Source organism: Puntigrus tetrazona, chromosome 2 (genome assembly GCF_018831695.1).
Source record: "Puntigrus tetrazona isolate hp1 chromosome 2, ASM1883169v1, whole genome shotgun sequence".
In the NCBI taxonomy this organism is placed as follows: Eukaryota; Metazoa; Chordata; class Actinopteri; order Cypriniformes; family Cyprinidae; genus Puntigrus; species Puntigrus tetrazona.
In genome coordinates, this window is record NC_056700.1 from 5,275,757 (window position 1) to 5,336,704 (window position 60,948).

Consider the following 60,948-nt stretch of genomic DNA (forward strand, 5'->3'; position numbering starts at 1 on the left):
TCATCTGACATACAAATTTTAGTTCATGACTTTGTAATGTTTTACCCCATACACTGTGACTACATAGCTCTAAAAACTCAAGCCTCCATTAAAAATCAGTGTGAGTTATATTTCAAAGTGCTGACTCCCACTAATTTGTTTTTGTCAACCAGTGCAATCTCTTTTCAATATCTCTGTATTGGTTCCATGTGCAGTTTACTGAAAACAGAGAAATAATTAGACGCCTGTTGTGGTACTTCACGAATCATAGCGAGCTCAGTAAGTGCAGCAGACCACTTCGGTACACTAGCCATTATCAAGTCTGTCATGTTTGCAAAATGAGATCTTGGCCTCAGAATGACAGGCTGACTCAACACCAATCATTATTGACAACCCATAAATTCTTCACGCTGTACTGTAGTTATCAAGATTCTGATGATGTGTCATCTTGACAATGGTTTCTTTGATGATAAGTAATGCTCCAACCTGTCCTTCAACCAATACTCTCGTATAGGTCTTAAAACCTATTGGCAATGTAACATTTTCATATTAATGCTTTGTACTCGTTTATCTGCGTTGTGTGTCAGGTTACATGTGAATCAGTTGGTAGCAGATTGTGTTATATATGATTATATGTAATCATGTGCCATATGATCATGGGTTCGATCCCAGATAAAGCATTTTTTATATAAAATGTATATGCACTATAGGATTTTGCACTATTTCTGTAAGGTAAAACTATTTCTTTAAGAAAAAATGGATCAAATACCATGAGATCGGTGTAAAGTCCACACATTGCATTTAAATAAACACACATTTTGATCGGTAATGAGAGTCATGCATCATTTCATGACATCCATTATTTTTACGCCTGTTTGAGAGCGCTTAAATTTAAAACTTAAAAATAGATCGTAACAAGGTGCTTTTTGTTTAGAGGACAGGACAGGCTCAGTAACATCAAGCATGCAGCAAATGTTCATTTTGCATATTTGTATAAATGTAGTAGAGTTAGCGATGGACTCAAATTCTGGCATTTGTATAAATTTAATACAAACTGTTTTCTGCAAAACCTGTAACAAACAAACAAACAAAGAAAACCTCCTTTGGATTTAATTATTTCTGAATCTCTGATGGTGATTTAAAATTAGCGTAGAACGTTCTGGCCATCTGTTTAATAGACAAACAAACCACACATAAAAACGGACAACTTTTAACCTTTAATGCACAGGTGTGTAGAGAAGCATGAAATATTAGCACATTAAACATTAAATTTAGTCACAAGGGTGGGCAACTCAAGGTCGTTGTCAGGAGTATAGGATATGCTGGCTCCCTATGGAGAGAGAGGTGAGAAGGTTGGTGAGACTCAGCATGAAGGTGTTAATGTTGTGTGCTCCACCTCCATTTATGAAATACACTGCCAGTTTTGTCTTGACAATGTGCCCGATTCTCTCTTCTGTCCTGTGACAGGATCAGATCTTATAGGCTAGTCAAGATTTTACTGTGGAGCCATTAATAAAAGTAAAAAAAAAGGTCTTGTTATTATACTCATTGCACACAATATCATTGCGTAGTACATACACATACTTGGAAACACCAATCACATACAATTTGAAAATAAATTGACTGACATAGATCAGGGAACAAAAGAGCACAGTTGAACTGAAGTGGCCCATTTCCGCAGTACGTTCTGTGACTGTTTAATTAGTTGAACTACACAAGCTATTTCCACACATTGCAGTACTCTAACCGCAGAAACAATAAGATAAATGGCTCTCAAACTCTTACATTTTACGGTTCATCCCCCCTTATTATCGCTATCATTGCATAATAGGTATAAAGATTATCATTCATTTATTTATCGCTATATTCTCCTAAACCCATAAGACTTTATTTTTTAATCTTTTGTACAGAATGTGCATTCAAAATTTAATTTGTTTGGACTGCTGCTTTTCAGTCTATCCCATTTCAATTAAGGTTACAATAATTATTTATCGTATTTATCTCATGCTTTGAAAAACTCTTAATCTCACGATTAATATAATAAAGCCATATATGACCAAGATAAGAGAATTTTATTTCATTTTTTATTCGATTTATTTGGTCACCCTATTTATGAATGCACCGCATGCTAGCCTGCTCACAACAGGGGTTGGGTCTTTATTAGCATCAGGTAATGTAGGATTTTATTGCATGACAAGATGCTCACCGCAGTGGCCTCTTTGAATGGATAAATTATTACTCTTCACATTCCATGCAGCCCACACAATGTGAACCACTCTATATCTGTCTCAGCCTCAAGCATTCGACATCATGTATCCTTCAAACTGAGAGATGTTGTTGACTTGAAGGTAAACAGTCTGGCTTTACGACTAAAATGTAAGATTTGAAGCATAACAGCATTTCCTCTAAGGATGATCAGTAAGGACCCTCATGCTGCTTCCGATGAGCGAAAAAGCACAAATATGATTTTAGAACAACATACATAGAATTTGTAATTCTGTAGATACTTTAACACCAGTGCATTCGTTCTGTATGCTTAGTAGATGGGTGCATTAATTGAGGCATTCAGGATTTTGATGTTTAGCAACAGACTAATTTTATTTATATTATTAATTGCGGACTTGAATAGTCGATGTCATTCAAAGTTGAAGGTGCCCTTCAGTAATGTTGACGGTGCACTATTGGATTTTTCACTTAATAATTATTTGTGTGTGTGTGAAAAAGTATATTTGTTATAGTCTACTTGCATGTAATGTACTTTTGCACAATTTGCATCTGCTGTTCTGCAGGTTATTCACTAGATTAATGCTCTCGGGTGCAGCTCCTGCAGTTGTCAGAGACATGATCCTAAACTTCCTTGTTCACTGTTGGCTACAGCATTATTCATTCAGACACTATATCCACATTTTTAAATTGAATTGCTCCCTGAGTAAAATAGAACATTGGTCCAATTAACCACAGTATAGAACAGATTTCTGCAGTTGCAGATTTGTATAACCGCTCTTATTTTCCATCCAATTGAACTAGAAGATTATAGCATGAAATGGGGTTTAACAAGCCAAACAATAGAGCACTTTTCCCTCTTGTGCATATAAAAAAGTTGCAAAAAAAAAAAAAAAGTACAGCATTTTCAATTTGACTGAAAATCCCTTTAACTAAGCGTGAACTTATTTTATGAGGTGTACATTGAGAAATGTTTGTTCTATATGGGATGATAACAGAGGGCACGAGCGTCAGTGAGTGGCTCTTTGCCATGGCTTGCAGACAGTAAAACTAATTAGATCTCACAAAGAAAAAAACACTCCAAATTCATTGGAAAAGAAGGACACCTCTAGACCTTGATAAGATTAAGTGATTCGGCAATTTCTGAGCTTCACAAAAACCTTACTTTTACCAAATAAATGTTTTACTAGCCAAAGAACCAGAGAAGGAGCATTAATGAATTAAATATACAACACAATCAATGAGATACAGACAAATAATGAATTACACTTCATAGTCCATGTATACCGACTGTTGAATTTTGCATTGTGAAACACTTAGGTTAACGTTTATTTAATTAACATTTAAAAAATTTTTAAAATCACTTTAAAATCAAACAAAGCCCCCAGCACTGTCCTAGGATGCATTTAAACCGGCTCTTTTCTTCAGATCAATACAGAGGGGCACCCCCACCCCCTTCTCCAGTAAGTATTGTGCACGCGCATCCGTTTATTCAATGCGAACTGACAGCCCTACATAAATTTCTGTGATATCCAGAGTGAGAAATAAATATAATTTTAAGGAACCCAGAAAATCACAGTGGTTGAAACGGAATGTGACGATTATGTGCAAACTCTTCTCTAGACTACAAAGTAATCCTAACAGCCTATAATGCATAGACTGTTCAACAGGCTGATATATTCATGCTGACGGCTCGATTGAAACGATTTATGTTTTTTTTTTTAAAGCAATTTTATCAGATGAGAAATTCACAGGATTATTTAATTATCGTCGTGGACAACTAGGGACCGATGGGTTTTCAAGCTCTTTTTTTAACTTCTCTAAACAGGTCGACGCTTAGGCTACATAAATACTGAGCACCATGGACAGCGCTAAAACGTACGATCAATGATCTGACACGTTAATCGTGCGATGTGTCGTGCGACAGAACCGGGAAGGAGCGTCTGCGCTGCGGAGGTTTTTGTCCTCTTAACCTGGATGTTGCGCCCACTAATCCTCAGGAGAGCAGACGGACTTAGACGTCAGATGAGAAGGAGGTACACTAACATCAAAACGGTAGACTACAGTTCCACGGCACATGACGATTGTAATCGCCACACGGTGGAGCAAAGGGACGCCAAACTTTATTCCCACTTTTGAACCGATGAACCGAAGCAAAAGTTCAGCAATTGCAAAAAAAAATCGCCGTGCGTCTCATCCAACACTTAAAATCTTCTTCAAATAACTATCCTCTTTATGGATCGCAGTCTGTTGTCAAAACGCCACAGCACATTAAATGTTTTGCTCTCCCCCAGAAAACAATGCAGTGACTTTTGCTCAATGTGCGCTCAGAACGGATTGCGATGATTGCGTCCAACTCGAGCGCGATCAGTTGCAGGAGGGCGAACAGCGCGCTGTGCCTCAGTGCAGTGGAGGAACATTTGGAGGCGTCCTCCTCCTATCGCAACCTCAGTCCCACCGGCCACCTGCTCGTAGCGGTGACCTTGGGCTTCATCGGCACTTTCGGATTCCTCAACAACCTTCTGGTCCTCGTGCTCTTCTGCCGCTACAAGATTCTGCGGTCCCCCATCAACTTTTTGCTGGTGAATATCTGCTTGAGTGATCTCCTGGTTTGCGTGCTGGGGACGCCGTTCAGCTTCGCGGCGAGCACTCAAGGGCGATGGCTCATCGGCGAGACTGGATGTGTGTGGTACGGCTTTGCCAACTCGTTGTTAGGTGAGTGTTTTGGAGAATGAACTGCCTTGCTGCATCTACTGTAAGCTATGTTGTTCAGTTCGTCAGATGTTACGTTTTTTTCATTCAGTAAAGACCTCAACTGGAATCAATCGTTCAAAAACTGTTAATCAGTAGCTAAAGTATTCAGTTGCAAGTTTAGATTAACATGTAGCGATAATTAAACTCATATGACATTTTTGTGCTGCGGCAGCTTGTGCATAAAACAAAATAAACCACAGACGAGAAGCCTTTCAAACTAGTTTAAAAGACAAGTGTCACTCTTAAAAATGCTAGTTTCATACACTTTAGAAAACGTGCATAAATATAATACAAACTGTTTTCTGCAAAACTTGTAACACTCATTGGTGTTGAATTAGTCGAAATTTTTTGTAATATGTAAACAAAAAAATAATAATCAATAAATGTGTATACCGCCATTTCATTTTCTGGAATTAAAGAATCTAAATGTCACAGCTTTAATATAGTCCAAAAAGTGAAAAGCTCTTAGTGTTTTAAAGAATTTCATAGAAATGCAGTTTTGAATATCTTCTTACATCCATTACAAACAGACAGAGTCCACATCAGTTTCAGTACACAGACAGAATTGCAGCTTATAACTGCAGATGAGTCCGAAGGTTCTTGCTGGAGGCAGCAAATCTTATGCCCAAGTAAATTTAGTACCTTCAACTGATGTGATTCTCAGTCAATAGCTCAGTGATGAAACACCACTTGGATAGCAGCTTTCCTGTTTTTTTTGTGCTTGCCTACCTTTATCACAAATTAACTGAAATGAGACATGAAGCATTTGATGTTTTTCATAATTCAAAGATTTCGTTCCTCTCACAATGTTTGATTGATGTCATTTGTCTAGCAGATTGACTTATATTACTTATATTGTTGTTTTATTGATGCATGACTTCAAAAATGCAGTTTTGTCACAAATTTTGATTACTGTTTCAGTGAATGTATATTTTAGTAGATATCATTACAAATAAAATATTGGACAGTTATTAATGTGTACACTTCAGCCTTTGGGTTTGATAACTATTAGCACGTCTGTGAGCTTAGTGATTCAAAAATACCTTTTGGGTTGGAAAGTGAGGTTGTTATAGATAAATGCATTTTCAGTTTTTTTTTCTTTTCTTTTTTTAGAACGGCATAGTATCTTAGAATCATTCATCACTTTGAATCACAACAGTCACCACTGTGTTTTTCAGCATTCATTAACATTTGTTACATTAGAAGGGCATAGAACAGTGAAGATAATAACATTGATGTTGAAGATGTAACTCCTTATTTGCTAAAAAGGATCTGTTGTTCAGTCAGGAACACTAGTAAACTGTAATAAAATGTCATCAGCATGCAGTCACATACTTCAAATCCATTACTATCAATCCATTTAGTATTTGCGATGTTCAATGTTGCCAAAAGTGTGTGTTTGATTTCTCATGTCATGTTTCAGACTTAAAGTCCCCCTATTATGGATTTTTGAAAATGACTTTTCATGCAGTGTGTAACACATCTGTAAATGAAAACATCCTGCGTTTTACATTTAAAAGTGCACCATGTATAAAGTTATTGTATCTCAAAGGAGTCATTTTTTAAATGTCCCAAGCTGTTTCTTGTTGAAGAATTTGTGTTAAAATAAAACATTTGCAAATTGCAGGGACAAAAAATACCTCTTGGATGTATAAGTAGTATTTGTTCTGTGTTTATTTGTGTATATATTTATTTTTATTTTTTTTACATTTGATCAGATCAGATACCCTAACCATGCTAGAACCTCAGATTGTTTTGAAACCTCTTTGTTTTACAGTATGTCTAGAGAAGGATCACTATAGTTATATTCTCCGGTAAGTCTCTTCTGAGCAAAGAATGTTTTTCTTTTTTGGCATCACAAGGCTGCCAGTGAATGCTGCAGAGCAAGACAAATCACATTTGATTGCTTTGTTTTTGGGAAAATCACCTCTTGGCAGCTTAACATAGCCAGAATATTAGATTTTGAATCCACCTCAGTATGGCTTGAGATCTTATGCAATTTTTCAGATACTTACTATATCCTATTAATGTGTTATGTGGACAATTTATCATTAGAATAAGCAAAAACAAAAAAAAAAAATGGCTTCTTGTCTCATAAAATGTTTATGATTGTTGGTTTCATCTGGATTCAATTTGAAGAAAGTAATCAAAAAGTCATTTCATACTGCAGCACTGTGTTCTTGAGCATTGATCCCAGAGGAGCACTTTAAAAGTCTGACCATGTAGTGCATCAAAATTAAAGTTACATCTCTCCTTAACTTAGAAGAAATTAAATTAATGTCACCAAATGTGTTATTAATATGATTAATAATACCGAGGTTGCTGAGCATGATAAATATTACAATGGTAAACTACATAAACTAAAAACTATGTAATGTACATTAAGCACATCTATACATCAACAAAAGGATGTACATATGCATATTGCTACTTTATTCAATGGCCTCTATGTCACCTATATGTACATATACATATACAGTACTGTGCAAAAATGAAAAATGCTGTAAACAAAGAATGCTTTCAGAAATATAAATAATGATTGTTTATTTTTGTCAGTTTACAAAATGCAAAGTGAGCTTAACAAAAGAAAAATCTAAATAATCTTTTTGCCTTTAAACCAACATCAATTCTTATAGGTATACTTGCACAAAGGATTTTGTAGGATTATAGTTGGGTGTATGATCAACCAGTTATACCAAACAGGTGTTAATGATCATCAGTGTCACACGTAGGGTGAAACCCAGTCATGAACTGAAACAGAAACAGCTATGTAGGAGGCTTAAAACTGGGTGAGGAACAGCCAAACTCTGCTTCCAAGGTGAGGTTGTGAAAGACAGTTTCATGTCATATTAAGAATGAGCACAACAACAAGACACAAGGTAGTTATACTGCATCAACAAGGTCTCCCAGACAAGGTCTCCCAGACAGAGATTTCAAAGCAGACTGGGATTTTACGATGTGCTGTTCAAGCTCTTTTGAAGAAGCACAAAAAATGGCAATGTTGAGAAAATTAGACGCAGTGGTCGGTCAAGAAACCTTAGTGCAGCAGATGAAAGACACATCAAGCTTATTACCCTTCGAAATCGGAAGATGTTCAGCAGTGCCATCAGCTAAGAACTGGCAGAAACCAGTGGGACCCAGGCACACCCATCTACTGTCGGAGAAGTCTGGTCTTCATGGAAGAGTTGCAGCCAAGAAGCCATAACTCTGACATGGGAACAAGGCCAAGTGACACAAATATGCACGAAAACTTAGGAACTGGGGTGCACAAAAATGGCAGCAGGTGCTCTGGACTGATGAGTCAAAATTTGAAATATTTGGCTGTAGTAAAAGGTAGTTTATTCCTTGAAGGGCTGGAGAGTGGTACGATAATGAATGTCTGCAGGAAACAGTGAAGCACGGTGGAGGTTCCTTGACTGTTTGGGGCTGCATTTCCACAAATGGAGTTGGAGATTTGGTCAGGATTAATGGTGTTCTCAATGCTGAGAAATACAGGCAGATACTTATCCATCATGCAATACGATTAGGTAAGTGTATGATTGGCCCCAAATTTATTCTGCACCAGGACAACGACCCTAAACCCACAGCCAAAGTTATTAATAACTACCTTCAGCGTAAAGAAGAACAAGAAGTACAGAAGATCTGTGGTTAGTTTTCCAAGATGTTTAAAACAACCTACCAGCTGAGTTCCTTCAAAACTGTGTGCAAGTGTAGAAGAACTGCTGCTATTATGAAGGCAAAAGGGTCGTCACACCAAATACAGATTTGATTTAGATTTCTAATTACTTCTTTCACTGCATTTAGTTCATTTATTTAAAAAAAGGTTTAAAACTTCCATTTTGAAAGCATTCTTTGTTTACAGCATTTTTAACACCTGCACATTTCACTGCATATTGCACAATGTATAATTAAAATCAAATTTTATTTTGATTAAAATTTGATTGGTATATGTATAATGTATACCAATCAAATTTTTAATCCCCATTTTCATCGGGGACCAATGTTGTTTTGGTCTTTCATGGTATGCATAAAACTTTATTGTTCATATCATTTTTTCTATTTCAAAGAAGAACAAATAATGCAACAAGTTGAAAGGCTGAGTGTATCAGACCAGGTTCTTATAGCACTGTCAGTTCAAACTGTATGGCATTTCATTGCAGATTTGGCAAACTATCCATTGCATTTGAGATTTGGAGATTATTTCATTATCTGGTTTTATTTCAATGTGTTTTTTTGTTTAGCATTAAGCAATGTAGCTGTATCTGTTATGTTTTTGGACCAAACAACCGATCAAGGACGTTTAAGTTAAAATCCATTCACTACTAGAATTGCTAGAGCTTTTGTTCATGTGTCGTATTCAACACGAATCATCTCAAACAAAGTGTCACCATCATGTAGGAGATTCATTGTGCAGCATAAAAAAATTCATTGATTATAACGTAACTTAAATTTTTTTATGCACTTATCAGATGGCCATCTCAAATGGCCATCTGATAAGTGCATCTAGAGACTCAAGATCAAGATGTTTTTACTAGAATCTCAAAACTGGGGTATTTGGTATATACAGCATGGTGTAGTGGCTTAGTTAATGGATCAGCAATCGGGCTGTAGACGGATTATATTTCGAGTGAGCTTCATTGCGGTCATGCCCTTGAACCGGGTACTTCAGTTTATGTCATATGGCCTCCTTATCAAACCATCACACAGTCAGCTGAACTCAGTGTCCACAGGTTTGAATGTTGTCTTCCCTAATACTCACAAGAAGTAATGGTGATATTGTGGGAACTTGATGCTGAAAAATAATGAACAAGCCACGGAGATTTAATTGTTATAAAGACATCAAAGTATCTCAGGTCTGAGTTGACAGACCTGGAAATTAAAGTATTCAACACTAACAGATGTACACACAGGGATTTACCTTGATTACTTCATCAATTGCAGGATCTTTGCTAATTAAAATGTATACGTAACTGTGTGTTGCTCCAAATCAAATAAACGCTCTAGAGCCTAACCTCTGGAGAAACCTAAAGGGTTTAGTTCACCTAATAAAAAGATTTAAGATTTACATAATCTGATTTCAAAGTACAATGCATTAGTCATGTACACATTCTTGTCCATTAATCTGATTAATGAAGGAAAATGGAAAAAATGGCACAAGATGTTATGGAATTTTAGCTAATCCCAAGTCTTTTGACAGGTCAGTCCCAGGCTTGAAGGTTCAAATTACACACTACTTCTATCCACTTCACTGATAATAGAAATTCAGTAAGAGTAATAATAAAATGAATCTCAAACATTTGAATTTACTTCCTTCACATAAACATTTTGCCTCTGTGGTGCTACCAGAGACCTTCTGCTGTTAGTAGAGTAAATGGGAGACAGGATACAAGGTGAATAGTACATAAATTATAGACTTCAGCTTTAGGAGCTGGCTTGTGGATCACATGCACCTAAAACTGCACAACAAATAAAGAGTATGAATAAAAACTCAAAGACTTTCTTATCAGGAAACTCAACTGAACTTCAAAACGTTCTCATGGACATCTGAGCTGCTTTTTACCAGTCAGTACCAGTCTTTAAGTAATAGTAGGACATGAGTTCTGCCCTTCTGAATGAAGGATAGAGGGTTTACTATAATGGAATGACACGTTTAACTATTTAAACCTAAATCATATTGTAACATTATTGAAAAATGTCTTTATCTTTTCTGCAGGCATTGTTTCACTTATCTCTCTGGCCGTTCTATCATACGAACGCTACTGTACAATGATGGGCTCCACAGAGGCGGATGCCACCAACTATAGGAAGGTGGCAGGTGGGGTGGTAATGTCCTGGGTCTACTCTTTAATCTGGACTCTGCCCCCTCTATTTGGTTGGAGCCGCTATGGCCCAGAAGGCCCTGGGACCACCTGCTCTGTAGACTGGACAACCAAGACAGCCAATAACATCTCTTACATCATTTGCCTCTTTATTTTTTGCCTGATTGCCCCCTTCCTGGTCATTGTCTTCTGCTATGGTAAGCTGCTGCATGCTATTAAACAGGTGAGTGAAATTTTCATTTCATTGGTTATATGAAATTAGTTTTTCAACTAAAAATTTTGCATGCGCCCTTGGTAGTTCAACATTTGATTAAGGTTAGGATATTTGATATTTAGCAGCTGCTTATAGTCCGTTCGCTGCAGGGAGCATCCTAAGGGTTATGTTCCATGTTCAAGGGCACAGTGCTGGTAGGGGATCTCAAAAACTTTAGTCAGCATCTCTAAAGGAAACGTTGACCCCAAAATGAAAGTTGCTTTCATTCACCCTTCATGTTGTTTTGAACATGCGTATTTAGTATAATATAAAAGTAGATTACTGAAGAGTCTTTACATGGCTTTTCACATCTACACTCCATAACCAAAAAATACCTGAACACAATAAAATGGCCACAGAGGTATAAATGCAATTAATTACAGGATCTTTTCACTACATTTTTGAATAAGCATCTTTACTATTTACTCCACTACATTAGTAGCGAGGGTTGCAATTACACAATACATTTTATGCGTGTAACCTAGCTTTTCTGCAGCAGTTTATTTTGTCTAAAGTGATGCTGCCAACTACAGAGCACTAAAAGAATTATATCACTGTGCTCTTACTCACCTAAATTTGTCAACAAGGCTACTTTACGAGAATGTGGATAGCTGTGAATCACATGTTTTATACACCATCCAATCTCATGAAAGTGCACATGTTTATGGTTTGATTTGGTGTACAGTTTATATGCAGAAATTGACTCTCTCATGCATATGATATGCAGTGGGTAGGCTTAGGATTGTCGGGTAAATGTGTATCATATGTAGTCAAAAATGTATTACATGAACATCAAACATGTGCATATCATATGCATGCCAAAGTAAATTTTTGCGTAGTAATACCATAGTTTTACGTTTTTATTTGGCATACTATTTATATATATATATATTTTTACAGGGTCTTCATCTATAAGGTGACAATATTTATCTGTTATGCTCAAGAGAAATGCTTTTTTTTCAATTTTGAGTTTTTTTGGCTTCACAAATCAACTCGACAAATCAACTTGTTTTTGTCACATGCTCTCTGTGCATTGTCTTAGACTTTTAGGCCACTTCCCATCTCTCTGTGTTTACAGTCAGTTTGTAGTCCATTTGTTCTTCGGTTCTCCTTGATTAGTGTGTTTTGTTATTTTGTTAAGCTTGTTAGCCCCCTGTGTACCCCTAGCATTTGTTTAGTTCCTTGTTGAATATAACGGTTGCCTGTTTGCTGGTCATTCTGGTCTTTGATGGTTTTTGGTTTATTGTTTGTTTTAGTTTTTCATTTAAATGCTTTTAAAGGTGACATGTCATGAACATCTAAATTTTCCAGTTTTTAAGTGAAAAAATTGCATCTACCGAACAAGGAAACGTGAAAAAGATTAACCCAGTAATTTTGTTTTAGTAAGCCTTTTTCTGCAAGCCTCTGAAAACGTGTCTGATCTCACTTCCCTTGTGATGTTGCATAGGGATCTCATTAACCACCCCCTTAATCTGTGAGCTTCCACCCAAGTTGCCGTCATTTTGGTTACGTAATAGACAACTTTGTACCAGTTCAAATGCCATGGAGAAAGTATGAGCAGAACGTGATAAGAGAGCCTCTGGGGAGACAAGAGCAGTGGATTTATTGATTATTTAACATACAGACATAATTAACTAGCTGTTAATTTGTGTGATTTTAATGTAAACTTGTGTGTGAATGAGAACTTAGTTTACTACATGCCTTTGAAAGCCACTTTCTGTCCATGTCCTTCAGATGTAGTGCATCAGAAGGTATATCAGAAGTTTTAACAAAACAGTTGTTTTTAGCGGGTATGAGCTGTAATGGTGCAGGTCTATGCTGGAAAAGGATGCGGGAAGTAGCAGCTCATTTGCATTTAAAAAGACAGGCACAGATATTCTGCCTTTACTGCTTCCATTCAAAATAGGCATTTTCAAAATGATATAATTAATGATCTGTGGTGCATTTCGTGCTGAAATTTAACACATTCTGGAGACTCAGAGACCTATTGTATAAAGGGAATAATAATTCTCCTTCAAGTGCTTCTCTGAGCCTATATTTAGTGCAAGTCAATACTTAAAGGCACAATATGTAAGATTTTTGTAATAAAATATCCAAAACCACTTGCACAGTGTTATATATTTCATGCAGTTGTGTGCTTACCTTGTCTCAAAAGTTCTCTAGGTTTTGTAAATTCATAGAAATTCAGTATTTAAATAATGAACCATCCCTGGTCATCGTTGCCTATTAATGACACAAGTGTCCGCCTTTGAATACTATGGCAACACACATGGACAAATGTGGAAGTGACTCTTTTCCGTGTTGCACATTATAACCATTCACACACGAGTACAAGTGCTTAATTGTTTTTTGAAAATGTACATGCTCTTTGCTCGCCTTTTCTGTGCAATTTATTCTGTGGAAGGTACAGGTTTCATTCATTAAATCCAATTCATTACATCAACCGTGAATATGAATCGTTTCATATATTACAAATAATTAATAGTGAAAACAATGTCTTTTTCTTTTTTTATTGTGGCTAGATAACTTTAAATTCTTTTTTACATCAGTGCTTACGAATTCAAAATTTAATTTAACAATTCAGCAAATCACTTTGTTTGTTAAATGTCCTTTAACTGAACCAAACTCTTCAACTTGGAATATTGCTTGCCCATCTCAGAGGGTAATCACTTTATTAATACACTGTGTGTATTTGTGTTCACTGTGTGTGAAAGCTTTCAATTTCGAATACTGCTTATCAGACATTTCTGAATAATACATGGCAATGCTTGTCTTTTGATGTGTTGTATATCAGTAATGACTTCATATTTGGTTGCATTTTAGTTTGCTGGAATGGAGAGTGCTTGGATAAAAGATGAGAAATGAAGTGCAAATTGCGTGTGCTGACCACTGACCCACAGAGGATAGGATAATAATGTAACAGTTGTTTAACTGCTGGTTAGCTTATTGTAACAACCTATTTTAACTTACTGCTGTCACTGTTTTCAGCATGCATGAAAACGTATATTCTACAATCACTGACTGACAGCTGAGATGTAAAATGTTAGCAATGAAGTTACTCTTAGTGGTGTAAAACAGAATCCTGTAAGATTGAAAAACTATATCCTGCAGAGTTAAGCACCACCCTCAATAAAACAAATCAGAGCAAGCTAATCAATGTCTTCCAGGTTACTAGAAACATCCAGGCAGGTGTGTTTGGACCGGATGAAGCTGAACTCTGCAAGCAGCTTGTCTTCTAAGGGGTTGTCTGCATGATACTGTTTTCAATTAAAGATGGAAAACTTTATGCATGTGGGAAAACAATCCTATTATAGTTCTGTGTAAATATCAATAATTAAGATGTATTTAAATTTAGTTTAAAGATAATTTAATTGTGGTTGTCAAATGTTTCTATTTTTATTTTTTTACATTTTATTTACATTGACTACTAGCAAATCAGGAGAATAATGTGCAGACAGACAGTAGAAGGAAAAGGAAACGAAACGAAAAGGACGTGTGGCCCATATTTAGAATTTGAGCTCTGCATTTAAGCCATCCAAGTGCACACAAACAGCAGACACACAGTGAACAGACACACACACACACACACACACACTCCCAGAGCAATGGGCAGCTGATGCTGCAGCACCCTGGGAGCATTTGAGGGTTCGGTGCTCTTCTCAAGGGTCTCATCTCATTCATGTTATTGAAAGGGGAGAGTATGCTGGTAATTCACTTCCCCCACCAAGTCTGACTCTTTAACTATTAGGCCACGGCCGCCTTAGAAGAAGTGGGAGGGGGAGTATAACATTATTCCAATAATACTTGCAGTAACTAGGAAACAAATCACTTTAAATGAGTGTGGTGAGTAGAATATAGAGCAGGAAAATATCTATAAATGTCTATGAATGTACATGCAAGTTGATATTCTTTGTTGAGCTGCAGGTATATTACTGCAAAACTGCCTTAGCTTTATATATAGTATATGTGTGTGTGTGTGTGTGTGTGTGTGTGTGTGTGTATGTGTATATATATATATATATATATATATATATATATATATATATATATATATATATATATATATATATATATATATATATATATATATATATATATATATATATATATAATAGCTATACCTGTATAACTATTACTTTACCACATTACCATCTGCCACATTACCATCAACTAGCATTTCAAGATTCCTGCAGCTACAGGCAAAATGCTGCTCCTAGATATTTTATTTATTAATTTACATACGTCTGCACTCTGTAGACAAATGTAACAGTGTCCTCCCTTGTTGCAGAGAGCACACTAATAAAGCAGACTAGCTGATGGTGTTAAATTCCCAGTTTAATAAAGTTTTTTTGCTTTGCCTGTATGTTGCAGCGAGAGCAAAACCAATTAATCTGCTTTAAATTAGACAACTAATTCTCTGGCTTATCATAAAAAAGTAATCAATTATAAAAAAAGTTCTTATGATGAGTTCAGGGCTACTGAGCCTCTTTTTCAGCATAACATACTGTAAATGCGACCTTTACGAATATGGAATACAGGCATATCTCTAAATGACAATTTTCTATAGCCGCAAAGCAAGACCATTTTCCAAACCCTTGGAAAATCTTGTCATTAGTAACTTTCGTGGAGAAGCTGGGTGACTGTTATATAAGTTTACACACTACTTGTTTTGTTTGCATGTTGGCTGTTGATGTTAAGTTCACACAAAGTGTTGACATGCACTCAGAACATTGTGTTATATGTGTGAGAGATATGTGAAAATACATTAAGTTCTTTAATTAGCACGGTCAGCTGGCTCAGAAACGCAAGCGGACAAACTCTGTGTCTCTTGATCTCTTTCATTCTTTTCTTTCATCTCATGTGATGGGAGTTGATTCTCCAGCTTTTCACATTTAAAAATATTCATGTGCATCAGATTCTTAGCAGTTTTTGGTGATGCAAAAATGTTGGGTTAAATGCGACTTAGTGCTGGGAAAAATATGGACAAACTGCTTGTCCGTATTTAACCCAGCGTTTCTTTTTTGGACCGTATGTACACATTGTATGTGTGCATATTTATTGTATGTGTATGTACACATATATTTTAATTCATGTAATAATTAATCCAAAACATCCCCTCAAAATGACATATTTTCCTATTATGTAGTACCAGTGGAAGGTCTGGTAAATAAAGTGGCCAGTATTTTACATCATAATATTGTTCTTGATGTCTGATATTAAGTTCTCCATACATTAAGTTTGGCAGAAGTGTTATTTTTGAGATCAGATGTACAAATCTTTTTTATGGTAAACATCAGGATCAGGAAAAAATATTTTTATTAATGTGTTTCCTGGAGATGTCTATGATTAATATAATTTTGCATCTTGTACTGTATAATATTTACATCTTATTTTAGTTCTGATTTATGTTCTCTGCGTTGACTCTTGTTTTGACATCACCTCAATCACTGTTTACATGAATATTTTAGTTTGATTATAACCACAGAGATCTAGTAGCTGTTTAAGCATGCTTTCTAAACCATCAACTTGACATTTTCAGCAGCTTTTAAAATAATCTTCAATGCTTGTGTGGGCAGTACAGCTGTCTAATGCCTAATGTGCTGCATTCCAAATAGAAAGTACAATATAAAGATAATTCCTTTATTATGTGCAATTGTTTAAAGGTCCCATATTGTCAAATCTGAAATTACCTTTTTTATGATAAGTGAGGTCTAGGGGCTATGTAACTACCATATAAGTCTCAAAATGCTCAATCCACAGTAAACTGCACATACCCTGCATAATGTAGCTGTGATTTTTCACGAGCTGCTGAGACTGCTGTAAAAGTATGACGTCCGATCTACTCAGTCACTGCTTTCAGTTATCACCCAAACACCGCCCTCCATCCACGACATTACTGAGCAACAACAACACAGAAACATGTTGAAAAGGTTACCTTTAACACACATAATTAGATTGACTGACCTGAAACATTACACGCTCACTCCTAGCATGGACGATCTGACTACGATCATAGTAATGATTGCTACTATGAGGTGAATCAAATCTAACATGTATAGTAAAGACAAACTTACCTATTAGTCATGTATTATTTAGTATTATACATTTCAGTTTCAGCTATTTTTACAGCTATGTTATTATTTCAGATACATTTAATCACAACAATGCATATACAGTTACACATGATTGTATATAAGTCGTGAGAAGAAATAAGACTTTAGATGCACCTTTAACAACAGGCAATAAAAACTAATTAAAAGACAATACTTTATTGAACTGTTTCTGATAAGAAGAAAGCAAACTCCAGCATTTTTGGTGATCGATTCTGTCCAGTCCACCCGTTTTATAGATTTTAACCAGGGCTATGGTCAGTTCTGAAACAAAACTCCAAAAAGTTGTACAATATGGGAACTGCTGTAAGGTGCTGTAAGCATTTTTTGTTTTGAATAATGCACAAAAATGTCCCTACCACTTGGCAGATATTCATGATATTGGCTGAAATTGGTGTGAATTTCTGTGATATTTTTTTTTCTTTAACATGGCCCTGTAAACAGAAAAATAGAAATGCCTTTGGATTTGCTGACGGTGGATTGTTTTTGAAAAGTGAGGTTTGCAGAAAGAGTGTGTTTAAAGCTGGCTGAAAAATGGCTGAAATCACCTAAAACATTTTTAATATGAACAAAAAGCTCTTGATAGAGCGTGTTGGGAGTATGTGGTAACTGTAATCTGTTACAGTTAGTCAAAAAAAAATTTAATTACAGTTACTTGAATTAACTGTTTTAGTGAAAGGCATTAGATGACAGCGTTTCCTGCCATAGCTATATGCAAAGATTTGATTTCAAAACAGTATCAAATGCTAAGCTATATCTCGGTATTATTTTTAAATCTGTGTTTAACTTTAGAATGATTACTAAAATAGAGGTGTAACATATTTGGATTTTTTTTGTTAATTGTCTTATTGTGTTCAGGTGTGTCTAGTTTATTTAGTAATTTCCAGTGTGTATATAAGTTCTAGTTTGCTTCTGTTTAATCATCTGTTCTTGTCTTTACTACATGTGGTAATAGTCAGTGTGCCTGCTTGCAGTGTTCTTGTTTAGCTCATTAGTGGAAGATTAAAACTGTTAAAGGTATTTTCTCGTTGAGTGCTCTTTCCTAAACCACAATGCGCGACACTGATTTTGTGGTTGCTGTGCGTTACAATAAAATGATTATAATCTTAATTCAAATGATGAAGGATTTTAAAAGTCTGACAGTAATCAGTGTTAATGATTAAATGTTCAAAAAATTTAAAAATCTGAAATTTACATTTATAAAAGTAATCAAATGTAACTCGTTAATTTGCATTAAAGTAATTGAAATAGTGACACTACCAATTAAATTTTAAATGAGGTAACTTGATTTCTACTAACATGGAAGTAATGTCATGGTCTGCTAGTTTTCATAATGATCATTGATCATTGTTGATTCACATGAATCACCGTATTATATAGCAAGATATTTATAATGCAACCACAGAATGTTCGTTCTACTTATCATAATGTGGCAGAAAAATGCTCAGTGTACCCAATATCTCATATCACTTGTGTCACGCTACCAAAATGACTAGGCATGTTTCAGAACACGGGGGTCTAGAGAAACGTGCTTGTCAGAAGAGGCTGGGGATGTGTAGATATAATTTCTAATTAAAAAACGATTGTACCGGTGCATGTTTCACATCAGTCTGGTGAGCACAGCCATCGGGGCCTGCATTGGTGTGATTCAGCAGTACTTTGAGAGACAGCTCAGTGTAGGACATGACAGAACTCTGAGTTTGGCCTCAGGTGCTGGATGTGTTCATGGGCCTACAGAGACATTGGATGGACCAGTTTGGACATTATCAGTCCTGCTGCAGCTGTGTGGAGGTTACAGTCTGGGCAGCTCATTGCCTTGGGCGCAGACTTCTTGCACACAGATACAAAACCACACATGCTTTTTACAGCCTGAAGACTAACACTCCAACCTACAGGAGAGAAAAAAGCTGTGTATAAAGAGAAAAGGATACAAGTGCTCTTGTTGGTAATTCTCTGCTGAACCAAAACTCTGTGTGGATTTTATGTAGCTTTGATTGGATTTGATTAGGTATGAACTACAGCTAATATTACAGCATTTCTAAGTACGACCGTGTAATAGAGGCTTGTAAACTCAGTAAGTGGCATTCTTAGGCTTCCCCTGCATAAGTTTACGTTAACCCTGATTGGTGAAAGAAACATGTAATTAGCCACCTCCATAGCTCAATGCGTTGCTTCTCATGATTACTTAGCACCTTTCGGATTGTAGAGTGAGATTGAGCCTAAAATTATTTGCAGTGAAGTGCAGTATGTGTGTGTGTTATTCATGCTTGAAGAACATATTCTCCTTGTTAATTGTACCAGGCAGAATGCGCAATCAGGAGTCATTAGTAAGCCTTGAAATATCTGGCCCACCTTTTTCCTGTCCTGGAGTGCGTTTTCTAAATGCAACTGGGGTTACAAGTTCTGTAGCGTTCAGTAGAACTTGTGACTATAGCACTGTAGCACATACAAGCATGTTATCATAGGTGTTACACTGTATATTATGTCATAGCTTGTTGAATAGTCTGCATAGTAGATATGTATAAACACGCAGCAATTTGGTATGCACTATAATAAAATCATCATAAAATATTGTAAAATGTATTTGTAAACATTTTAACATTTAACACTATATGTGAATGAAATTAATGTTCAATAAAGGTTGGTTTAAAGCACCTAATTACTAACACTTCCCATTTTCTGTGACCTGATTTAAAGTGAGAACTCTTCACTTAATGTTATCAATTTACAATTCAAGTAAATTGCAAGGCAGAACCATAAACTCATGTAATGTATGCACAAAAGAAGTTGAAAAGAGAGATCTGCTGAGATCCGAGGATCTTTGGTTGAATGGAAAGTCAAGGCTGCAAGACCTGGCGCAAATTCACATCTTTTCCTTGTCCCACAGAACAGCAGTAGCCGGGGTGCCGTTTCAGAAGGTGAGAAGTAGTGAGATGTGGAAGAGACCAAAAAAAAGATAACTGAGGTGGGGCATTGGAGTGAGGCCTTTTAAAATCTGTGACCTCTTTTGGGTTAAGCCAACTTTTGGAGATTTTTATGGCTCTTTGTCTCTAAGCATAGTAATTTGCATATGCACTGGATTGGAAGTTGATAGTCAAGTAGTAAAGATTCTTAGAGCTTATACGTTTCAACATATAATATAAACTCTCAGTTAGATCATGTAAAAACGAGTCATTCAAGACCAAACACGGCATAAATGAGGTGATATTAACTAGTGTTCTATCAGAAACAAACATAAAAGATAACACAATACCAAAGACAGTTACATAAGAACAATAACAACATACACAATGACCTGGGCATATGCATTATAGGAAATCCATGGACAAGTTGTCTAGGAGATAATGAAAGGAGCAATTTCCCATTGCAGTTTGTGTCTGTTTTAGAGAGAATTAGTGGGAAGGGAGATTCTCTCTACATACTTTTAGGTCATAAAGTTTATCTGATCTGGCAGAGGTGTCCTGGTTACCATGGTAATCGGGGGCCTGGGGTCATTCAAAGACATACTGGCAGTTTGTGTATTAGGTCAGGGGTCTGTGATACTTAATCTAATGCAAAATGAAAAATCTGTCTGATTGGTTCAAATGCTACGCTGTCAAGTAAAAAGTAATAGCATTTCTTACTCTTGAATAATTCTGTGTTCACGTCTTAATCATTAAAGTACTTTTAGAAGGTTGTCAGAGGTTTTTTAACCCTCATGCCATGTTAGGCATTTGTTCACATTTCAAAATCATGTTTTCAAATCATGTTAATTATGGCATGTCTTTTGTTTTGAAGTGTTTATAAGGTGTGTCTGAAAGCTTAGACAGCTGGCATGTTTTCTCACCATAATTCACTGTCAAAAGAATGTGAAAATTTTCTATTTCCATGTCAAACAAACTATTTCCATGTCAAATTATTTTCAATGTCAACAGTAAAAACAAATCAATGCAAGTGCAGAAAAAAGTCCAGTATAAGTCTCTGGAATAACGTAATGGTGGGTGACAGTGATATGCGCATCTTACATATGCTGAATAATAATAATAATGCGTTTCAACATACAGATACAAGTTTAAAAGCTGATACCATTAGTGCACTAAAAATCTGTCACTCATGAACCATCCAGCTTTTGCACTAGTTTAGCTAAAAGTGCAGGCTTATCTGCATCAATACCAACACCAGCTGATTTTGTATTGTCTGATCAATAACTTCTTAATGAGTGAACGCACAAATATTTCTGAGTTTTTGATGTTACGATTTCATTGTCATATTATGAGTGCAGCTCTGAGTACATTTTTTATTTTTATTTTTTAATTTTCGTTGATTTTTAAACAAAATATACATTTTGCAGTTGAAAAGGTTTATTTGTATGGTAAAAAAGTACTGTAAAAGTTTTGTTGTTGTAGTCTGGATACATTTGAAAATGTGAATGCATTCATGAGAATTAAAGTTATCTTGCAATTAAAACTTTGCTCAAGTTCAATATAAGCATATGTGTTTGAGCAGTGATACGCAGGAATGTAATAACACCCAAAGCCCATTTTTGCTACTTTCAGGCATTATCAAATACCTCAGCAATTTGCATTTCATTATACGCAAGACCTGGACTAATCATAACTAAAGTTCATGGGGAATAACACCATGCAATCTTTGAGCACTTACGAAGAAATTATTCTCTTGAAAGCATATTTCCTATTCATTCACTGTCATTTTATTTAATTAAAATCTCATGTGTTCCCATATTGTGCGAGCTGCTTTGACTGACACACTGAGGCAAAGATAAATTATCCACCTGTGAGAGATCCTTTAGTACATGGTTTCTTTTTAAGAGTGAGTGACATTTGAAGTACTGGTTGTGTCAGGAACTTGACTCATTGTAATCAATTTGAGGAAGGTTTTCAATTGCTGACAGTGTGCACATTGCTATGTCCCATCATCCATATCTCATCAATAAAGCCAGTGCCCCATGCCTGTAATTTACATTCAATTATGTTGTGTCTTACTCCTCACTTTGTTCGGCAGAAATTGCTGGCATAATGGTTGATAGCTTCATCTCTCAAATCATTTCCTGTGATTTGTTCAAGCGGAATGTCTTTGTAAGCAAATTGTATCAAAAATATTTATTCAGATGGCAGTTGACTGTTTCTTGAAAGGAAAATAGTTTGAATTTGCAGTTTGCCAAATAAGCCTTACATGGCAATAGATTGTTCTGGAACTGGCCTTTGACAACAGACTGCGGCATCGAGATATCTATGATAGAACTATATACAAATCCGACAAAGCAAAAATAATTTTACATGCAGTGTACTATAAATGTATCCAAACCAAATAAAACCAAAAGTTAAGCAGCAAACCCTGGTGATAGACAATATCTGTAGGCAGCCTTGCAGCTCTCAGACATTCCACTTATCTATTGCACATTCACAGCAGTTTTATGAGATTGTGCCTGCTCTAAATTCCACCTACCACTTTCATTGAAAATGATTTGTGTCAGGGTGCCTCATCACACTTCTGAGTCTTCTCAGTTGCAAGGGGCCAAACATGATGGGCAATGGATATTACAGTACATATTAAGTTGCCACAGTCCTATCATGGTTTTAGGTTGTCTGTCTAGTGTAATTCTAGACTGACGTGATGATGGTGAGATCAAATTTTGGACCTTACCATCTGTTGTGGGATTCTTTGTTAAAAATCATGGCTATTAAAAAAATCATGACAATTAAAATGTTTGCAAGTTTGTTTGTGAATATAACACGCACATTTCCTTAAGACACACTAATGCAAAAGATAGAAATGGCTTTAATTCAGTAGCCTGGTTATGAGCAAAGATAAGAATTAGATGAATGTGCATTTAAACTCCATTCCATGTATTTGTATAATTAAACATGGCTAAAAAGAGAATACTTAATGTTCCCAGATGCAGGATAAGTTTATTAATATATCTCTACATCCATCAAAAACAGCTTATACGAGGGTTAATTGGTTTACTAATAAAATCCTTCATCTGGAGAGGACTGAAGCAATGTCCAAGGCTGAAATTGTGATGCTGTGTGTTGATCTGTAAACACTTTTTCACAAGAGCAGAGAGCCAGATGATCATGTCAAGCAGTGCACACCATCTGCGGTTTTATCTCTCATCCAACCCCCAAATGAAGTTGTGACACATTTGTAAGTTCCTATGGTGAGAAACCGCCAATAGTTTTAGATATGACTACTGCAGTCACAAACCATTTGAATGATGTAACGTTTGCAAAATGTTTACAAAATTAAAGTTAATTTAAAGTCTATTGTATGGGTGTGATTGCATGCAATACACATAGCTTTTGCAAGGTTCAGTGAAAATGACTTTTTTACTTTAAAAAAGAGGTAGAAATTATTAATTCTTGATCACATTTAGTCAGCTATGTCCTTTCAGCTAGTGTGGCTTTTCAAAGTGAAAGTAGCCTTTCAGTGTGCTGATCCACTAAAATTGATCGGCTCCTGTTCAAAAACGAGGGAGCTTGTAGGGTACTGTAATAAAACAGGAATTTTCCACGCCTTGAAAGTGGACAATACCATCTTTTTTTGCCAAACCTGTTTAGGAGATTGTGCTATATGTGGAGAATAATGCAATCAGCTCAGTTTTTTTTAAAGTGGCATTAATTTTTTTTTTTTTTTTTTGCAAATTAACTCTTGATTTCTTTATCCTTATTGTTATCATACTTGCTGTGAACCAGCCTTAAATGTTCGTGTAGAATACTGTGGCTGTTTGAGACAATAATGGGAATGAGAAGCAACTCTTGCTCATATGGGTGATTCAAGTTTAACTCTCTGCACATTACAAAAAGTCTACTTCCAGCTTCCAGGTTCTATAATTCTCTTAATTTGCAGCAATCAAACAAAACCTCACATCGCAAGATCCTTTGTGCAGAGGGGCTGAATCGAGTCTCTGATTGTAATTTGATGTTAATCTTGCATCTGATCATCATGTGGGTCCTTGGCCTTTTGCCAGATATTTGTGAAATTAGTCACTGAGGCCTTGCTAATTGATTTAGGGTGTCTGCCTACTTTGTTTTGACTAAAAAACATACAGTCCTTTCTTACACAACCAGTTTTAAAATTAAGTACTCAGAAAACCTACAGAACAGTCTGGCATTTGTAAGAAGGCACAGCTGTTGACAAGTGGTCCTTGTAAATTTCGGTATGAGACTGCTGGGATTTGGTGTATATGATGTCATTATTAACTTTCTTGCAACTCCCTTAGGGAGTATCAATCAGAATTCCTATGGAGCTGCACAAGGAATCAGGGCAGTGACTTGAGCTGATTATCAAATGTTCCATCTGACCCACTTGCACATATGCACTATTAAAGCATGTATAAACAGGTAGTTATTAATTTCAAGCTACAGGCTATTATTGGTAGGCTTTTCCAGTTAAAGTGTAGTTAAACTTTTGTCTAATCTGAGCATTGTGTTGAGATGCTTCACAGCTATTAAACATATCCATGTGCAGTATGTAATCCAAATAGGTGTAATTACATAAATTAATTACATGTATTAATATGATGTAAGTGCATTGTACCAAATTAATAATTTAAATATATGTACACAGTAGTTAAGGCCACCAATGAAGTGGGACCCATTTTATTAATTAGGTTTAAAAAGCATTACAAATATAGGCCTTGACATTTTTAAAGGTCTTTTGAGCTTAAATAAATAAGTATGTGCTTCTCAGATATTTCTGTATAGCAAAAATATGTTAATTTGAACATGGTGGGTTTGTTTGGTTATGACCAAATTATGATTATTTTCAGACTATTATTTCTGCAAAGACTCGTTGTAAGGAGGGCACTGAGGCGGTGTTCGAATCCATATGCAGGGATTTATTAGACAAACGAGAAACAAGAATCAGAGACTGGCAGAGGGTCAGTGCGTGAGGCAGTCAGAATTGGTTACCAGGTTACAGGGCAATTCCAGAGACGTGGTTGGTTAGCAGGAAATGGGTCGATACACAGGTGAACAGTCCAATCAGGCAAACAAAGCAAAGGGCAAATCAAAGGCAGAGAGAGCAAACAGGCAGAGATCATACACAAACAGCAACCAGAATGAACAATGAGAACGCTTAGTAAGGCAGGGTGAGCTGGCAATACTTTGTGTGGGTGAGTTTGTGAGCTCTAGCTTTATGCTGGCCTGATTTCAGAGGAAGTGGAACCGAGGCAGTACTCCGGTGACGGCTCCCTTTGCTGGTGTGGCGTTACAGAATCTCCTGAGCTCGAGTGGGACGCCCCTGTGGTCATGATGCTGGATAGTCGGGTCTGGCTTGATGACACTCCGGGGTCAAAGAGGAATCCAAGATGTCTTGTGGCGGCTATCAACGCTCTCTCCTCAGGTCCGTAACTTTTTAAGTATTGGAGCTGACCCACTCTTCTCTGAGATTCCAGCAACTCACGCACCTGATACGCAGGTTGTCCATCAATATCTAGAGGTGGAGGTGGTTCTGGGGCTTCATGGCCGGGTCAGCTCCAATACTTGAAAGGACGGAGAGAAACGGTAGTTAGCAGGAAGCTCAAGTTTGTACATTACATCATTAATTCTTTCTATAATTTTAAATGGGCCCACGTACCTGGGACTGAGCTTCCTGCTGGGCAGCCGCAGTTTGATGTCCCTGGTTGAGAGCCAGACCCGTTTTCCAGGTTGGTAGGGGAGGATGTGGGCAAAGTCGTTGATTGCCCTGGAGTTCCTGAGTTTGAATGGCTCTCTGGAGACGAATGTAAGCAGTATCCCACCCCCCTCACTACGACAAATCCAATCATCGACAGCAGGAGCTGAGGATGGTTCACCTGACTATGGGAACAGGGGAGGCTGGAATCCTAACACACATTGGAAGATGGTGAGGCCAGTGGACGATTGGGTAAGTGAGTTCTGAGCGTACTCAGCCCAGGGTAGGAACTTAGACCACCGATGCTGCTCTCGATTGCAATAAGTTCTCAGATAACATCCGATTTATTTGGTTAAGCCGTACAATTGGATTGCGGGTGATATCCTGAGGTTAGGCTCACATTAATGTCCAGGTGCTTGCAGAAGGCTTTCCAGACCTAAGAAGTAAATTGGGGACCTTGGTCACTGACTATGTCCTCTGGGATACCTTAGATCCGAAAAACCTGGTGGAATAGTGCTAGAGCTGTTTCAATGGCTGTGGGGACCCCCTTGAGGGGTACTAAATGACAAGACTTGGAAAACTGATCTATAATAACTAGTATGGTGGTAAAGTGGTCTAATGGGGTTGGTCCGTTGGGGAATGGGCAATGGCATAAGGAGTCCGGAGGGTAGTACCTTAGGGTCTTGGACTGTGCACAGACTTGGCATGATTTTAGATAATTGGTGATTTCCACATTGACATATGGGGCCACCAGAAGGAGTTTTGAGTTAGTTGGATGGTTCGAGATATGCCTGGGTGTCCAGGCAAAGGACGAATGGACCCACTGAATCACTTCGCAGATGAAGATTTGCAGGAACATACTATTTGTTAGGAGGAAAATTCTCTGGAACTAGTTTTTTCTGCTGGGCTTGTTGTATCTTCTCCATAAGATCCCATGAGATGAGGGCCAAGATAACTGAGGGGAGAATTATAGGCACATGGTCAGTAGAGTTACTGTAGGATTCGCAGCGTCTGGAGAGAGCATTCACTTTTCCATTCTTGCTGCAAGGCCGGTAGGTATCCGTGAAACAAACGAGTAAAGAAAAGGGACCAGCGGGCTTGGCGAGGGTTCAGGCACTTTACACTCAATATACTCAAGGTTTTTGTGATCTGTAATCACTTGGAAGGTGTGCTTGGCCACCACTAGCCAGTGTCTCCACTCCTCCAGAGCTGCTTTCATTGACAGAAGTTTTTTATTTCCTACATCATAGTTACGTTCTGCTGGGGATAGCTTCCTGGAGAAGAATGCACATGGGTGTAATTTGTCTGTGGATTTGCACCTCTGAGAAATCAGAAGCATCTACCTCTACAACGAATGGTAGGTCAGGATTAGGATGTTTCAGTATAGGAGCAGACGTAAATCGTCCTTTAAAGTGATAAAAGCTTGACTGGCCTCTTCAGTCCATCTGAGTTTCTTAGGTTTGGCCTTTAATAATGAAATTAGAGGGCGTCGACAGTGCTGTAGTTGCGGATGAACCGGCGGTAGAAGGTCTTTGTAGCTCCTTGAAAGTGGTGGGTTGTGGCCAGTCGGTGACAGCTTGAACCTTTCCTTTATCCATGCTCACCTCATGATAACTCGCATGATAACTCAAGAAGGACCTCTGCGGACATGGAATTCACACTTTTCAGCCTTGACATAGAGCTGGTTCTCTAAGAGCCTGGACAGAACAGTTCTTACATGGTGGGTATGGTCTGATTCTACTTAGAATAAATGAGAAATAATCAATGATATAAGCAATGACATATCGATCAATCAGGTCTCTGAAGATGTAATTTATGAAGGATTGAAAGACTGCTGGTGTGTTGTCTAGCCCATACAGCTTCACCTGATACTTGTATTGCCCCTGCTGGTGAGAAATGCCATCTTCCATTCATCGCCCTCCCTGATGCAAATGACATTATACACACTGCAAAGGTCTAATTTGGTGAAGATAGTTGCCTCACGCAATTGCTCTAGTGCTGATTGGACTAATGGAAGGGGGTAGCGGAATATTACTGTGACATTATTTAAACCCCTAGCAGCCAGATGCAGGGTCTCAGGCCCCCATCTTTCTTTTCAACAAAGAAGAACCCGGCTGCAGCTGGTGAGGATGAGGGGCCTGACTTTCAGTCCGAGAGAGCGGAAAACTTTCCTTCGTGGAGGTATGGCATTAGGTACGAGATCGATCCCATGGACGATGAGGGGGGTAATTGAGTTGCCTTGGCTTTACTAAACATGTCAAGAAGGTCCTGGTGACATAAAGGGATATTATCGGGATTCTGAGTAAGAGGGCTCTCAATACTGGTGGTCATACAGAGTGCCGGTTTGGAAGCAAAACAGGTTGAGTGGGAATGTTGAATTTTGAAACCAGTCTCCTGTCTATCAGGTTGTGCTGCCCGGAGTTGATCAGATGAAGAGATAAATCATCACATTGTAAGTTAATGTGAATGCCTTGTTACTGAGTAGAGAAAGTTTCAATATTCACCTTGGGAGCAAGTTGAGATTTGTGGGGAGCCTGAGCTGCGATGACCTGCTTCACTGCAGTAAAAACACAGGCTATGAAGTCGCCGTCTCTCTCTCCTTCTCTGATAGCCGTAAAGCATTCAGTTGCATGGGTTCAACGACTAAGGATTCTTGTTGGGAAACAGGCATGACAGTGGAAGTAGTTTCGTGTTGGTAGTTCTTGCGTCTTGGGGTGCTGTCGCATCGGATTATCAATCTTTATGGTTGTTAAGACAAAATCTGAAAAGGACATATCTTCCCCTTACACTCTAACTCTAAGACTGTAACTTGCAATTTAAACTTGCAGAAGGTAGCTGTCAAAGGCCATATCATTCCAGCCACTCTGAGCAGTGAGAGTTCTAAACTCGATAAGCGTAGTCAGCCGCTGGACGATTACCCTGGGTAATGTAAATCAGTTGGGTGGAAACATCCTTCCTGTTGGCTGGGTATTCAAAACCTCTTGAAGTTGTTGTGCGAAATAGTCTACCGAAACCAGATTTGACCATCGAGTCCCAGACAACTGAAGCCCAATCGAGTACTCTACTGGTTAGTAGAGTCATGATAAATGTGCACTTCTTATCCTCTGATCGCCTGTCGCCTGATTAGGTATAGTTGGAGTTGGCATAGAAAGCCCTTACACTGGTTAAGCGGTACCATCAAAATTGTTAGGTAGAGCAAAGCTTACCGGTTTAAGTGTGAGTGACGGCAGAGCTCGAATGAAGTGTGTAAAATGTTCGTTTACAGCCTGTAGCTTGTTGAGCTGTTCCTGATAACTTTGAAGCAGGTCTTGCTGCTTGAAGATTGACAGTCCCCACTGGATTCTCAGTAGGTGAAGTATTCTGTAAGGAGGGCACTGAGGCGGTGTTCGAATCCATATGCAGGGTTTTATTAGACAAATGAGAGACAAGAATCAGAAACAGGCAGAGGGTCAGTAATGTAATCAGTCAGAATCAAACAGAGCAAACAGGCAGAGATCATACACAAACAGCAATCAGAATGAACAATGAGAACGCTTAGTAAGGCAGGGTGAGCTGGGTGAGTTTGTGAGCTCTGGCTTTATGCTGGCCATACAGGAAGTGATTGCAGAGGAAGTGGAGCCAGTCAGTACTCTGCTGGCATGGCATTACACTCGTTTGTTTGGTTATGAGGAATATATTGACTGAATTTTATTAGTCTGACAAAATGATGAGCAAGACATTTCTTAACAATTTTATGATAAAGTCTGAGGATTACCTATTTTTAAATAGCAGATAATTTTCAATTATTAATTTATTTTAATTTAGTATACTAAGCTTTCATTACAAATGAATCTTTGTGCAGTTAAAGTCACTATAGTTTTAGTTTTCCTTAACAAACTCAAAAAGATGTTTGAACGTAATAATAATAATAATAATAATAATAATAATAATAATAATAATAATAATAAGATTGAGTTTGAAGGTGTCCCAATTACTGAACTTGTTTGCTCTATAATTGAGGGGTCAGTTCTTTTCAGATTAAATTGGTGTTAATAGCAGTTAATACTATCTGTATCTTAACATAAAATCAGCGCTATCAGCGCTGAAAAAATGTGCAGTATTACCAGCAATTCCACTTATTTGAGAAATACAATTAAAATATCACTATATTGTTTTTCACCTTCAATTTTAAGCTTAAATCACACCTTATCTAGTAAGACAAAAATCATTTCTAGAACTTGCTGGCATAGTCGCACACTGCTGTCATCTGAGACCTGTCTTGTCCTTTTTAGCACTGCTGGCCATATTTTTGTTTCATTTCAACACTGCACACATTGTATTATATAAAGTCCATGCAAGGCAAGTTTTGGATTAATTACTTTCCTTTGTTGCCAGAGGAACAATTGAAACTGGATTCTATGTCTCATTAGCTATTAATGGACACATATGAGAACTCATGTAAAGTTCTTTAAATAAGAAATAATACAGAATTAAAGTAGCATTATATTGCACAGTATGTTTTGAACTTACTTTTTGAACTAAATTCATATTTGTTTAGCTTTATTAATCACCCATGTCTTATTAGCATAACAGCATTCATCATTTTAATGAGTTTGCTACTAAAATTTTAGTGTCCTAACAAGTTATGATGGAGTCACACAGCGCCAGTGAATAATAATTAGCATTTTGAATATGATTATAGCTAGTTTAATGTCAGCATAAGTGCATTTGTATTATACAGTCTTTGGAATGAGATTTAATGTGGTAGATGCAGTCTTTTGTTAAATATTTTGACATAAGGCTTTTTGCAGATTATTGCTGAGAATTTACTAATTAACAAGAGAGAAGAACTACAAGTATGCAAGTAAATCTGATATTAATTTAATCTGTTTTCACTGGGAGGATGCATATATAGAGTAATAAAAGCTTGCTTATATACCAAATATATTATGAAAATGGCTTTAAAATGATTAGATTGGTCACAAGACTTGCAGTTTGTCACATATAAAATAGCTGCATCCAAAGACTCAAAATCTATTCTCTGATTTCTTTAAATTCGGAGGTCTGCAAATCTAATGCAGCAGCCTAAGCATTTACCTCTTTTCAGTTGTGCAATTTTCCTTGAAAAAATAAGGTGCATTGAAGCATCAATAGATACAAATCACTCTGCTTTTGGATTTCTTGGTAAATGGACATCAAAATTACAGAATTGAAATAAGTGCTTGTTCTGATGCTCTTGGCTTTGTTATATACTACAGTGCCTTTGCAACATAGATGAACGAAAGATGCTATAACTGTTTCCTACCACTTTACAGGCTCTTTAGGCGTCACAGATTGCAGTGTTTTTCAACAGAATGGCTTTTCTGTTTTTCTGGCAATGACTCAAAAGCTTCATTTTATTTATATGTATTTTTACTTTTGAAGGGTAATACTTCCTCTGCTCAGCTGGCTTATAGGGCGACACCTCCACAAACTGAGATGCTAAGAGGCATGACAGACATGATAGGGTTTAGGGTGATTAAATAGAGAGCATGCCTACAAAAGATGAAGGCTTCTTGCTGTAGAAAAATGAAGCTGTATTTTCTTGTGTACAAAAAGTACAAAGGCTGAAAAAGTCCCCATGACAGCTAACACACATGATCCAGGTCATGTAATCCATCACATTCAGACTAAAAGAGAAAAGACTGACAGCAAGTCCATGTATGCACTCATGGTTAAGGCTGAGACAAATTTCTCTTTTACTCTGTTTCTGTCTGTACTTTATGCCTGTCAGAGAGCATAAAGTAAATGTTTATATAGGAAATATTCAAAATTCTCTGTATTCTCTGTATAAGAAGAGTTAAAAGCACTCTGATTTGAAAAAGTCCTGCCCTTTACAGCACTCTGTTTGTTTGTTTGTTTGTTTGTTTGTTTCTATAATTTAAAGAGAAAAAATTAATAAAATAAAATCTTTACAGAGTTTTAAAACATGAACCAAAACCATCTATCTATGAAGTGAATCAAAACTATGATTAGAAGGAAAAAGTATTGGAAATACAAAAGGCATTGGTCTAATCCAATCCAAAGCTATAAAAGTATATATAAATTAGAGATGTTTAATCACTATTAACTGTGTACTACTCTACATTAGCCTGGCCATTCATCTGTTCATTCATGTCAGCTTCATGTTGTTCCAGACCTTTTCCCTACCTTTTTCTCTAATATTAAGTAAAAAAATAATGAGTACAAAATCACTTATTGTTACCAGATTTACTAAAATAAGCTGGATTGATATGGTTGTTTCTTTGTATTCTTGCCCATTTGTCTCTGTTTGGTAGCATCCTCATTTCTCTGTTTGTTTGATAGAGGATCTTGTGGATTGATTTAGTCTGAGCTTTTGTGTAAGTGTGGTGAGGCTTTGGATGAAGTCTTCCTGCAGATCAAAGCAACAGATCAAAGTGAAGGTCATAGGTTCTTTGATTTCCTGGGAAAGCAAGAACCGATAAAATGTTTACCTAGAATGCAATGTCACTTTGGGTAAAAGTGTCTACCGAATACATAAATGAAACGCTGAACATCCCTATATTGTCTACTCTTTATAAAGGGCAGAGCGCTGAAGTGGGGACTCTGGAGGGTGTGAGGCAAAATGGTCTCATAATGTTGCTGTTTAAAACACTTAGATCAATGGAAAACATTCTTTTGTTTGACTATATTGGCTTTGTAGTTCAAAAAAGGCAAATCCATATGATGGGATCAACCTATTTGTCTTTCCTTGAGCAAACAGCAGTGTGTTTTTTTGCTTAGTTTGTTTTTACAAGTCAAAAAACAACCACAATATTAATGGCAAGAATCTGAAACTAAACTCAAGCAATAAGCAGCAGTGTCTGACTGAGGTTGAAAGATCAAATATTTGTTTGGAAGGTTGTTTTCGCAAATATTCTACAGCTAATGACAGAAGGCTGTACAGATGCCTGCTGCCATACTAATGAAATATAAATTGCATGTGTACAGGCTTGATGTCTCAGGGTTCATGTTCTGTTTCTGAGGAGTATTCAGCAGGTAAGTCTATACATGGTCTAATATAATTACCACTTGGAGTTTTATCTCTCTGATGATACTAGCCCAGGACGCTAGCACAGATTGCATAAGTCCATTTGCCTCTGTTTCAGTTAATTTCTTTTCCTCTGATCTACTTCTGCACTCCATAACCCTAATTTTGACTTATTACATGGATGTTAGAGTATAATCATCCACTCAGCTCAGGGTTGCTGTCTGCATAGCAGTATCTGTGTTATAGCTCTGGAGGCTAATGAGAACCCTGAGGACAACTGTGTGCCTGTCCTTTGCTGAAGACTCTCTCTTGCTTTCTCAGATACCATCTGTCTTCGTATTGACTGCAAACTACACTGAATTGCTTACCGGTCAGAAGACAGTCTATCTGGATGCTTTTGATAAAACCTGAGTTTAAGAATGGGAGCAACTTTTACAATTAGGCTATAGAGATAATGAGGATTGGCAGGAAAGTGAGAACAACTGGTTTTGTAGAAGCGCAAATGCACAAGGAGAGGTAGCCAAGACAAGATGATGACTTGGATGACTAGGAGATGAGAGTAATCGCTGACTGAGTGATATGTGTGCTTAATAGCTGAGTAAGAAAGGGTGAGAGATACATGAAGAATGCTGGGCAAAATAGTTTGTGACTCTGATGGCTGGGTGAGTAAGGGCAGCCCGATCTATAGCTATTTGTATATATTTGAAAAGATTACTAATTCATAATTCATAAGTACAACCTCACTCATTATATTTTTGATTAATCATACGCATTTTATGATTTGTACAATTTGTATGAATTGCCTACACCTAACCCTGCCCCTAAAACTACCCATTAGTCAAATCAACACAAAATCGTACAAATTGTATGAATTTTGTACAAATTAGTTACTTTATAAAATACATACAAAATTGCAGTGAGATGTATTGTGGTGAAAGTCTGTGTGACTGTGAAAGCTGCAAAAGACATCAATATTAGAGGTCTGCACAGTTTTAAACTGAAGTCTAAACCTGGCCCTTACCCAAGATCTCTAACCTGACCCGACCTGACCTGAGTGGCACTGTAGAGCCTGAATCTGAAATCAATTTTCACAGTGAATAGCCAAACTGTTAAAATACGCTGTATTTCAAAATTTCATGCAACAGTCAGTAAACAAATACAAAGAAACAGGTTTATCATGGCACAAGGCAAGTTTTAAATATAGCTTATACAACAAATAGCAGACACATGTTATCTGTAAATAATAATCCAGCATGTGACTTAAAATAATTTAATGCACAACTTGAAGGAATAGTCACTTATGGCTTGTTCTAGCATTCTGCTTGGTTTTAATCAGACACAGAGATGAAGTTCTCATTTATTTAAATTGATTATTTGTAACTTTTATTTGAATTAGTGGTGAAGTGCTTTGATGCAACCTGTGTTGTTAAAAGCGCTACATAAATAAAAATGATTGATTGATTGAATTAATTAGGGTGGCAGAGGGGATGATTGTTGGGTATGTAAATCACCTGCATCTGTTTCTCTCTATCTAAAGATCACAGTGATTTTACCCACTTACACAGTTATAATGCAACCAGTCAAAGCTAATTTTAAAAGTTTCTGTAAAAAGTTAGTGTTTTTTTTGCTAGTCTTTTTTAATCACAAAATTACTATATTATTAATATAACCTGAGTCCGATTTGAACTCCTGAAGCTAATAACCAACTAACCCAGGCTTGATTGAGCAAGTGGTAACATTCATTTTGGTAGTCAGTCTTTGTACTAGCTATAAGTATCTGCATCTATCACTTATTAGAGTATTAGTAGACAGTTCCTGCTTATTATCTAACAATAAAATAAATAATCAACACCAATAATAATATTAGTATAGTGTAATGTAACATTGCACTTGCATTACACTTACACTTGTACTTCACTTTTATCACTTTAAGTATCTACCAAATGATTTATTATTAGAATAGAGCAAAAATAATCAAAATAATAAATAAATAAATAAAAACCTTGAGGAGCATATAATGTATGGTGCCGCTGGAAAGATTTGCATTATGTCATTTCTCTGTACAACTTCAAAAACAGGAGTAACCCTATTTCAAATACTGTCAAACATGTAGCTGTTGCATTCTGCATCTAAATCAACTACTGTCGGCAAAGTTCAGCACTCCCAGTGCATGCTAAATATTCTCTCAACACCCTATATTGCCTCTCTTCATCTTCTTTGAACCACTTACGGCTCAAGAGGATAAAATGTGTTTGACAAGATTGTGCTCTTGACTCATGAGTTATTTTACAGATCCCCAATAGCATACTAACTGATGAAACCACTAACCAATATCAATTCTGTAAATGCGATTTGTGTTATATTCACTTGACTGAGAATAGCCAGTGCTCAATCATAATTCAATCAGCAGTGTTTTAGCTAACTACCTAGCATTACACTTTGAGAGTCAAAACATACATTGTAAAAAAATTTAATTAAACCCTCGGCTCACAGTGATACACTGATATCTTAAGACACAAAACAATTGTTCTGCATAAAAAATATAACAGTATTTATACAACTTTTTTTACACCTCTGGGAAGTTAGGCTTAATTTTGACTTCACATACAGAGGTAAGTAGAATAGGCTGATTATATTTCTCTTTATTTTAATGTGATACAAAATCTTTTTGTCAGTAATAGAAATATGATTTAAGTGTAAGCGAGTGTAAGCACATTCAGTTATAAAATGTTAAATAACAAATAAGACACAGTGAGACAATATTTAAACAATAATGAGAAGAGTAGGGCATAGGGATACTGACTTCTGATTGAAAGAGTTTGTGCAGCAGATGGCTTCTGCAAAGCGTCTAAAATTGCACAGCATGTTGACATGTCACGCGTGAGGGTGGATGGAAATGAACACGCAGTTCTATGAAGACTCTTGAATGTGGGTTGGTAGGTTAATTAGAGATTTTCAATGATCAGTTTGAAAGATAGGTAGCACAAAAGAACTTTTAAGTCTATCTGCCGTGAAGCAAAAAAGAAGAAGTCTTGTCACTCTCAGGACAGGAAGACTTTATGGTGGATCAGAGGTAAAAATACTACTGTAAGCCACAGGGTTTCATTTGTTTTTGTCTGTGTATGTTTTTTTACTCTCAAAGCACCTACAGAATTCATGAGAAAACTCTGCAGATTTTTAATATTGCAGTGCCTGTCAATTAGTTTTTCCCATATGCACTGAACTTAGCATATTTTATATTTTACATAATTTAATTATGTTTTACCAGTAAGGGCATGGTACTCATATTAAAACGTATCACCATGTTTACTATCCATTCTATTTCCCAAAAATCAGCCAAAAGCCATCTGCAAAATACCACCTGGGTCTGCTGATAAGGCATTAATCTTCCCTAAACTCCAAAGCCAGTGAACTTCCAATGTCCATAACAAAACACTGTATGGATTCCATATAAAAATGACATTACTAGTAGATAATGCACAAAACAAGTTTTTTTTTTTTTTTTTTTTTCCTGTAAAGTCTGAAACAAAACAGAATTTTTACTTTATTTTTATAGAGACTGCTGGCTCAAAATGCCCACAGTAATACAGGCAGCGAACATAGATACAGTTGGTTGGATATGCAAAAAGCATGTTCACTCTGTCATGAATGTTTGGATTTATCTATCCAGAGCAGTGTGGAAAAGAGAGAGAGATGGGCTGAATGAAAATGATTTTTCACTCTCTGACAGTAGGTGGGACACACATAAAAGTAGAAATGTAACATAGCTAAGTGCTAACTGTATTTTTTATTATTTACTTTATTATTCTAGAACTGATATTGGTCAAAATAGGTGTTACAATTAATACACACACAGAAACAACATTGCACAACTTTCTATTTCTGACTCCTGCTTAGCATAATGAAGTTAAACAGCCTATATCTGATTTTTTTATTTGTTAAGATGTCTGTCAAACAAAACCAAAAGCAAAATTACAGAGAAAGAGTCCAAATTCATCCTCTACTATTGACTGTTGCTTAGAGCATAATATGTGAGTTCCTATAATTTTCTGCAACAGCAGCAATGGGCACATGACCAAAGGTGTTATTCTTATTGATTAGACTGTTTTCCTCACAGCATGATTGGAGAGATTGAAACAGCTCTAAGGTAAAAATAAATAAATACATTCAAGCAATAAGAATGTTTTATTTCAGACTGAAATTAGGTACATTAACTGTAGTTCATTTGAATTAAAATGTGTATCACATGAAATTTTTCAGTTGTCTTGTTGGGAACAGATCTGAACTTATTTTTGAAGAGGTCAGTGAGATCCAAAATATTGACTTTTATTGCCTGGACAAAAAAAAAAAAAAAAATATTATATTGTTAAACCATTCTTTTATTAAAACCATACAATTCACTAAAAACCATTCATAACACCTTCACAGTCAACTGTGTCACTGAGAGCTTTCACAAGGTCAGCTAAGCAAGCATTTCAGCATGCCCGTGATTAATAGAAGCACTAATGTTTTGTTCTGGGTATCTTATATAGCTTTCACAGTACGCTGTCACTCATTATAGGGCGATGTTTCACAAGTGACATTGTGATTCAAGTGTTTCAGACAAAATCAGATGGAAATGTTCACATAGCATCATCATCAGTGGAGCGTTTTGTTCCCTTCTCAGGGAACAATGGCTACAGTCACAACTACTTTTCAGTTTCATCTGCTTTACTGTTATCTGTGTTTACTGTGCATTTAGGCTATGCAGCTTTCAGCTTCATTAAAGCAGTATTTGATTAATTTTCAAAGCAGCATATTACAAAGAACAATCTGGGTTTAGCCAGTGACCCTAAACGGACCGAGTGAGCAGAGTGGAATCTACTGAAATATTACTACTCTGTTCAGATGGTGTAGTGCTGGGAAAGTGAAGTCTAGAAGGGGGTTGGTCTGTGTTTGGCTTTCATTTACTTTATTACAGCAATGATGAGATAGTGTAGCTTGATTTTATTACACACTGCCAGCGAAACTCTGAAGCCACACCCATTCACTAAATCTCCCACTCACATTGTACATCTGGATCTGTATCTGGGACAGTGATAGGAGAGGATATTACAATAGTTAACTATAAGTGACTATTCCTTGTGTAAACTAACAATGGAGGGTGAGATGCACATCTAAAATTTCTTTTAATCTCTACTCATTAACACATGGTGGTTGGTAATTATGATACAATGATCAATATGTGACCTATGGTGAACACAATTACTTTATTGTTTTCTCACAGTGCTTCAGATGTTTAATTAGCCTTCTTTCAATCCATTAGCCTGTCTGTCCGTCTACTTTCCTTCCTTCCTCTCTCTTTGTGCTCAGTCACAACAAGGGTGATTAATGTGAGAACCCTACATAAAGAGGTTTTAATTAGAAGTCAGATATTATTATTTCAAGAAATCGAAAGCATTCGAACAAGCTTGTATATTTGTCTTGTGTTCAGGGATAGCTGTGTATGGCAGGAGGAGTTCTGATCAGTTCTGTGTTTTGTGCTTTCAAAAAAAATCCATTGTTTAATAAGAGTTTGTTTATTGTCAAAGCATTTAATTTGACTTGTATATGTGTTGACGAATAAAAATTGGTCCTATGGTGTGAAATAGCAAACACCATTTTGCTGATTTTGCTGTAACGCCACTGATATGTCAACTACCGATATATATATTATTAGATCTGATAACATTCTAAAATGTGATATGGTCATGTTTTTTCCATGAGCTCCATACTCTATATCATACTATAGGGATAACAGCTGTCTAAAAGTTAAAATGTTTAATTAAAAGTCTATTATTTACATATTAGGCAGACAGATAGACAGATCGTTAGATAGATTACATAGACAGATGTCAGGTTTTACAGAATTAAATCGCCTAGATGAAAAGTGAAATTACTTGTGTTACCCTTGGTACATAAACAGCCCTGAAAGTCCCTGAGCCTTTAGCATTCAATCTAGAGTTGTTGAGCAGTTCATGAGAGGATACTGAATTGCTCTTGATTAATACTTTATTGATCCCCTGGGGCAACTAAGTAAAAGGAAGATTTCTTAGTCAGCAGTGTTCTAGACTTTACAGAGAAATGCTAATAGACTTAACATCCAACTTCTATCCACTTGACCATGTCTTCTTAACTTAACAGATGCTTTTCAGTCACATTTCATGCTGTACAAGATTGTGATAAATGAAAAATGTATGCTGTTTTGATTTACACTGTAATATTATTGGCCAGTGTAATGTGCTATAATTTTATGCTAATAATAATTTTAGATCTGTTTTACAAATATTGCCTAACAGTGTTACTGATAGCCCATCTCATTCTATTCCTTGATTATGAAGGTCAGTGGTGTGAACACCCCCATGAGCCATGCAAAGAGAGCACCGGGTTCTACTCATGGTGATCACCATGGTGATCTTCTATCTACTCTGCTGGCTGCCTTATGGGATCATGGCTTTGCTAGCCACTTTTGGAACCCCAGGACTGGTGACTGTGGAGGCTAGCATAGTGCCATCCATCTTAGCGAAATCAAGCACGGTCATCAATCCTATCATCTACATTTTCATGAATAAACAGGTAAGCATAAAGAAAGATGTAGTCCCATAGTTTTAAAAAATTATTTAAAAAGAATGGTAAAATTTATATTCAAAGAAATTATCAATTGGTTATTTATTGATTGGCAAGTCTATTTATTGTTGTTGTGATCTATGTTGAGGACTTTAAGTTAAATTATTTAGTGGTAACTGTGGCTATCGTACATAAAATGAAAGTACACTGAGTTTATTTTTTATTTAATCATGTTTCTTCACTCAAAATGTCATTGTTCAATATTCAATGTTTAAATGTCTACTTCTAATAAAGGACATTTTTATTAAGTTTTATATATATATATATATATATATATATATATATATATATATATATATATATATATATATATTATTTATATTAAGTGGCAGGGTGAACAGCATGTGGTAAATTGTACATAACAGTTTTTTTCTTTCTTTCTTTAAATTTACTCCATTTCAATTCTGCTTATTTAATTTAACAAAAATCAGCATCTCACTGGCTACCAATTTAGGAAGAAAGCCAATTATGAATTATGCAAAACCATGTTACCAATATGTACTTAACACAAGAGATAAAAATCCTGGCTAGTAGAATCTGCAGTTTGTTTGTGTTTTGGTGCACACATTCTGAGTGGGTCTGCTCAAAAGTGATCGATTCTCAAGAGTTTTGCTTACCACATGTACAGAAAGTTGCTCCATGAAAGCAGAGCCATTCAGTGATGTTCCGAGTCTCCAGAAAGTGGGTGCCAGAGATGTTGTGGTCCAATCAATCTACATTGTCAGTTTGTTAAAAGTGATGCGACTGGTTTACTGGTGTACTCTCATGTGAAACAATCCAATTCATTGTTCTTGTTGCACCATCCGTCAAAGTGTCAGCTGTGCGATGTGGCACTGATGAAGAGGGTAAATAGCTGCCTGTCCCCTCCACGTGTGATTAGGGACCTACTATTTATACAGGCAAATCAAGCTTCTGGCAACTTAAAAAAGCAGACTATGTTAACAATCCCCTAACTCAAATAAAGTTGACTCTGTTTGGCTCTAAGAGATGGTTTTAGGGCAAATGTGTTTTTCCTACTTGCAGAGTGTTCCAATGTGTTGCCTTGATACAGGAAAACAGGTCTCACTGGAGAAAGATGGAATGCCATGCAAAGGTCATAAACGGCCTGTCAGCTCTGCAGTTTGAAAACCACATCAGTTAGATGCTTAACTTCCTCTAAATCCCAGATATGTTTCACAGCTAGGCACCAGAGTCTGGTTTGATTGATGGAGCTTGTCATTTGTCTTGTCTAGTGTTATGTACAAACCAAAGAGCACAACATAAAGTTTCACATTCCATGTAGCTTCAGAATGGAAAGCTAGTACATCCACATTGTGAAAATCAGCCTCCTTTAAAAGAGTCCTTCCCTCTAGTCTCTTGTGTAGCCATTGCAATTCTGACATTACCTGCTCATTATTTTCATTAGTGGTTCTTGCTAAAGAATTCCTTAACCAACTTGTTTCTGTGAACCCCCGCTGGACAGAGACGCACTTGGTCATTTCCTGTACTACACCTTAATGTACTCCATAACCATATGACAACAAATTGTTGGAGATATTAGCTAGTAGTCTAGACTGTTTCCCTGAGTTACATGGTCACTCAGTGTTGGGACCATACTTGTTTAACAGCACACTCATGATATTAATTATAACACACATTGTAATAACATCTACTAATCAATCAATTCAAGATAATGTCCAATTGCATACATGCAGTATGTAATTTCCGACTATTATTTGGACTGTCACATTCAGTTTATTCAGCAGTTTATCTCCACAAAATAATTTCTTATCTAGCATAAAATAATTTTGTGTTACCATGGAATTTGAGGACTACTTTATGACCCATTGTTTTGCTTTATTTAATGTTTAATTTATCATGGGTTCACTCTTACTTGCAGACAAGTAAATATTGTGTACAAATACTAATATTGTAAAAAATCCCCAATTTAGCAAGGCAAAAGAAACCTTAGGAGAAACCAGGCTCAGGCTTAATTCTAGATTATATTGCTTGTCAGAAATGTGAATTTTTCTGAAGATTTTTAATTTTAGAGGCCAGAAAGTTTACAGTACAAATTGGCAAAATAGGCTGGCCGACTCAAAGACCTGGAGGGCAAAACATTCATAGAACTGCAGCCTATCAATTCTCAATCTGTTTTACAGCTTTCAAAAGAATGAAACAAAGGTATGTGAACAAACGCAATTTTTGGCCATTTACAATCCATATTTAAGTACCCTCAGCAATGTTTCATTTATTAAACAATTCAACAAAACATTGTGAAAACACTTGATTTTAACTGAATTTCAACTTTTAATATATGCATTTTATTATATTACTACTTAATGCTTAATTTCTTTCTTTAACTTAAGTGGGTTTGTCTTCACTGACATAAAAAAAAAAAAAAATGAAAAACATCGAACCACAAACAAGAGGTTAACCTTTATATATTTAGGTCAGCCATCTTAATTTTAAGAAAAGTTACATGTTTAAAATTTGCCTATACAAATTTGTTTTATTAATAGACTTATAGGTCATAGGAACCACAAAAACATTTTCCTAATTCATATTCTTAATACAGTTAAACATTTAATATAGCTTAAGTGAATGTCATTTTTAGCTGATATAAATGGCCGTTCTCAACTCTATCTTTGCTACGATTGCAGAAATGGTTGTTAATTCTTACAACGTTACAGATACATTTTAAATATACTGACTTAGTATTTTGAGCAATTAGAAACAGCTTTCACAATTAATTTGATTAACTTTTACTGTTGCTTATTGTCATTGTAGGCTTAGGCTTCTTTTTTCCTAGGAGTGAGTATAAACAGGCAGCTCAGACAGCACATATTTAGGTCTTCGCTAAGAAGCCAAGCTGGTGACCCGGGTGCTCAGCGGTGGTACAGCTCCTTTAGTGAATGAGGGTTACATACGTAACAGACATTTCCTTTCAGTCTGTCATTCTGAGCCACGACAGTCTGGGACATAGCACCATTAAGAGTCGTGTCTTGTCTGTCTCACACATGTTGGCCAGACACAACCACAGATGGTGCTCATCATGGTAGATGTCGCATGTTCCAGTGACCATGTGGTAACCTTTGTGGGTTGTAGTGTAAGGTCTGTTGTGGTGCAGAGCTTACCAGTACCTTAGACTGAGTGACCTGCAATAATGCCATAGCATGTATGGTGGAAGCAGCTTCTCCACAAGCCACAAAAGCATTGCCGAACAGAGCCGACGAGTGCCTATAGGATCAAGAGGGGAGAAATGGTTTGCCCTACCAAGTGGTAGTAGTATTTATACACAATTGAATCTCAACCGACCAGGACACGGTGGAGGTTTCCACTTGAGCCCAATCCTCTCGGTGGCCCAGGCAAGCATAGCCACCATTTCTGGATCCGTATCCTATACAGTTACACCCAATAGATGCTGATCTGGCAAGATCTTCATCTTACTCAGCTATAAAGGAAAACACTGAATATGTACTGCACCAGCTTCCTGTTTATACTCCCTCTGTGATCATCTGCAGCTGGATGCAATCAGTGCATGCCAATGTGCATTGGCTCGTTTTAATACTCGAAGTAGATTGGTCTCTTGAAATAAGGGCCCAATTCACTGCTCACCAGGAACTGAACAGTACTTTCTTACCTTTTTTAACACTTTAGAATATTAATATTTGTATTACATGGACCGTGTATTTATTATTTCCACTATAGACTTATTTTGTAAATGTATGCATTTTAAATTTTAAGAGTGCAAACTTGATGCTTAATGAAAAAAAAAATCAATTCCTCAAACCAGGTGACTCCTCCCAATCCAAGGGTTGTCCTTCCCCTGAAATCATTTAAAAATGGTGTCTATTGTGAGAAATATATGTTTATATACCAAAATAACTGTGTAAGTAGAAAAAGGAATAGAAATGCAAAAAATGCATTTGGAAACAGTTGATTTCCCCTTCTTGTCCCCACAGTGGTTTGGCCTACTGCCGGCTTTCCCAGTTCATCTCACCTGTGCTACACATATACAAGTCTGGTATGTGGCTGCGGCTCAGTTCATTAGTAGTTGTCTAACTCCAGTAAGTAGGGTATTTTATTCACTTTAAATAAAGAGATTCTCTTTAATGTAGTTGATGCTGATTAATTAATTAATTATTTGTGGCCAAAAAAGCTGATTAACAATGTAATTTTCGATGAATCTGCTATGTTAGTGATTCAAATGTTACTTATCTTTGTTAATGTTAGCTTGTTTACAATAGCTTATGCTACTGCAACTAACACACCAAAGCTGTTTCCCATGCATTGTTTTATTTGTGGTGACTTGGTACAATGTTAACATTAATGGTCACAATCAGCCACCCATCCTTGACATTCAGGTCCTGTGTCACACACAGTCACACACATAGTGGAATTTAAGAACTACATTTATCGAATTTGAGACCCCTTATGGCCACAAAAGGTGCACAGCTTTCATTTAGTTGTAAAAAGTAGTTCCTTTTGGGAACTTGAACTGTGTCCAAAATGCTATGGGAATGCCTCCTGCGTGTCCACGCTCTGAATCTGAAAACCAGTCCCCATAGTAAACCATTTAGCAGCATGGAATCTACTACCAAATTTGTCTCAATCCTGCAGTCTGTAGAGAGAGGTTATCAATTTGAGTTTCCTCTGCTGTGTTTCAGCAGCGCACACCCACTCTGGTTGGCCCCGAGCAGGCTCTGGTGATGAAACAAGAAGTAGTAACTCTCTTGAGGAAGGAGGCCATCAAGGTGGTTCCTCCTCATGAAAGGAGTCCGGGTTCTACAGCCGGTACTTTATAGTTCCCAAGAAGGATGGAGGCCCATTTTAGATCTCAGGCAACTGAAGACAGCTGAAGTTCAAGATGCTCACACTGAAACAAGTTGTGTCACAAATCAGGTCCAAGGACTGGTTTGTCACGATGTCAGATCACTTCACTCTCTGACTGAGCTAATTAGATAATTAGCTCAGTCGGAGAGTGAAGTGATCTGACATTGAGATGTCATTCTAGATCATATCAGATGTTTGGGGTTGAGACTGAACACCAAAAAGACTGTGCATTTTCTGGGTCAGAGGACCACTTATCTAGGCATGGTGTGGGATTCGACTATGCAGGCACGAATGTCTCCTGCTCGATTTGAGTCAATTCTCAGTTCAGTCAAGAGAGTGAGAGAAGGCCATTCACTCACTGTCAAGCAGTTTCAGAAGTTGCTGGGTCTGATGGCAGCTATCGTCCAGCGTGATACCCTCTGGCCTGCTGTACATGAGAGCCCTACAGTGGTGGCTCGAGACCAAGGGGTTTTCCCCGAGGGGAAATCCTCTTCACAAAATCAAGGTCTCCCAACGATGTGTGCGAGCCTTAGATATGTGGAGGAAACCTTGATTTCTGAATCAAGGCCCAGTGTTCGGGGCTCCTTGTTGCCGCATGATACTAGCAACGGATGCGTCCCTCACTGGTTGGTGGGCTGTCATGAGAGGCCGCTCAGTTCGCAGTCTGTGGATTGGTCGCCATCTTACATGGCACATCAATTGCCTTGAGATGCTGGCCGTGTTTCGAGCATTGAAGCACTTTCTCTCAGACCTGAGAAATCATCATGTTGGTGCGCACTGACAACACAGCGGTCTGCATTCATGGCCAGTGTTTAAACTGGCACGCCAGATCCTCCTGTGGAGTCAGAAAAAATTCCTATTCATATTTCATAATTCATATTTCTGGCTGTCTGAATGTGGAAGCAGACGCCTTGTTGAGGCAGGGGCTGAGGCCCGTGGAGTGGATTCGTCTGAAGCAGATATAGAGAAATCAGGCATAGGTGGACCTCTTTGCGAGTCATCTGAATGCGCAATGTCCCTTCTGCTTCTCTCTAGCTCCTGCAGCCCCCCTGGGACTGGATGCTATAGTACAGACCTGGCCACGGCTTCATCTGGACACTTTTCTCCCAATCACTCTGCTTCCGGGAGTTCTGATGAGTGTGCGCCGAGACGTGTTTGCTTACTGTTAGCAGCCCTGTTCTGGTCGCTCATAGCTTCTGGTCTCCCAGCTGAGGTGGTAAAGACTTCACTTCAACCCAGAACTTCCTCAATGAACTCCCTGACTGAGCAGTTTAGGCGGTAAATCAGGTCCAAGAACCATACTTGACCCTGCCAGAACGGGTCTACTAACCGTACATGGAGGTGTGAATTTTGGGTAGACAAGCTCCACTCTAAACTCTACAACTCTATGCCCCTCAAAACATACTGTAATCTCTCCTGAATCTAATGGTTTGAATGTATTGACTGCAGTTTGTCTTCTGACTCTTTTTTTTGTGGTGTCATTTAACAAGTCTTATTTTGATTGTGAATCAGCAGGAAAACCATTATTTTATGCTTATTAAAATGGTCATCAGCAAAAATGCAGATGCAGTCTTGACTTATGTTTAGACACTATATCAGTGCATTTTGTTCAGTGGAGTTTAATTATGTGTCCAGCATCCTGCTCCTACTTCTTTATAGTCTTTCAATGTCTGAGGAAAAGAAGTACATTGCATTCATCCTGCTTGATAAATTACCTCTTTGTTTTGATATGCTTTGTCAAACATCTGAATGTGCTGTTTAAAAAAACCCCAAAACAAAACAAAACAAAAAAACGATAATGCAAAGATGTCAGCATGTTTCCTCCAGTGTGGACACAGAACTCAAGTTTTGGCTGTGTGTGTCTATTTAGAAATAACAGATCTACTGCAAAGTGCTTTAATCCAAGTTAAGCAAACTTTAGAATAGTTCAGAAAAGATGTCATGCTAGATGCATACAGATGTACCAAAGGCACAGACAGCAAAGAAGCTGCCGAGAAGCATGTAAAGTCATGTCTGTCATTGAGACAGGTCTCTCAAGACAGTTTCAGTCACCCTTGTCAGATGTGATGTCATATCAGAACTTCTGTCCTGCTTTGTTGCATAGCTTTTATCTGGTGTCTGAAGGATTACATATTCTGATAGATTAGTTTTACTGAGCAGTGTGCTTATAGTGAGTTTAAAACTAACTAGACTTTTATACAACTGACCTATTGTTAAGCCAGAACCCCCCGTTACTGTTAACTCGGACAAACAAAAAAAGTCTAACTGTCTTACAGTGACACCTGTGAGTATGCAAACCTTTTCCAAAGAGAATTTTGATTACTTTTGGTCATTCAAGTGAATTAAATATGCCATGGAGTTATATACAAGATTTTAAAATAAATATGGCCGGTAAAAAGATAAATTTGGAAGTGAGTGTTTACAGATCAATGCAAGTGGTAGAAGCATCATGTTATGATCACCACTGTCACAAACAATAAAATCCAGGATCAACATTGTTCATGTACCTTAGGGTAAGATTCAATAGTTGACATTTAACTAGGACAGGCACTGAAATATAGACCTTTTTTATGTTTTTCTGACCTACACTGTACATGAAGTACAGTTAGCTATTTAGGATCATATGCTAGCCTTAGCTCGCTATCTTTGACCAGAGATCAAAGGGGATGTCTCCTCAAAAACAAGCTGCTGGCAAAAAGTGGCTCAAAATGTTAAAGGACGATGTGGTCCATTGTTAGCCAAGCAGTCAAAGCACAAAAGAAGGCTATACACAAAACGGTTTCCAGCATGCAAGACAGATGCAATAAAGATGGCTCTTATTCCCTTTAATGACTATATTAATAACAATGGTGCTGTTTTTCGAACACTGAATTGGACCCTGCGAATAAAAGTTTGTTAAATATCACACCGAATATCACTGCCTCAGATCGAACAGATGCAATGATAATGCATTGATTTTGAAAGATCAGTTGTGTTGCAACAATGTCCGACTGGTTAATCTACCAGCCAGAATCAAGAGTGTGATTTTTGATTAAAAATGCGTCAGATGTTAATTACAATACCAGTTTGAGTCACAATTCTAAATTTGAAACAAAGTAAGTTATATGTTAATTAAAAATATAAAAATCTATATCAATCTTAAAACAACTAAGTGGATTATTCAAAGTCTTAGTTTCTTGAATTATACTGTATATTGATTAACATCCTTAATTGTAACTAATATCTCTATATCAGGTATATATAGAATATCCATCATACTGATATCTAATTGCAAACTCCAAATTTGTATAAGACCAGTACCCACCAACATATATACCTTTTTCCTCAATTGTTTGTAAAATTTTCTATTAAATTCTTCCACTTCACTGAAATAGTTATCAGAGAAGAATCACTGTTGTGTTAACAAAAATATCAGTAACAAATTGGTGCAGTGGGCAAAAAGTAATTTATATTCTACTCTGACTCTAGTGATAATCCGGATGATCTTTTCAGCCTCCTGCAAGCAGGCATTCCACAGGACAGCCAGGGCATAGATGATGACCTATGAAAAATGTTAATATAAATATACTATTATACCACTACTGAACAGCAAGCATTAGCATTAGCACCATTTTAATAATCTGTCCTACAATGAGTCCTACAACCAAATCCACATGAATTATTGTGCTGGCTAGATTTACTCATTATAGTCATTAAAGCTCAACAAGGATTTATTAAATCAGATAAAATTTAAATTAAGACTTAATAAAACTATCACATAAATTCTTAATTTGTGGGAATTAATTTGTAATTCATAATTTTCAGCAATAACTTTACCTTTGTAAATTTCATCATTTAAATTTTAGAAAATAAAACTTAATTGAGTACCGGTACTCACAGACTGATATCTGCTATCCATGTCACCCATCTTTAATTAGTGTTTTTGGTGATCCCTTTCAGTAGATGGCACTGTCACAAAAAACTACGGTCCTAGAACTGTGGTCCTAGAACAGCCATCCTGAAACTGCTGCTCCTCTGGTTGTGCAAAAACAACCTTCTCACCAGAATGGAAGGAACGATCCTGTCAATTTTCGGCGAAAAATGATACTTAAATGGATCCTCAAGCTTTCAGCGTGTCCGTGCTGATCGAGATTGACAGAGCTCATCGAGTGTACTCAAACTCCAACTCACCCAAATCTTGTTTTATGATTTTTCGTCTTCTCCACTATTCTGACAGGCAAGCCATCCTTCAAGGGGCCACATAAAGCAAAACTCATTCTGCTTGGAGGAACGAGTCTGGAATTGTAGGCTGATTACAATCCTGAGACGGCACAAAATAGGAAGGTGTATTTGGCCATAAGAGCAAAATTCCACCAGATAGGCGCCAAAGCTTTCCTGATTTATTCAGCATTACTAAGAGTAAGAAACATTTGTTTGAATCTCTGGAGGATGCTGATAAATACATTGAGGGTTTGGACAGCACAACGGTTCCAACGGCTCGCTGATTAAACCATTCTTAATCGTCATTTCCAAGACCAATTGGAGGAGGCCGTTTGATTTGCGTTTGATTTATATTGTTTAAGAAATGTAACTTTCCTCAACTGTCATATTCTCAGTGGTTGATAGGTGATTAGTGCTTAAATATTGCCTCATGTTCACCGCAGACTTGAGTTAAATGAGGTGTTAAACTCTCCTACCAAACATAGAAAGGTTTTAGATCTTCTAAAATAAAAAGGATTTATGTAGCATTCCTCCAAGAAACCCTCCTAATTTTTTCTAAATGTTTTGTAAAATTTGTTTTATCTCTCAATGGCTACTCAATTTTCAAAAGAGCAGACATGAATGTGCTGTGCTGGACACAGTTCTAGATCATTCTAATCCGTCAATCACAGTCTTCTACAACAGTGGTTCTCAAATCTGTCCTGGGTCCCCAGGACAGATTTGGGAACTACTGTTCTACAGCATCAAGACTGTCCACTACAGATTTAGATGTATGCAATGTTTGGCGAATACATAATCCTACCACTAAAGCATATACCTATTTTTTACAAATCATTCTCAAAAATATTTTACTTTCATCATCATTAATATCAGATCTAATCAATATTTAATTTCTACATAAAAAGTCTCTCAGATTGTAATGCCATATTTGCACATATTCGGAATAATACTCTCTATAAACCTTACAGATTGAGGTTTAATACCTTTTTACTGCAACATAAAGACTTTTCTTCACAACTGAGAGCAGAACTGATTTTATTTATTAATTTAAACCAAAATTCTCTTTTTAATCAAGACTTGTTTTGGGCATCTATAAGAGGGTTTTAAAAGAGTAATACTCCTTCGTAAATCTCCTTCTCTGCTAGACTTAAAAAGAAACACAGCCAAAATGAAATGTCCAAAAGGCTGCTCTTAATGACTTGAGAACAGAAAATTTAATGCATATTACGAAATATTACATAGATGGAAGCAAAGCAAGTCAGCTCCTTGCACTCATTCTGAAAAAGCATGAGCAACATTTTAACATTCAAGCAATTAAGAGCTCTAAAGGAGGTTTCACCTTGCATCCCACAGACAGTAAAACCATTCTAGGCATTTTTTTTTTAATTCTTTATTAAAGAATTTTTTTAATTCTTTATTAATTAAATAGACCATTTAAATAGTTTTTTTTGACCAGTTCAGTTTAAGCAAACTTTCAAAGGAAGAAACTGAAGGCCTAGATTCTGAAATTACACAGGAAGAACTGCATAATTGCGGCAACCAAGTTGATTCATGTTTGTTGTTGTGGGATTTATTAGGTCACATTTGGTAATATACTACTAATGATGCCATATCCAAGGGCCACTTTAATAAAAATCTTAATATCACAATTTTCCCTAAACCTGGCAAAGATCATTCAGATTGCTCTACACTGTAAAAAATAACCAGTTCATTCCACTTAATGCTGTGTTTTGCCTCTTTGTTGCCTCTTTTGTTTGAAAACCTTGCAGAATTATATTTTATGCGTCGGTTGTGCTCAGTCGTGGCTCTGGTGCGGATTAATCTAATGTTTTGGGGTGATTGTGCAGCTGTCTTTCACTGCACCGGTGAGAAACCTGTACTTCTTAATTATAGATTCTAAACTATGTCTTGGAATATATGACCCAAATAAGAATTTTCATTGGATATTGTCATTTGAAATTTGCCATGCTTTGTTCTGACTGAGGAAAAAGCATTATCATATATCTTGCTACCCATGGTGATTAAATCTATCTATCGATTAGCTCATATTACATCAAACCCTGCATATTTTTATTATTGTTACACTTTATTCTCAAATTATTAATGTTAACAACATCAGTAATGTGTGACTATGAGTATAACGTGTACTGTATTAGCGTGTAGATTTCAATTTATGTGCAGTCTAATCTCTGATTGTCACATAACCCAAAAAGCAAAATATGCTCCTTTCAAACTGGTTTTCTTCAAAATACAAATCTAATGTAATCCCAGGAATGAAATTATATTAATAAAACATCATTTGAACAATGTTTTTCAACCAGTATATGGTGTTGACGAAGTGCATCAAGCTTCATATCAATTGATCAAAGTTTGCCTGAGAGCCAATCACCTTAAGTTCAAAATGTCATAACTTTTAAACAAATATGAATAAAAGATCTGTTCAGTAACTTCTGTGGGCTCGATCCAAAGATCATATTATCATATTTTGGACAAAATTTGTGAGAGCAGTAGGAGAAACACTGTTTTTCATTTATTTTAATATTCTTTGAAAATCATTTGAACAATGTTTTAAAAAATTCACAAAATTTATGTAACACTAAATGGCGCTGCGTCTTCAAACGTTCGGGAAGCGTTGGTGTTTACATGGTTGACATGGTGTTGATGATCCTAAATATTTTTGAGCAGATATGTCAAATTGTTGTAGTTGCAAAATATTGCAATTCATGACAAATTTCAAAATTTCAAAACACACGATTTGACTGCCCCTAACATAATTGACATCCACTCGTTTCACCACCAGACACCAAGATCATAATTTTCTGACAAACTGTTCGAAAGTTATAAGCAAAAAAGTGCATTTTGATAGTGAAGTTTATTTTATAGAGATACTAAACTTGTCAGATCACTATTCATAGCCATCTACACAAGTGTGCCAAATTTTATTATTTTCCATTATTTTCATTATATAGCCTTCAAAGAGCTGCCATAGATTCCCCCTTGGAATCAAAATCATCAGCACGGACCAATGTGGAAGAAATATCTATCTATATGCTCAGTTAGGGTGATCTTTTAAACAATTTTCTTTTTGTAGTTATTTTGTTTATCTGTATTTTATTTATTTTCTTATTAAGTATTTTATATTAATTTCTTAAGTCCTGATGTGTGGGGAGGTACAAAAAGATTAATATCCTCTACAGCAATGCCTGAAACTTATCATTCTTTTGTCCTTTTTCGCTTTTATTTAAATAACACTGAATGGTTTAACTGTGAATTTGACATTGCATGGACACTCTAATTAACCTATCGGTAACCCATCCCCTTGAATGCAGATGAGCCAATGGCAGTTGAGTATTAGTTGCACATAGAGTGGAAGAATTGGAAGGCGAAGGTTGCATCGTTTTAATAGGGTTTATGCATCAAAAAAGGAAAAACTATGTACAAACCTAAAGAGCGGACTTTTCTCGCATCTTGTGTAGGTCAAAAACATAAACAAACATTTACACTTAAACTGGTAATGTTGCATTAATTTAATTGTACCCTGCGATACATGAACAGTGTTGATCCGGGATGTGGTCATGACCGACTGTAATATGAAACCTCTCCACTAGCTTTGTGTCCAAAAGTGTGGGATAAGATTTTCACACTGCAGCTGTCATAGCAAAACAGTGAGCAAATCCATTTGGGGGGCGGGGATTACCATTAGGTCAATGAAGTGATTAATTCAAAGCAAGCCTCAGTCTCAGTTGAGTAAATTGTTGTGGCCCAACTGAAAATGAGCAAAGAACTAGGAGTGATCTAAGAGCTCTTCAGAGGTACTCAGTGTGCTGACTCATAATAATTCATAATAATGTCTGACTTACTAACCAAGTTAACAGGCCATGATCAGATGTTTTATTGGCTCAGGGATTTCCTCAGGGATGTGACAATGGTCACATGCAGGTAAAGAAGTAAAGACTATTCTGATTTGCTTTGTTTTAAAATGAGTTATTTTTAAACATAATTAATTTTTAGCTTTTCATCACCCTCTTGCGTGTCCACACAAACCCAAACTTGGGAAACTCTGCTTCAGCCAGTCAGAAGGTTTTCATGATGCTTTCTGCCTGTCAGTCATTTTGTACATTTTGTGAGTTCACCACAGGCAGCTGGAAGCTAAGAGTGTAAGTCAAAACGTATTTAATTCAGTGGCTAAGTCTGGTGGAAGTTATAGACCAAATGAAACAGTTGAATAACATACAATAAATAGCGTTTCATTATTAATTAACAGGAAGTGAGTTGTTTTTCAGGTCACTAAAGAATTAGAAATCCATTTGAAAACAATCTGCACATTTGAGATACAGTAGAGATACAAACCTTTTTTTTTTTTTTTGGCTTGAAAGGTTACTCATGCTCAGTGTTCCATGCCACTCAAATTCTGATTGGTGCAAATCTATCAATGTACTGCATGAAGGACTGAGTGATGTTTCCGGATATTCATCACACTCCAGTCGATGAAGAAAGATTCTCCTGTATGTCATTTTCAGTCTTCAATTCCTCCCAGCCCGTAACTATGGAAACTGTGAGTTGAGGCGAGTTGAAGACTAAAAATGCTGTACAGATACAAGTAACATTTCTTGGTCAGCAACATCCATCAGAGATTCCAGGAACAGAACATCTCCGGTGAGTATGGCGTTGTGTTTTCTCCCATAGTTTTTGACAATTGTGACTCAAATATCTGTTAGATATAAAACTTGATCAACTGAACGTATGGATAGGGCATAGGTTTTACTGTTTCATACTCCTGTAATCTTTAGTATCAGACCAGTGAAGAATTTTAATAATAAAACATGCATATTACATTACAAATGTCATAGTCTGATGTAGCCTCCTGATAAAACATTTGTATTCCCTTTATAACATTTAGAAGTGATGAGCCATCCATATTTAATCAATTTAGTACAGCTGTGAAATAGTTCTTAACATCTGAAATTTTATTAGACCAAATTAAATAGCATTGCTGTCATATTAAATAGTGGATGACAGTCATTGCTGGAGAGGAATGCTATATTACTTCCTCTTAACTCATTTTATGAAGTAATGCAAGTGAAATTAAATTACAAATTGAAGATTTCATAGCTCATTTGAGCACACAGAAAAACTGCATGTATAAATTCTCTTTTTTTCCCCTGAAACTTTATTATTATTTCCACTTGAATGTTTTCTGCTCTATTACTATATAGTTGTAGTATTATGTCATATAGATAACTACTATTTTTCTGTAAAATATATAATGAATTACAAACTATGCCACAAGTTTGTTAATTTGAATTTTGTAGATTTAACTTTTGTCTCAGGTTCTCAATTGTCACAGGAAATAAAGTTGAAGTACTCAAATAAAATCATTTCATACCAAATTAAATAAGCAGCAAAAAACTATGCATATTTATTTTACTGTCCATAATAATAGGCTACACCATTTATATGGCATGTGTAAGCTGAGTGGCGTTAGCAGAAGTTTCAGCAGTGAGATGAATTTAATCTGCCTGAATGTCAACTATTTAAACAGTTGATAGCTACTGTTTGGTGTTTGTGGTTTGTTATAATTTGGATAACAGTCAACTTTGTAACATATCTCAACACCTCATTTCCAAATACCGTTTCTTGAGAAAATGTAGTTGACTATAAGTATACTTAACAGAATGCGTATACTAAGTACACTACGTTTTCTTAAGGGAAGTGACATAACAAACCTGGCTATGTCTTTTATTTGAAAAATCACAATGGTAGTCAAGATCACTAATAACAGAAGTTTGTAGCAGATGCAGTCTAGTCTTTACATGAAAAGCCTCAAATCTTTTAAATGATATTCTTTCACTCACATTGAAAGCATTTAAAGTTTTGTTTGTTTAATCCGTTTTTCTACCACATTTTCATACTTTTAAACTTTGGTCCTTTCATTGTGCAAAGTTATTACATGAATTGTCTTTGTTATAATGTTTATCTTTCAATGTTATACAGTATGAGTGTTTTAATTTCTTTAGTCTTTACCTTTGTCACATAAAAACAGACCCATTAATTGATACAGCACCATTAAATGACAAGTCCGGTCTTGTGCTTTATTATGCCTGATTATTAATATGTCATTTCACTGCTTATTTGCGTCACTTACCTTTGTTACCATTACCAATGACCTTTTTCTCCCTCTCTCTCTGTCTCTCTCTCTTTTTTTTTGCACTATGCTGAATGGAATGGACACAACTACCTCAGATTACTCTCAGACATTTAATTACAGCCATGGAAATGATTGAGCCAGTGTACATTATCAGCAATTATTCAATTTCAAATTGCATAATTGTTCTGTTTAGAGGTAAAAGTAAAATATCATTAAGTGAGAATTTGATAGCATTTAGAAATGGCACTGTTGATGAATGTGAAAAGGACAGCAGTCTCTTTGCAAATGACAGGACTGATAATGGGGATGTTTGGATAAGAGAAGAGCCCTTTTCTAATCAGAATTCCTAAACGAGCTGTAATTGATGTCTAAGCCCAGCCATGGCTGATGGGCTTATTCTTAGTTGCTAGCAGGGGGGAATGATTCATTAAGTGGGATGCAGCACTTATGAAGTGCAGGTACTGAAATAAATGTGGATGTATTCATTTGCAAGCTCATATAAAATCAAATAGAGGGAAACAAATAGACCACAAACTTCTACCTTGTCTCTTGGCATAAACATGACATGAAATCACTGCAGAAATGATCACTAGAAGCAGTAAAACTCTGACACCTTTTATTCCTTTTCACACAAATTTCGATTACAAGTTTCAATTAATAAAGCATAATTATCTCACAATTACTTGAATAATATCGTGTTATAACTAAAAGACAATATTAATATGCTGGGACATTTGAAAACTGATGCTTTTGAATGTTAGCAACACACATATCCGGCTTCAATCCCACGTAACTATGGTTTGACAAAACAGCTATGTGTGCTTGGTTGCATCAACAAATGTGTTTTTATATCGGTTTTGCATTTGTTAACTCTGTCGTTTAGGTTTAGGGTCGGATTTGGTGTAGGGCATGTTAACAGCATGATAGGTTTTTACCTTTTAGCGACAGTCCCTGGATATTTCAGTTCTGAGCTGCCGCAATACATACCTATATTAACGTAATAAATGTGCCAGGGTCCACGTATTGAACCTGTGTTTCAGCATCACTCTGTGCACATTTCTCTTTGAAACTGTCATGAAGCATGCAGTAAGGTGCATAAAAGCAGTGATGCAAAAGAAAAAATGCACAGAAGTAAATATTTTTATGAGACCAGATTGACAACCTTACTGTAGTATTAATGCAGTAGTTTTTTTAAAAAAATTAGGAATAGGTTTGTACTAAATTTGAATAATAAAATCAACATGGTTTTAAGGGCTTAATTCTTACAGTATATACACATGACTTTTATCTTCAATTTGACATGTTGGATGTGCAATCACAATATAGAATGCATGTCAAAAAGTAAATTCAAGTGTAAAGAACCTGCAAACTAATAAGTGTATGTGTTGAATATTTTAGACTTGTTGATCTAATGCATTTTACTTGTCTGTCTGGGTTTATCTGTGTTAGTTCTACAGGTGTTTCAGAGCTCTTTTCAACTGTGACCAACACCAGCGATGTTCTAGTCTGAAAAGTTCTTCAAAGGTAACTAAACCAGTTCGGCCTGGACGACGCACAGACAACTTCACTTTTGTGGTTGCTTCATTGGGACCCACAGCGCTGCCCAACCAGGCAAACCCAGCTGAAGACGGCCCTCTATCAACAGATAATGCCAAACCTGCAGTGGTCTCCCTTGTGGCCCATTATAATGGTTGAGAGTTATTCTGCTTCAAAAATGGTGACACTTGAAGAAACTTTTCACACAAAATGAGGGAAATGCAGTGTGAGATTTGGAAGATTTCACAAGAATATTGCGTATAAGTACTATAACAAACGGGAAAATGAAAGAATCCCGAGGGAGGCTGATTTTGGGGAGTTTATTTTTACGCTCTACCATATATGTGTCTGCTTTCCAACAACAGGGTGTTTTTTTCTTGCAGTAATATGTAGCTAGCAGTTCCTAATTTTCTTTGAAATGTTCTCAGATTCTGCAGGTTTTAAGATGACTATTTTTGTAGACCTGTCCAAAAGGTCTGCTGGGAGAAAAAGACTACTCTCAGTACAGTAAACAACAGCTGTTAAGTGTTTGAAAAACACTCCTTTTTATAATAGTCCTAATGAAAAAACAGTATTTGTATCAATGTACACCTTTTCATTTTTTTGAATGGTATTTAAAAAAAGGGGTTTTCTACATCAATTAATTTTTTTTCATAAGAGCAGATTGGTAAGACTTTTTTCAATGGCTTTTAAACCTTGTAACCACTGTTATTATATGGCCTGTGAATGTATATTACAGTTTGTAAATTTCATGTTTTTTAATAATATATATTATTTGTTTTGTGAAAATATAGCTTATAGGTATTTGCTAATTCAAGCATTTTTTCTCAGATATTTTACAATTTCATGATACAAACTATGATGATGTTTAAAACCAAACTGAGAAAAAGGAAAAGATTGTATTGTGTTATGACAAGACTTATTATACATGATTACATTTTAAGGACACAGCTTAATTGTAGCAAAAATAGTGATGTAGGAACGTAAAATACTGATGTATATTTATGAAAAATCTGGTCTGTATTATGCATTTATTAATTCTCTATATGATTTCTCAATGTTTGCCTTAGAAGTTATTATAATTTTACTTGTTAGGGTGAGGCTGGTGATTGATGTGTTCTGAGGAACATTATCATTCAATTAACATATGAGATGAGCAGTACAGAGGTTCAAGGGTCTGTAATATTTTGAGAGTATGATGTTTTTAAAAGCTATTTTAAGCATTTGTTTTGGTTAACTTCTGTGTGGGCTTTTATAAATGAAAAATGAATTTAATTAGTTGCGCATGACCTGTGTTTGTTCATTCACCCATGCTTGAACAGTTGTAACCATATTTGTTTGTATTTGCAAATTTTATGTTTGATTCAATAATGCAGTAATTTCGAATAATGCAAAAGAGAACTCTGCAGTTACATCAGTATTTTTGACTTGCTAATGACATTAGCTGATTATTATAGGAATGCAAGAAGGTAAAGAAATGTGAAAGACCTGCAAATCAAATACAAATTCTGAAAAACTGTAGCTTTAGACTGTTAAAGACTTTATTAAAACTGTACCATACGTGTTTGATTATTAATAGTAATAATAATGTGAAAGAAACTACTTATAAGATTTTAACATAATTGTTCATAGAGGATAAAATTCATTGTTTAAAAGTTTGTAGTAGAATCATTAGATTTAAAATATTATTTTTCATTATTTTTGTAATTGTTAAGTTAAAGCAATATTTGAGATCTTGGTTTGATCACAAAATGTTTTTGAAAGAAGCATGTTATCTACCAAAGTATGATATTTAATAACATACTGTTTTGACAACAGTCAAAGCTGTGTTCATTCATCTTTTAAATGTGGGAGCAAAGATGAGCTATGTGTTTGACAGAATGGTGGCAGAGAGCAGCACTGTCAAAATTGCAAGATTCATATTAGGTTTATATATCCTTAGAATAAATTGTATTTCATAAGTAATTCAAATCAAGTTGCAAAACAGAAAATAGAATACTACCAGCAGAACGAGCAGCATATATTACATATACACACACACACACACACACATATTATTACATATATATATATATACATATACATATATATACATATATATATATAAATATGTGTATAATAAATAAATACTGTCACTTAGTGCTGAGGATTATGTTGTGTTACCAGCTGGTGACAATTTTACAGAGCAGAGTGCAGTATACTCAGAGAGAATAAAGCAATATTGTAGTGCATGCAACATATGGGTGACGACAGAGCTCAGCATAAATAGTTGGCATATTTTTCATCTGATTTCAGACAGTACTTTTGCACGTTAGTGTCTAGAAAGTCAAATTATCAAGAGGATACCAGATTTTACTGAGAGAGACTGTGAGTAAGAGAATAGCCTGAAAGATACCAGGCACTCAGATTGTAAGAATAAAAATTATAAACACAGTTACCACCTCAATTAAAGACAAAGTACTTCTCTGATTCTCAGTCCACCATCATATTTCACAGGGTCACATATGAAGCGCAGCACAGTAGCTACATTAGCACACAATGCTAGCCAGTGGAGTTAGCAGTGGTACCTAAGTTGTGACACGTGAGCATACAGCCTCTAATGAATTACTGTCGTCTTCCATATCTAGGAGAGTTACATTCAGACAGCCAGATGTTCAGATAGTTTGCAGTAGGTCGATGGTTTGGGCCGTATTATTTGCATTTTCTGTGGCACAATACTTCAAAGCAGATGTTTGCGCCACGTCACTTATCACGAATCATTTTCACCAATCATCATTTTTGTTATATAGCGTTATGGCAACAAAGCACTGCACAGTGCAAAGACAGATAGTATCGACGGCGACCACTTACAATTCAGAGATTGTTCCCAGAAACACCAACGAGCATCACCAGAAGTTGTCTTCAACCATTGCAGGCGGTTAGCTGCAAGGAATAAAATCTGCACAGAATGAAATTTCGAGAATCAGATTAGTCAGTTGCTTGATCGATGCATTGTTACCCATCTTCAGTTCTGTTTCAACCAGCTGGTGTTGGTAGTGCAATGACTTAGTGTGCGCAGTGACTAAGAGTCGACGGCGCATCTAGTGTTCCTGTTCATCTCTGCTGACGATTATCTAAATGATACAACAGAAATAAGATTGAGAAAGAGACAGACTAATATTAGCAGATATTTATTGACAAACATGCCAAGTACATCAGACAGAGAGTGTTCTCGGTTCCAAATTAGTAATGCAGCCAAAAGTAACTGATTTGAATAATAAAGGTGTGTGTGTTATGTGTGGTACAATTAAAGATGTGTTTCAATTAATTTAGTAGAGTGTGTTCACTGAACAAGTTGGGAGATTGTCTCCAGAAATAGTGCAGATAGAAAAACACTTCTGAGCTGATTTCTGGATAGTTCTCAGTATTATCAACAACAGAGCCACCATGACGGTGACTATAATGCAGGGGTCATCATATTGAGTGAGCTAGTTCATTCAGGTTATAGTGTATCAGCATTTTGAAATTGCCTGACAGCTTGATAGGGAGCCAGTTGACAAAATCAGGCAATATGCATCATGTTCAGTGACTTCTCTGTCAAGTTATGCTGGACGCTGAAGTCATTGCTGCAGAATAAACACTCAGCATTACACACTGCACCTTGTCATAACACTGAACACAATAGGCAAGTGTAATATTTATATTTAAGATGGAAAACAAGTTTTGTTATATAGAAACATGATTTTTGAAGAGATTAAACAACAAAGCATTGCTACCGGGATGATGAAGAATAACAGAGTGTTATGATAGGCTGTGTTCTTAGACATTATATGGGTTTTGAGAGACTGTTTTTTCAGACTAACATTACAGTTACTATCATCTCATGTCGACATGCATTCGTTAGCTCACTTGCGTATCAATAGGCCGCGCCGAAAGAGTAGAGTTTGAGTATCATCAGCACAGCAGTGAAAGTTGGACATGACCGATACATCTTCCCAGAGGTATACAGGTACACGGCCCCCAGCACTGAGCCCGAGTGGCTCCATACTTTACTTCAGAATGACAGATACCAGTTTAATGCCGAGTTAGCTGTCAGATAGGCGATTTAAACCATGTTGCGCGCTTTTCTCCAATGCCAACATAGCTTAAAGTTCATTCAGCGAGAATGTTGTGATCGCATAGTGTTGAATGTTATGCCAAGATAATGTTATTCAATAATGAGATAAAATCACTATCCGAGATAGAAACATTAGTACCTTAATGAGAGCAGTCTTCAGTACATGGCACTAAAATAGTCGATTGAAATTTGAGAGACACCATTTTTCTGTAGTGAATGTTGTTGTGAGGACATTGGTCCATAGTGAGCCTTGACAGAAAGTGAAGAATAGAGATGTCTGACATTGTCTTTGGGACGATGTGTTTTCAACAGCATGCACTGCATTGTTTGAGTTGGGTGCCAGAACATCTGTCGACAATGACAATTGTCATCGCTCAAAATAGATTTACGACTGGAAAGATAATAATAGTTTAAATTAATAGTAAATTTAATAGTTAGATGTAACAGTGCTCAACATATGTTGCTATTTCAGATGATTTTAACAAGTTTGCATGTCTTCTTCTATACAGAAAGAGTACTTTTCAGAGATAAAGTCACACTGATGAAATCAGAAGGACGGTTGCATAGTTACAATTTCATTTTCTGATATAGCTACCCAGAAGTAAAGAACATGAACTCATTGCAGTTATATTTGGGAATATTAGACTGTTGATGCTTATTTTCGTTACTTGAACAGCGCAACAAGAAGAATGTTGTGTTGTTCTAGTATTTTGAAGACATGTGCACTACTGTTCGTGTTATATTC

At 36.5% G+C, this 60,948-nt stretch overlaps 1 pseudogene; it reads left to right on the forward strand.

Moving 5' to 3' along the window:
• The first annotated feature begins 4,393 nt into the window (after positions 1-4,393).
• LOC122324347 lies at positions 4,394-56,629 on the forward strand (annotated as a pseudogene).
• The last annotated feature ends 4,319 nt before the right edge of the window (positions 56,630-60,948 follow it).